This window comes from Ascaphus truei, chromosome 1 (genome assembly GCF_040206685.1).
Source record: "Ascaphus truei isolate aAscTru1 chromosome 1, aAscTru1.hap1, whole genome shotgun sequence".
NCBI classification, from domain to species: domain Eukaryota; kingdom Metazoa; phylum Chordata; class Amphibia; order Anura; family Ascaphidae; genus Ascaphus; species Ascaphus truei.
The window spans coordinates 221,663,385-221,735,473 of NC_134483.1; positions in this window are offsets into that span (position 1 = coordinate 221,663,385).

Genomic DNA, 72,089 nt, shown 5'->3' on the forward strand with positions numbered 1-72,089 from the left:
TTTTAACACATTTATACCCAAGGAGATAAAATAAATTGTAATTTATTTCACGAATGGACATGCACACAATTTTACACATACACTTACTGGGATGGGACCAAACAAAATAAAATGTTCCCAAAACGAAATCTTGAGCAATTTCGCAGGAGCGGGAGTTACTCGCAAAATGACTTGAAATGGTCCGCAGTCAGCAGCGCTACCTGCAACTGCTGGTACTCCGACGGAGCTGCTTCTTTCGTTTGGTCACCGCTGTAATGGCACTTGGAATCCTTGTAGCTTACGAAATCTTGGATGTTTCTTACGAAGCTTGATGAAATCTTACATGAATCTTTAGAATATGATCCCCAATGGGCTGCAAGCATTCTTATAGAGTTTAAATCCCATCTCTAACTAGTGCAGCCAATCCCTCCATGGGAATACGTTTTTCCACCTATCCTTGAGTTGCCAATACTTTGTAAACTAGCAGAGGGGGCTTCTCATTCTGCTAAGAGCATGTGCCAACTTAGCACCTTTGCTCTTTAGCATATGAGACCCAGCCCCTCTCTATGGCGACACTAAGTCTGGGCTGGCCACCTTTTGACAAACTGCCCGGAATTTACACTAGGATGGGAGTACTTGAGGATCCCCTCCCCAACTAACACCATGGGCACACTGGGTCCTTTCAACTCAGGGCTTTAACAGACATCAGGGCACCAAGCCAGCCGATGTCTTAGAAGTCCAGAGCTGCACATTCTTCTGCTTTATTGAGTCACTAGACGCATACTAAGTGGGGGCTACAATAAATGAGTAATCCCAGGTCCCCGGTGGTCTGAATGAAATCCCAAATGTGCCTAACATGTTTGATACACTATTTGAGGGGGACTTTCATTCATCAATTTTTATACAAACGTATAAAAATTACGCTATGGGTGTTTTTCATGTTTCTCCCTGAGCTACGCGTACAGAAGTTTCAGCGCCCTGGGAGCTTTCTAACCAAAGTTAGCACACAGTCGCTTTTATTCCTTAAGCGCTGAGTTTTACTAACATTTTTCCTTTTGCCACCTTATACCTGGTGGGAAAGACACTGAACCTCTATACTGAGTTCTGGGGGGTTGGGCATACTGTATACCGGGGGCCCCTGCAATGTGTATTTCCCCTGCCCGGTCTTACTGTTCTGGTCTGTGCTGAAGCAGGGAGATCTGGCAATGAGCTTCCAACTGCTTCCTAGGGAGGATTTTGTGCGGTGGTCTGTGTCTTCATGTCCCCAGGAATCTGGAAGGATTCCTGAATACATGTTTTGGGGTAACCAGGAAGTCTGGTCCCCATATACCCAAACACACCCTGAAAACACTTTACCGTAAAATCATCCCTGAAACTCATGCCCTGGGCATCTCCGCTGGTTAGCACTCCTGGAACAGTAAAACACACACACACCCATCTTTATTACAATACAATGCACATGCCATAACTGGGTTGCAGAGCTGATATTTCAAACTCACAATATGGCTCAGGGGCACCCAGGCGGGCACAATACCTTTATTATTGGCCGGGGTACCCCCTCTCTGTCACAATGTTGAACTAAATTAGTGCCTGGCCAAATGCATTGAAATTAGATTTTGTGAAATGTCATATCAGCTAATTATTTCAAACAGTTAAACTATCTCTCTTCGAATAATACATCACACTATTTTACAATGTTGGGGATATATTTCTGTACTTTTCTCTATCAGAAAAAAGTATTATTGTTATTAGTGATAATGAAGTACGGTGCAAGGTAATGAGGCGCCCGAGGCAAAATGTCTGCCTTGTTCCCACCACCCACAATTAACTTTCAAAAATGAATATTGTGCATTAGTATTAATACAAATTCTACATTTATAATTACAGATCTATTTTACATTAAAAAGAAGAATATGATACCTATTGTACATTCTCATTGTATATTCTCATAGGGAGGAGTATAGTTATGTACCTTATAGTTATGTGCCTGGAGGGGATTAGTAAGTGCCTGAGAGGGGAAGAGAGGAGACAGAGGAGACAGAGGTATGGCGTTTGGGTAAAGTTATGGGCCTGGGGGGTAGGTGGGCCATAACATAGGGAGGGCAGAACAGCAGAGTGTGTTTACCTATACCCGTGGAGTGTGGAGGAGGCCTGCTGTAGGCCTGCCGGGGGAGGGGCACACTACAGAGAGTCCTGTCAGGGAGAATTCAGAGGGGGCCTGCCGAAGGGGGACCACAGATGTGCCTGCAGTTCCACCGGTCACCAGCATGTCTCCTCTAAGTGGCACCTCTGTCTGTGGATCTGGCATTTGGTAATGTCACCAGTAAGGTGCACATGACCCATGACTCACGGGGCCTTGGAAAGTAGTTTTACCTGCTGTGATAGTGAGGGGGAAACCAGGCTCAATAATAAAGGTTAAGCCCACTTGGTTACTCCTGATCCGTGTGTAAAAGTCCTAGAGGTTCAGCTCTTGGACCCAGCTGTCGTACATGAATCATGGAGACGGTGTAGTAATTATGCGACCATGCAATACAATATGTTCTGTGTTTTGCCTTTCCAGGAGTGCTGAGCAGTGGAGCTCGTGAGGCTGTAAGTTTAAGTGTGGGCTTTGCGGAGAATCTTTCTTAAGATTGTTGCTATGTAGCGGGGTTCCCGAGTTATTGGACACCCCAGAGATGTATCCGGGAATCAGGTAAGATTCTCCGGCACATTGAAGCACAGTGCTCCGGCAAAATCCTTCCCTGGAACCATTCTTGCGACTCACCGCCAGATTTCCCTGCTTCAGCACAAGCTGGACAAGTAAAGCGGGCAAGGGTGATCACAGTATCAACAGACTGGAGAGAAAGAACCTAGTAAGGGCACTCTAAACACATAGGTGGTATTGTGAACACTTTAAAACATACACTTTATTCAAATAATTTTAAAATAATGGGTGATAAAATAAGAATTAAACGTTATGATCCTTCATATGAACACTGAATGTGGTGTTCTGGATCAATGAATGCTGACTGCAAATATCCTCTATTAATGTATGTTGCAGTTTGGACCACTGAGTATGGTGAGTCACTGTTCAGATGAACCAAAGCCCCCTAAATGTCACTGCTGTAACAGTATGTGCCAGTATAAACAATTGTTTATTTTATCACCCATTATTTTAAAATTATTTGAATAAAGTGTATGTTTTAAAGTGTTCACCATACCACCTATGTGTTTAGAGTGCCCTTACTAGGTTATTTCTCTCCGGTCTGTTGTTATATGCACTTACCTAGGGAGCACCGACACATTTACATTTAGACAGTTGCGGGGGTTTCCTCTTTTGTTATCTGTGATCACAGTATCCTCAGGACAGTCCTGGTGTCCCTAGTATAAGGTGGGATGCCCAGATCATGCCCAGTTACCCTGAACCTGGTATAGGGGTTCAGAGGGTGCTCCAGCTATGTTTAAAAGCAGCAAGGGTTTTTATTGTGTGGGTACTGTAAAGACAGGGTTAAGGAGTGTGCCAGGGATAAGGCTGATAAAACTAGGAATCACATATTTTATTTTATCCCTGCCACCGGACCAGAAGACTTATACCAGTAAAAACAGGCAGACACTTAAGCCAGAGGTTTTATTAATGGTTTTTATTTAATAAAGGCGAATGCTTATAACCATGTAAATCTGTGACTGTGGGATTCCAAGTCCGTGGTTCCGAGAGATCAGATGGCTACCAAACTTGGAGCCACTGGGTCCACTCGAGACCCGGAGTTGAAAGCCTCAGGGATGCCAATGTATTAGAACAGGAGGAGTACAGCATTTGGTGTTGAGTATCTATGTCCTGGGCTAACAAAGGGCTATCCGGCAACCATTTGTCATGCCCAGACTCTGCGGAGCCTGGACAGCGGGTGGGCTCGATATGCTAAGAGGAAGAGGTGCCAGGTTGGCGCATGCCCCTTAGGAGAGTCCAAATCGGTGCCCACCCAGCTTTAGAATACTTGCAAATCGGTGATAGGCTGGCAGGAGAATTCCCACACGCTGACAGGTTGTAGTGGTTTCTGAATGGGACTCTGAAACCCATAAGAAACCTTGCAGCCAATCAGGACCTGAGATTCCAAGCGCCAAACCATCAGCAGCAAATTCAAAGATGCTCTATAAGGAATAGACGCGAGCCAGCTTCAAAGATTTTGACCTAGAACATTTTCTAAGTCCCGTTTTTTGTGGACGTAGCGGTCGGTCTGGGATTGCATGCCGAATTGCATTCCAGGACTTTCGTGAGTACCTCCCGGTCATTGAAAAGGGATCCTACAGAGGTCGATTGTGAAAATTTCGTTTTAAGGAAGATTTTATTCGTTAGCCCCATTCCCAGTAAGTGTGTTAACAGTGTAAATTGTGTTACTTTGTGTGTATGTCAAATGCTGGAATAAATTACAATTTATTTTACTGCTGTGTCTTGTTCAATCAGATGATCCCAGTAAAAAAAGGTGTTAATAACCCTGTTAATAACCCTGGCCTTCCGTGAAACCTAACGCCCCACCTTGTCAGCTGCCCTGCTGCTACATGGAATTCACAGTTTTTTGTTACCCATCCCCCCCAAAATTTTGCCACTCTAGTAGCGATCGGCTACTTTGCTTACTGATTAAACCAACCCTGAGTAGCAGCACCTGTACCCTGCGTTTGCACCTAGACTTCACCTATGTTATACCACAATGATTAATATGGATTAGTAAGGAGCACAGTCTACCCATTTGTAGTAGAGCAGTAGTTTATCATGCAAGTAGAGATCTGTGAATGTGTTAAATGGATTTGCTTTGGCCTTTTTTTCATCAATTTTGTGTTTTCGTGGAAATTTTCACAGAAGCTCACAACTTGTGCTTTCACAAAAATTCTGCTAAATTCTTTGAGAAATTAATTGAAAATGGCAATATTAATTTCTTTGCAAAAACTTGAATTACAGAAAATTGCCAAAATTTCAGTATATAAAGCATCTGTGTTTGGGATATTTCTATTGTGACCAGAAGCAAGAGGGCGATAGGAGTGATAGAGAAAGATAAAGAGTCAGTGTTAGTGTTGAGTATACAGTATGTGAATTGACAAGGACATTTATAGTACAGTATGGTAACTACTCTAAAACAAATGGATATTCTAAAGAATACAAGAGAGAACAACATATTTGTATTAAAAATTACAGAATATATTAAAAGACGTAAATAAAATGGGTGTCAAAAAAATAAATAAACAAAATAGTAACTAAGTAAGCTACAGTTCAAACCTCTGATGAGGAGACTTTATCTCTCGAAACTCGTTTGGTGAGGTCATTAATACCCAATGGAATGGCATAGAGGTGAAACCTCTATGACATACATTTACTATGCGTTAATCTTCCTCGCTTAATACCCCCATGTGGCCTAACCTCCTTCCCCGGGGGCACCTACCCTCATTATCCACCCCTCCAAGAAACCTCTTCTGCAGTAAAGGCCTTTACAACTAGTAGCCAAAGGTTGCTTCTAGGGCTAATATAAACAAGAAACAATTACACCATAAATAATCCAAAACAAACAAAAATAAGGATTTTAACAGGTGTATACATACATACATACTGTACATATGCAATGGTCCCCCCAAACCAATCCTCACAAATGGGCCAATGCTCAACTTATAATAGCCAATAGAACCAATGAATTAAGGTCCCACCTTGGAGACCACTGATTTGTACACAGGGAGACCTGGTTGTGCCAAAAAGACAGTCTTCCAATAAACAGGTAGGAAGGCCACCACCTCATAGTACTGTCAGAGAGCCAGCACCACCAGGAGTAAGAGCCATAGTAGGAGCCTCGGAGAACGCCACCTGTATATTCTAAATAATGTCAGTCACTGTATTGACTTTCTGATCTAAATTATGCATACATCGAGTAGTAATTCTATGATAAGTGCTACTCCACCTCCTCAAAGTCTTGAAATATCAGAGCTAGAGTCAGCTCAGCATCCATCCCTGCATGTTTTGCTGATAATTATGCCTTTATTTTTTAGTCTGATCCTAACCCTTCCCCTTTTGCTGGAAACATTGTACATCCAGAGATAAAGGCCTGCCCAGATTCAGAAAAATATTATCCCCAGAGTCTTGCTCTTCCTCTGCATCTCTATGGTCAAGAAACTCAATGAATCATAGAAACAGAATTTGAAAGGAGATGAGGACTTCTTAACCCAGTTACAAAAGTCTTGCTATTTTTCAATCTGCTATAAAACATCAGAACTTATTTGGGTATGTCCAAAGCACTCTTTAATTCTTTTACTGTTTTAGCCTTTACCACTTTTGTGTGGAGGCTATTTCACAAATTCCTATTCAATTTTTCACATTTCCCCTGAGACTGCCACCAACCAGCTTAAGAGCACTACTCTTTCCCTGGAATATGCTTTCCTCCTGTACTTTGTTGAACGCTATATCAGTCTGACTATAATTAACTGTTGTTTCTACTGAGTACCTTCAGAGACAGGTTCTTACCTTTCACTCACACTGACAACACATTCTGTGGTATGGATTGCTAATCTCTTTTAACCACTTTGACATGTGCCAGCAACATGCACCTCTTTCTGGACAACCTGTTCAATCCGGGTGAAATGTTTGTCCTGCTGATTATGTTGTATCCTTACTTCTAGTTTTATTTATTTTATTACTAATAGGCTGATGAGGCTTAAGCACAACTGATGATGTTTTAGTAGTAGCAATGCCTAATGTCCTACTCATGAATAGTCTTGTCCTGCCATGACTACAATGATGACCACCACAACCCCACCTTCCCAGCCCTCCTATTTTACCAATATAACTAGACATTTTTATTTGCAATATCACTGCCTACACTCCCCTGTCTCCCAACCAAATGAACAAGCTACATAGTGTGAGCTCTAATTAGCTAATGCAGGAAGTGAAATGTAAAAGTAAGTAGGAGAAATGACAATGTATATTGACTTTTAATGCTTAGCAAATGTTGGCAAAGTGCACAGGTTTTCACACAAAACCCCTACGCCCCAGAAAATTTCCCTTGGTTTGAAAACGACCGCAACACTGTTCTGTCACAGACCATAAGAACTCACCATTCATGTATTCATTGGTAGTATTACAGTTAAATGCACTACATGCATATTTATGACAGTTGAAAAACACAACATAATTACTTAACAACAGAACTGAGTAACAACAAAGAAATGTAATACAAACTGATTAGATAGATGTTTTAAAGTGTATCATCTTTCTTATCTCTTACACATAATTATTAATGTGCATGTTCTCAGTTTCTATTGTCTTCCTTCACATCCCAAATTTCTTATAGGCTGTAAAATCAGAACGTACAAGCCAATTCTGTGCCCTAATGGTTTATTTATACTTGATGACACAGAGAGAAGGATCACTCACAAAATCTGGATCTTTCAGTAGGCAGCTCTTTATGCTTCAAAGGGATTGCTGTTACTAATTGCCATTATTTATTCATTCCATCAGTTTACAATATATTTCAAGACCATTAACACCCAACAAAGTGATATACTTTGCAGAGTTGGTTAGAGGTTAGGAAACAATCTTAAGTATCATACAAAAGGGCTTTGAGATAATGTATATCTAGAGGCTAACTAAGTAGGCCATAGAACTGTTACTATCAGTTTAGTGAAAGGGCTACACTGGCGACACACTTTATTCGAGCTCGGCTAGTCCCACGAATTCGGGTATACCCGGGTGTATTGAGGTTTGTGACTGTTTTCTGCCCGAGTGCATTGAGGTATTTTCCAGGCAGAGATTGAAGCATTTTATTCCCGCTGGCTGCAATACTGCACAGTATATATATATATACTGCATTACAATTCATGAATTTATGCCATCTGGTAGACACGCGAAGCATTGCAGCCTATTAAATCCTAATCATTATCATTTAACAGATCAGCCGCCCGTCAGCCAGGCATGAACCCAGGCTGGGAAGGCAAATGCAACGGGGCTTGTCAGAGGTGAGGAGCGGCGCATTCCAGGTATCTGCCAGGTACATACTGGGTATTTGCTCGAATAAAGTGTGTCGGTGCAGTATTTAAGCAGCAGTCCATCAGGTGGTGATGTGCAACATGTGTGCGTTTGTTTTACTTATTCTACTGCACTGTTCTACAGACTGCATTATTCTTATAAAAGTGTATTTATGCTACAGGCTATGAAAACTTTCAGTGGATGAACATGAGAGTACATACAGATGTAGTAAAACTTATTGACTCCGGACCCGTGGCTGGAAGAGCAAAAAGACGTGGCTCCAGAGACAGTGTCAGGTGTGGTCGCATACCAGGGGCATGTTTCCGGATGGGGCACCCCACAGTGTTAAGCCTTCGGTGCCGGGGCAGCCTTGGTTGCATGACAGCAGCTTTCCCAGGTGCTGGAAACATTAAGCTTTGCTGCATGTGCAGCTATACTTTTGTTGTACACCACACGTGTTGTGGCAGAGAGAAGCGTAACACTGCTATTTCTTAAGGGTGGTGTGGTCAGTGGATAAGAATAAATTAGTAGAAGTTGGTTGAGGTGGTATTAACAGTAAGGAATGTAGGGCACAGCTTTATCCTGACATGTACTTGAATAATTTGAAAAAGATGTGTGTTATAGATTGTGAGATGGACATGTTACCCCTTTACAAAGACTAAAAATCCACCAAAATCAATATTAAAGATCTACAACCAATACTTACTGGGGCAAAAAAGCATATATTTTCTGAGATGCGCTTCACAGCACACATCTTTAAACTTCTCAATCTATTTATCAGAAAAAAAGTCATAAAACAACTAAAAAACAAAAGCACACATTACTCAGCTATTAAACAAGGAGAATATAACACATACAGTACAGTACAAGCAGAAGTATGCATGTCAACCCCATCCCAAAATATACTGTACATTAATAACAATAACACAGGCATAAGAATATTATTAAACAGAAGATGCAGCAATGCAGTCATATGCTCATAAAGTTAAATTAAACCACCAACATAAATTGTAAAGGAAACCAACCCTGCTTAATCACCACAAGCTCACTAAATATGATTAACAGGACACTTACAGTCCTGGTTACCTGTCTGACTGACTGTCTGATTAATACTTATAGGGCACATGGAAAAATAAGTACAATTCAGAAATAGTATTTAACATTGTTTCCCCATTGTTCTTCCAAGTAACACAATATATCCCTGTATATCTCAGAGCTTCCGAGGAATTCAGTGGCAAAACTGGTGCAGTGTCTCACCATATAGCAAAACATAACACACCAGAGAGAAAAATATATATAGGGCTTGACAAATCACCCAAAAATCTACTCGCCGAACCAAAAAATATACTCGCCACCTAACCCCACCCCTAACCCCACCTCCACTTTAAAAAAAATGGAATAAATTCCTAATACGAATTGAGAGTGTGTGTGACTCTTCTGGGTGGGTGACTGGGTACGTGACTGACTTACTGACTGGGTGGGTGACTGACTGACTGGGTGGGTGACTGACTGACTGACTGACTGATGGGGTGGGTGATAGACTGACTGAGTGGGTGACTGACTGACTGACTTGACTAAGTGGGTGGGTGTGACCAGGTGGGTGACTGACCTTGACCAGGTGGGTGGGTGACCTTAACGGGTGGGTGCTGCTTACTGATCCCCTGCGCAGGATGCTGCTTCTCTATTCACTGCCTTCCAGATGCTTCAGAGAAAGGTTCATTGTCATTTGCTCCATTGTTTGTGCCTTGCTGCCCCATGTTTTCCCCCCGATCCCTGCGGCTGCTGCATGGGGCGGTAGGTAGGCTCAGGAGGGAGTGGGGGGCACAACTAGTGGGCTAATTCCCACGGGAGCATTTAGTTCCCAAGCCTGTCTCTCTCCTCTCTCCTCTTTCACCCTGCCTTTCTCCCTCCTCTCCCCCCCAGCCTGTCTCTCTCCTCTTCCCCCCCAGCCTGTCTCTCTCCTCTTCCCCCGCCTATCTCTCTCCTCCCCCCAGCCTTTCTCACCACTTCACCCCCAGCCTGTCCCTCTCATACCCCCCAGCCTGTCTCTCTCCTCTCCCCACTCCAGCCTGTTTCTCTCTCTCTGCTTTCTCCCCACTCCAGCCTGTCTCTTTCTCTCTGCTCTCCACACTCCAGCCTGTCTCCCCCTTGCATCTCAGATCCCCCATTTCTCTTTTTACTGCAAACAACTTGCAGAAGCTGGAGGTCGTTTTTCGGCTTACATTAATCAAGCAGAATGGTTATGACAAAATATCATCCAGATATTAGCAGTTAATACATCTACTTCTGCCACACCTGTAAAGTTAAGAACTGAGATATTGAGAGATCGAGAGATCGATCAATAGATCCAGATCCCAACATGAGTAGAACCCACAACAACTACTTTTCTAGATAGCAGCTCAAGCAGTGTGAGCTAAATCAGCTTATGGGCAGCATCTCTGTCACGTGATATTTTTGAGCTGTTCACACATGTAGCTCATCTAACTATTAGCATATCTCACATGTATCTCAGATGTGCTCGACAAGGAACATTAAACTGTCAACAGGACGTGGAAGATGACGTGGTCTTCGTTTAAAGGAAGGGGAAGAAAGCTATAACCCCTCCTTCTCCCCTTCTCCCATTCCCCCCCTCCTTCCTCCTTCAAACTCCCTTCTCACCCTTCCTTCCCCCTTTCCCCCCTCCCTCATGAGAGAAGCAGTATCCCTACTCAAGGGTGACATTAAGGGAGCATATTTTGATTAAATGCATGTTTTGTATTTTTTTGGCTATTACATTTAAGGCTGGCATTTATGAAGCAATAGCAAATTATTTATTTCACTACTGTATGTTATAGATTTTACATATGCAGATGTTGATCTCCTTACCCGGTACAGTAATTAAAATGAAGACCTATTAAGTTAATGAGCAGATTAAATTACTGCTCTGGCATGAATTCCCTATCAGTAGACTAAATCAAGCATTTAAGAAAGCAGATAAAGGGAAAGAGCAGTGTAATAAGCGCTGATGCGGTGACTGTGAAAAATGACACAAAATAAGTGACAGTATTATATACAATATGCTTTACATTTAAAGTGAGGGTTGCCTAGGTAAAAGGTTAACACAAACCAGTGCAAATAATACAAAAAAAGGGGGAGAACCGGCGCCTCTAAAATATAAAATCGGACCAAATATAAAGTCCAACAAGAATGAAGAGGAGTCCTGGGAGGAATCTTCAAAGAAGTCTCAATCGGGACAGACAAACATATAAGACAAAGATAAAAAAAGACAAAAGAAAAAAGATCATAGTGTAACTTACAAAACAAACAAAAAGCACTGAAAAGATTGATAAAAGGATTATTACAAATTTAATACAATGTAAAATAAATGAAACAACATACACATGTACTGTATGTGGGCTAGAGACACTAATAAGGCTGTAACATCCGGTAGGGGTAAAATTGGAAATCTACTTACAGCAATGCTGAAAAGTAAAAGCCCGTAGAGCAACTTGTCTTTAAATTCGGACCAAGTCCTCTGCAAAGGGGGAAACTGCAGCCTTCAGGGATCCACACCGCTGGAACAACCGCTGCTAAACCACACACAGACTTTGGAGTGAGTGGGATGTATCGCAGAGGGGAACCGGAGCTGCATGCTGTGGAGGGATCGCCTGGCACCAAGCACACAGACCATCAGGTCGCACGATGTGTGGGTGACGGCACACCTCAGCGCGAGAGCAGGGGGAACACCCAGGAAGGCAGAAAAGCTCAGAGGAGCTGAGGCAAAGTCTGAGAGGACAGTGCGCACGGGGGGGGGGGGGGGGGGGTGGTACAAATCTCAGCCAGATAAAAAACCACCCTACATGTTTCGTGACGTCCGTCACTTCATCAGGGTCATGATGGGAATAGGAAGTGTGGGCATATCTATACCAAAACACCAATAAAAGCAATTGTCAATACAATGACATAATAGTGCAAAAATCAATGAGAATCAATCTAAATACAAATAAAAATACAAACACAATGAAAAATAATATTAAGACATGATGATAAAAAACAAATAAAATTGAGACCTCATGGAGCCAACCAGGGCTCAATACCCCTATCTTAAAGGCACAGTATTAAATGTACATATATAGATCAATGCTCTGAGCATAAAGAAATCACTACTAAATAGCACAAAACTATCAAGACGGCCAGTACCAACAAGCGGCAAAAGAAATTACATACTTATATACAAAGCAAATATCAGTCAAGAATATATATAATTGACGTTTACTTTGCCAGGAAAGCTGAAAGGTCAAATTCAATATTAAGACCATTGGGAGATAACGTTTTAAGTTTATATATCCAATATGACTCATGTTTGCTGATACCATTAATTTTATCTCCTCCCCTCCAATTACCTGGGTACATTTCTATCGCTTGGCTTTTAAGGCCCTTTGGATTTTGCTGATGGTAAATAAGGAAATGATGTGACACGCTATGTGTGGTTAGCCCTTTTCTTATATTATACACATGTTTGTAAATGCGTCTCTGATAGGCCCTCCCTGTGCAGCCAACATATTGTAGCCCACAGGGGCATTGTAATAGATAAATGACAAACACAGACTGACAGTCAATATAAGAACGGATATTGTATACTCGACCGGTAACATTAGAATTAAAAGTGACTTGATTTGAACTGTATTTACAAGCTGTACAATTTGTACAAATAAAAAAACCTTTTAGATAAGGTTCTACACCTGATGTCTTACTTAAATTTGGGCAACTGGGGGCAAGCCTGGATTGCAAATTAGAGGCCTTCTTGAAGACAATTGAAGGTTTGGAGGGAAGGATTTGGGCCAAAGCTGGATCTCTCAGTAGGATTGGCCAATGTTTATGCAAAACCCGCCTGATATCAGGTGCCATGGAATTGTATTGGGTGATGAAGGACACCGTATTTTTCAAATTAGAATCACTCCTATCTTTTTTGTATTCCAGAAGGGTAGCTCTTTCGGTTTCCTGCACCTCTAGCAGGGTCCTGGAGAGCAACTCCTCAGGGTATTGCCTATTCAAAAATGTATTTTTAAATTCGCTAGCCTGAGATGTGAAAGACTCATCACTTGAACAATTGCGCCTCAGGCGAATGAACTGGCCCTTGGGAATGTTGCGCAACCACTGGGGGTTGTGCTGGCTATTGGCCAACACATAATTGTTGGCCTGCACAGACTTAAAGTACATCTTGGTGTGTATCAAATATCTACAGAACTAATATTCAAGTCTAAAAAATCAATAAAGTTAGGATCAAAATGACACGTGAATTTAATATTCATCTGATTAGTGTTAAGATGTGAAATAAAAAGATTTAACGAATCAATACTGCCCTTCCACACAAAAACAATGTCATCTATGTAGCGAAGCCAGAGCACCAGGTTTGCACCAAGGGGACAGTTGTTCCAAATAAAACTCTCCCAATGTCCCATGAAAAGTCTGGCATAACCTGATGCAAACCTGGTGCCCATGGCCATACCACAAGTCTGCAAATAAAATTTTGAATTAAATGAAAAATAATTATGTGTAAGAATAAACTTAATGGAGTCTAAAATAAAATCTTTTAAAACTGGTGTCAAACTATTGTCCATATCTAGCGTCTGGCGTATGGCTAGACAGCCAAGGGTATGGTCAATCACCGTGTACAGAGATGTTACGTCAGCGGTGACCCACACATACCCCGGCTGCCACTCCAAATCGCGCAGTGCCTGAAGCACATGGGTGGTATCGCACAGATAGGACTTTAAAAGTAATACATGAGGTTGCAAATAATAATCAATTAATTGTGATAGGTTGGAGGTAAGTGAACCAATTCAGATATAATGGGTCTACCTGGGGGGGGGTGTAAATTCTTGTGTATTTTCGGAATAATATAGAACAAGGGGATGCGTGGATGGATGGTGTTTAAAAAATCATATTCATCCTTGGAAATGGCTAAATTAGCCAAACCATGGTCAAGTAGTGAGGTAAGCTCAGCAAGAAAATGGGGAGTAGGGTCCGCGGCTAGGGGGAGGTAAGTGGTTATGTCATCCAATAATCTATTGGATTCATGAATATAATAGTCTTTATCCATAACCACTATACCTCCACCTTTGTCGGCCGGTTTAATCACTATAGGTTCGTTATTTTCCAACTCAACCAAGGCCTGTTTTTCATGTTGGTTCAAGTTGTCTTTGCAAATCTTAAAACTGCGACTAGATGTCTCTAGATCTTTAGTGACCAAGTCGACAAAGGTATTGACGAAGTGTCCCTGTATAAATTTAGGGTTAAAGGTGGAGTGTTTCTTAAAGGTTTTAACAGTTTTAACAGGTAGGGCGGTGGTAGAAGTGTCAGTTGGGGTAAGAATAGCTTGATTGCTAGTACTGCTTATGGCATCATTGATAAAGTACTTTTTCAAGGCCAATTTCCTGGCAAATTTCTGCACATCTATATAGATGTTAAAGCTATTCGGCCCGCAAACCGTTGCGAATGTTAATCCCTTACCCAAAACTTTTTTCTCAACATCTGTTAATGTATGTTTACTGATGTTGAAAATACTGTGGTCTTCTACATTATTTCCTCTAACTCTATTTCGCCTGTTAATGTATGTTGTTTCATTTATTTTACATTGTATTAAATTTGTAATAATCCTTTTATCAATCTTTTCAGTGCTTTTTGTTTGTTTTGTAAGTTACACTATGATCTTTTTTCTTTTGTCTTTTTTTATCTTTGTCTTATATGTTTGTCTGTCCCGATTGAGACTTCGTTGAAGATTCCTCCCAGGACTCCTTTTCATTCTTGTTGGACTTTAAATTTGGTCAGATTTTATATTTGAGAAAGCAGGACAAACTAAGAAAAAGAGAACAATTCATTGACTGAGCTGCTATAGTAAATGACCCCAGCATGTAATAAATATTGCAAAGTTATTCTTAAGTATAAAAAAGTTATTTATATGGTATATATTTATACGTGGGCATTTGTTTATGAATATTCATAATTCCATTGAACACTAGGATTTAGATATATTAATATTTATCATTTTATTCTTGCTATCATTTTGCTGTAAATGTCATTTATTTTAGTACTGTTGAGCATTATACTTAAAACCAAAGCTCCAAGCATAATTTTATCTATGAAAAAGTTATGAGATAGTTAAGAGATACACTACCTATTGAAAAACTCAGGTGAAAATCATATTGGTAGAAAGAGAACCCTATTTGGAGGAATATTCTGTAATTTCTGTTAGTCATCAAATCTTGGAATCCACAAGGCTTCACTCCTAAATGTGTATAAATTAATTACATAGCCATTTCAAAATTATCAATGCTGAAAACTAATGTTGAAGCCCCTATGTGGCCTTTATCAGGGCTGAGAAACCGCAAGATTGCACAATATACATTAACAAATACATACCAGCAGTTTACATGGAACAGTTCCGCAGTCTCCTGCCGGAACCACAACGAGATGCTTGATGATCAGGTCCCAGGTATGAAGAGGCATGGTGCAATACACTGAGCGCATTCATAACTTTATCACTTGCATTGACAGACCAAGTCAACCTAAAATAAAAAAGATCATGTGTGCACCAAAGCAACAAAAAAGAATAAAAAGTGAAAATAGAGTTATGTAAACCACATTAGAATATCAAAATAAACCAATAAACCCAAAGAAAGGAAACCACCACTGTATACCAATCTATTGTATGTACATTATCAATACTAATAAACAAAAAGTTCTGTGCCCAAACCAAAGCTCTGATAATATCATGTTTATAACAGTTCTGAAATACTATTAGTATAATGCAAAAAGAATAATTCATACATATTTATTACATCATTAGTCAATGTTCTAGCTGAAATGGATCTTTTTCAGGACAAGATCAGTAGTAAATATGTAAGAATATTCCTTTTTATGTTATACAACTTGTTTGGTGTGCCTTTTATTATAATTTTCCCTGAAAAATATAATGCCGAAGGTAAAGGTGTCCAATGTTTTAAAAGTCACAGGATTCATGGGGGCCATTCTGTAAAAACAAGAGAGAAGCAAAAAAGGAAGATTCTGTATACTGTAACTATTAAAAGAACAATGGAATTTCAGAATACAGAGTTTTAATAATAGTATAATTAGTTCAGAAAAATTCCTGGCAGTGAAGCGCCCAACAAAACCTGTAAAGACAAATTATCTATTGTCTGTAAAGCATGCTAGTTGTAATCTGTCTCACATTGGCCTAATGACAAATGACAACTAGGATGCTTTTTGGACAGTAAATCAAATCAATTAAGCTTTATTGACATGACAGAAAAACATTTCAGTATTGCCAAAGCATGAATAACTGGGGGTAGGGTCAGGGCCGGCTTGATGGCGATGCTATCGGTGCCACTACAACATTGCATTGCAACATTGCAACGTCACGCGGCATCCCGCTCCCATGGCAACACGATGCCATTCAACATCGCAGCACCACGAGGAGGGATACCAACAGCAAGAGATTGCACAGGATAAGGTAAGAGGCCCTGAACCCCTGCCCTGTACAGAGCCGTGCAATTTTCCTTGCCATCCCTGGGTAGCGTATAAAGTTTACACAGTATATAGGTAATAGTTACACACTGGGATGTGGCGTTTAGTTGACATCTTTCAGCTGGTGAAAAGTAAGAGTATGTATTCCCATGGGGAAGAGCAAGACGGTGCACTTCTAAGGAAGATGGAGACTGTATCGCGAATAAAAGTTATTTATTCCACCATGACAACACAATAAAAATCGAGTAACGGTAGAGAAACTCTAACGCATTTTGCGCTGTCAAGCATTTTGACAAAAAAGCTTGACAGCGCAAAACAGGTTAGAGTTTCTCTACCGCTCCATGATTTTTATTGTGTTGTAATTTTTTTCGCCATCCAGCCTCCATCTTCCTTAGCAGTGCACTGCCTTGCTCTTCCCCATGGGAATACCTCCCGTAAAACACCTCCAGTAGTTAGGGTGTCTTGGTGTATTCTTTCAGCTTAGCCCAGTATGCATTGTTTGATGTACTCCTGTGTACTGTACTTCGAGAAGGTGTTTGCAGAATTCCAGATGCAGTATTGTGGTTTGGCTGGAGTCCCATTTTTTATGTCTGGGTATGTCACAGGACCCAACACCTGACTGCCATACAGAAGGCAGGGATGATTCTGTTGAAGATTTTCAAACAGGCGGTTTGAGGTGGTACAGCTGTTTCCTTATTCCATAGAATGCCTTGTGGGCCTTCTCCTTCAGTGTACTTATGACCAAGTAGAATTTCCACAATGAGCTGATTTAGACCGAGGCATGTGTAGCTCGCTATCTGTTCCAGTGTATTCAGTGTGAATCGTGATCTTGTTGGGTGTTTTTTCCATTTTTTTCCATCTAAAACCATTATTCTGGTTTTGTCTAGGTTCACAGAGTGTGCAGTGTATTCCAGATGCATGACCTTGGAGCCTGCGAGGAAGCTCCCTTCCCTCCCACAACCCACATATAAATAAATAAACCCACAACAAAGGTCTGGAGGTACAGAACAAAGGCCATGGCTTTATTTACACAAATAAACCCTGTGTGAGGATTTGCCATCCTGGCGGTTGCAGACCAGCTCCTCACCTCAATAAGCCTTCCGTGATGGAGGCCCAGCATTCGCGGTTCCATGGTCCCAGTGCGCGCGGCCCCTGCGCACTCTGTGTTGCCACCCGCGGATTCAGACCCCACCCCATCACTGTCACACGATGTGGACGTTCGTCCAGCCTCCCTGCTGATGCACGAGTCGAGCTCCGCTCTCTGACCTCCGTGATGCACGCGGGTCAGCGCTCAACTGGCCCTGCCCCCTCTGGTCCCAGGAAACAGCGTGGGAGTGACGTGCAACCTAAACTCTGCCCCCTGGCTTCCGTGACGCGCGCGGGACAGCGCTCAAGCAGCTCCACACTCAATCCTGATTAGGCTGCATCTTAGGGCACACCTGTGTGCACCAGCAGCCAATCGAAGTACACTTCCTGGTTCCGCCCTGGCTGGCTATTGGAGGCTCATCCTTTATATACTTTCATTCTGCAGTCAGTCATTGCTGAGCATAGTCATTGTGATGCTTTGCCTTGCCACATCCTTGTTGCTTATCCTGCCTTGCCGTGCCTTGCTTTGTTGCTGTTAACCTCTTGTTGCCTGATCACTGCTAGCTCCTTGGACTCCACTTCTCTCTACTCCTGATCTAGCTTGTACGACGATTTTCCAGTCTCCAGTCCTGACCTTGGCTAAGTACTCCAACGATCCGACATTCTCCTATCCTGAACCTGGCAATGTACCCCAACTATCCGATACTCTCCAATCCTGAACCTGGCTACGAACTACGACGATCCGAAACTCTCCACTCCTGAACTTGGCAAGTACCTTAACCATTCTCCAATCTATAATCCTGACCTGGCTTGAACGACTACTCTATATCCCTGGTGCACACGTGTGGCTATGGGTCGGTGTTATCGAATCCCCTACCTCAGCACTGTGGTCGCACTTCGTTTGTGGTGAGCTACGCCTTACACCCAGGTAAGTGCCAACCCTGCCAACGTGCTCTCCCCCTGGGTAAAGAATGATGGCACACCAACCATGGCATGCACACCCACCAAGTCGGGAACCCGATGACCCGTCCGTTAAGTGATACTGGGCTCAGGGAATCACGCACAAATTAGCCCTGCCGACTCGCTACCCCTAGCAACCACAAGGCTTTAGGGGTTATCTGAACCATAGAGCCCCCGCTGGCAAGGTTAATGCACACACATACACCACCCCCCACCCCAACAGCCGCCGTGACATAGGCATCACATGTCATGGAATGCCCACCTCCAACATGGCAGACATAGTATATGAGGTTGAAAAGACATACAGTACGTCCATCAAGTCCAACCTACTGTATGCTAAATTTAGACAGATACTTTATCCTGTATCATCAACTACAGTATTTTGATCCAGAGGAAGGCAAACAAAAACCCCAGTGATATAACCTTCAATGATATCTCATAAGGGGGTAAATTAATTCCTTCCTGACTCCAAGACTTGGCAATCGGAATACTCCCTAGATCAACATACTTCCCATGTATACAAATTTCTGAAAAGGAAGAAAATACAACATAAGAGGGAGTGGCTCAGTAAGTAAAGACACTGATTGGCACTTAGAGCTTGAAACAGGGGAGCCTGGTTCAATTCCCGGTGTTGACTCCTTGTGACCTTGGGCAAGTCACTTTATCTCCCTGTGCCTCAGGCACCAAAAGAAACCATAGATTGTAAGCTCCACGGGACAGGGATTTGCCTGCAAAATGTCACTGTAAAGCGCTACGTAAAACTAGCAGCGCATACAAGAACATGTTGTTATTATTATTATTATTATTATTATTAACATATGTACAATATATTATACGATTGTCATGGTATTACTGGGACCTTGACCTTGGAGCCTGCGAGGAAGCACCCCTTCCGTCATATAAATAAATAAACAAACACACAACAAATGTCTGGAGGTACAAAGGCTATGGCTTTATTTACACAAATAAACCCTGGTAAGTGCCAACCCTGCCAGCGTGCTCTCCCCCTGGGTAAAGGCCGATTGCACACCAACCATGGCCTGCACACCCACCAAGCCGGGCGCCCGATAGCCCGGCCATTAAACGATAGTTGGCCCAGGGAATCACGCACAAATGAGCCCTGCTGACTCGCTTCCCCCAGCCACCTCAAGGCTTTAAGGGTTAACTGAACCATAGAGCCCCTGCTGGCAAGGTTAACGCACACCTTAACCCCCCCAAAAGCCAACACCCATGGGGCTATTTAATCCCTTTAAACTAGCCCCGTACCGCCAGACCCTCAAGGCCCTTTCATGCCCCTCCTGAAGTGTCATATTACACAAGTCTAACCCTATTTTGGATGTGTACCCCGTTTTGGGCTAAATAATCCACTATTTGCTGAATTGAACTGTGGGTGACTTATCACCCAGCCTCCTACCTGTAACATACATTTCGCTGCACCCCATTTCCAAGCCTTCCGTTGCCAATATCTGACAACACCACTTGAACCATCACCCCACGCACCTAAATCTGAGATAGGTCATTCCTTATTGACCTAACTAAGGGCCTCATGCAGTAAGCGCCGAAAAAGTGCAATCGCCAAGTGTTCCCTATCGGCATGATTTTGCCGACTTTACCTCGCCTTATGCAAGAAGGCCCAAATCTCTTCCGATGGAAGCTGAAAACACTTGTTCCCACTATGCCGATTAATTGCCGATCATACACAGGTGTATCGGCGAGCATGGCGAGGGCGTGTTATGTTCGCCAATTGAACTTGTTTCTGAATCTGCCGATGCTATCATTTTTTTGATTGAGCGGCCCATTTAAAGGCCGCGTTTCTTTATATTCATTCTCTGTGTTGTTGTGAGAGAGAGAGTGACACACAGAGCTGGGCCATTTGCATATTTGATATTGAGAGAGAGAGTTGCGGTGTATTGAGATTATTTTGTCCTGTTTTGTTTTGTTTACATCTTGTTGTTCTTGTCAGTTTGTAAGTGTTGAGTGTGATTGTGTTAACATTTCTTTTCTGTTCTTTGTGAGTGCTATAGGTTTGGCTGAGAGGCGTGTGAGGAGTGATGCTGGTGTGAGTGGTACTGATAGTCATGTAAATAAGCGTCTGAGTGAACGTGGGAGTCAGGGGAGTGGTGTTGCTGTGAGTGTGACTGGTGTTGCTGGGAGTGTGAGTGGTGTTGCTGGGAGTGCGATTTCTGTTGCTGTGAGTGCGAGTGCTGTTGCTGTGAGTGTGGGTGCTGGTGGTGGTGGGGTGTCTGGTGGTGGTGGGGTGTCTGGTGGTGGTGTGGTGTCTGGTGGTGGTGTGGTGCCTGGTGGTGGTGGGGTGTCTGCTGGTGGTGGGGTGTCTGCTGGTGCCTCGGTTTTGGAGGCTCTTCCATGGGAAGAGGGAAAGTCCAGTCAGCAGCCAAACTCTGGGGCTGGACGTGGTCGGAAGAAACGTGTGGAGCGGCCACGTAATCCTCGTTTCAATGAAAACAGAGTTCTTGTCACAGGGATTTTGGAGCACTATGACAATCTATATGGGCATTTAGTAGGTAAGTCAATGTTTGCATTCATTGTACATAAACTTTGTCTCGTATCTGATGTCACATGTGCTCATTTAAATCTATTAATCTGTAATATCTATCATTTATTGTTAATTGTTACACACATTATCCTTCATTGTTTACACTGAACATAAGAATAGCTAAAAATAAATATATTTTGTTCATTGAACATTGACGCTAGTTTCCTTAGCTTTGTATGTCTCCACGTAAATGTAATCGTCATGTGCCACCCATCTTCAACCTAAACAAGCATGTTATGTATCTTTTTCAACAGTTAGCAGAATTTATCTTGACTCGTCATTAATTTACATATCAACTTAACATTATTTGTATTTATTTCAAGGACGGACTATTTCAGCCGTGAAGAAAGAAATGTGGGATCAAATCCGATTGTCTGTCTGCGTGTGGAAATCATGTCAGGGACCGCACCAATTGTAGGTAGAGATTTGATGATATCAAGGCAACGTTAAAAAAAAATCCAAGCACAACGGATGCATGCTTCTGGCACTGGAGGTGGCCCGCCATCAGCAGCTCTAACGCTAACTCCATTTGAGCAGCAGCTGCGTGACAAATTTCTTCCGGTCGTCGTAGAGGGTTTGCCAGGAGACAGAGATATCGGTATTTACCCAGAACAATTCCCACCAGGTGAGAAATCTTACTGTGCTACACGTGTCGTCTCTAAAGTAATATCTAAATTGGTGTCCAAAAAGTAATTTTTTTTATATTCTCATTCTCTCTCTCTCTCTCTCTCTCTCTCTCTCTCTCTCTCTCTCTCTCTCTCTCTCTCTCTCTCTCTCTCTCTCTCTCTCTCTCTCTCTCTCTCTCTCTCTCTCTCTCTCTCTCTCTCTCTCTCTCTCTCTCTCTCTCTCTCTCTCTCTCTCTCTCTCTCTCTCTCTCTATATATATATATATATATATATATAGAATCTTGGTGATGATACATCCTAAATATATAGATATATTATGTATATATTATATGTGTATGCTCATTTGCATATATTGTCTGCAATCCTCCCTTACACTATTAATATCCAGCACACAACCGTTGAAATGCAGGAACGTATTATGTGTAATCATATTATAAATATCACCGACGTGCGCGCGTGACACAGTATTGGATGTTAACGTAGCTTAGTGTTACGGTCAGTGCAGTCTGTCATGCGCGCACGGCGATGGGGCGTTGCTTGCACAGCGCTGTAGTTCAATGTTCATTCAGTGGGAGGGGTTTTAGCTTGAGTTTCATGGTGCGTGAACATGACCTCACGCGTATTGTTTACACTCATTGGCTGATCGTCCGCTTGTGGCGTGGCCATACGAAAATTGTCAGCGTTAATCTCTGTACGTGTGGAGAAATGCATTTGTTTGTCTAACATATCTGTATGTTACGCGATCATCTGCGTCCTGCTAGCAGCACCATGGAGGGACATGTCTTGTACGCACAGCGTACACATCGTCTTGCGCATGCGCAAATACTTAATCCACCGATTCGTGATGTGCGCGTGCAACACACGTTGTGCGCGCACATTATGATGTTTTCCGGCCCCGGAACTCACATATCTGTAGTGTTGCGAACATCGGCATTTGAAACATAACATTATTCTGTCTGATGACATTGATCCTTGGTGTTGAAACATACTGTATATGTCACTTCTGCGTGAAGCTCGCCTATCATATTCACATTAATTAATCCGTATGATGGTGAAAGATAGATACATGTGCAAAATGTAAACATTATGTTTTTGCTCTATTTCTCAGATGTCGGTTATGAATACATGGGACCAATGCATGATTTGAGAAGGACCAATCATAATATTACCTGAGTGTGACGCGTCTAGACAAAGAATTATAATCAATATGTTACAATGCTTGCAAACACTGTTGAGCTTCTTACGAATAGACAACTTATGTAGCCTATAGTGTTTTTTTTTTTAATATGCACTTAATTATCCAGATGATGTTGTTAACCACCAAAAATGCAACTTACATTGACATATGTATGGAATATTTGCTAACATCATATGTGTTGAAATGTAATGTGATATGTTATAAAAACATTATCACTATTGTAACTCAAAAATAACATATAGCTTATAACGTTAAAGGTTCAATGTTAAATCATATACATTGTACAGTATAAACAGTGAACATAGTATATGAAAATCCAGTATAACATTAGTGATGTTCTTTTGACAAACATGTCATGTAAATATAATAGTATAACCTATTTTGTAGTGCCAACATAACATGCATAATTTTTAAAATGTTATGTACACAACATTAAGGGCTCTATGCAGTAAGCGCCGAAAAAGTGCAATCGCCAAGGGTACCTTATCGGCATGATTCTGGCGATTTTCCCTCTCCGTATGCAATAAGTGCCAAATCCCTTCCGAATCAAGCCGAAAACATTTGCTCCCACTCTGCCGATGATTTGCCAATCACACACAGGTGTATCGGCGTGCATGGCAGGGTGCTCTTAGGTTCGCCAATGAAACTTCTTGCTGAATCTGCCAAAGCAAGCATGTTTTTGATTGAGCGGCCCATTTAAAGGCAGCGTGTATTGTTATTCATTCTCTGTGTTGTTGGGAGTGAGAGAGAGAGAGAGAGAGACACACACAGAGCTGGGCGATTTGCATATTTCATATTGACTGAGACAGTTGTGGTGTATTGTGAGAGGTTTGTCCTGTGTTGTTTTGTTTACATCTTTGTCTTGTTTTCAATTTGTAAGTGTTCAGTGCGATTGGCTTTAAATTTCTTTTCTGTTCTTTGTGAGTGCTAGAGGTATGGCCGCAAGGCGTGGGAAGAGTGATGCTGGTGTGAGTGGTAGTGGTAGTCGTGCGAGTACGCGTCTGAGTGAATGTAGGATTCAGGGGAGTGCTGTTGCTGCGAGTGCAAATGGTGTTGGTGGGAGTGCGAGTGGTGTTGCTGTGAGTGCGAGTGGTGTTGCTGTGAGTGTGAGTTCTGCTGCTGGCTCTGTTGCTGGTGCTGCTGTGGTGTCTGGTGGTGGGGTGGTTGCTGCTGGGCCAGTTTTGGAGTCTCTTCCATTGGAAGAAGGAGAGTCCAGTCAGCAGCAGCCAAGCTCTGGGCCTGCACGTATTCGGAAGAAACATCTGGAGCGCCCACGTAATCCTCGGTTCAATTAACAGGAAAACACAGTTCTTTTCACAGGGATTCTGGAGCACTATGACTGTTTGTATGGCCATTTACTAGGTAAGTCTATCTTTGCATTCATTCTTCAAAGACATTTTATCCTAGGTCATGTGAGATGTCTTAATATCAAAATATTATTCGATAATATCTATCAATTCAACTTAATTGTTACACACATATTCCTTCATGCTTTAGAACGACCATAACAATCAGTCGTAAAATTTGGGCAAAGTTCATACAATATTCATGCAAGCTTCCTTACATTTGTATGTTTACACGTAAATGCTCATGTGGTACACATATTACACCTAAACCAGCATGTTTGGTATCTCTTGGAACAGGTAGTAGTTTAGGAAACTGATCATTTTTATAATAATAATTAACATCATATATTTTGTATGTATTTCAAGGGCGGACAAGTTCAGCATCAAAAAAAAAAGAAATGTGGGATCAAATAACATTGGCTGCGTCTGCGTGTGGGAATCATGTCAGGGACCGGACGCATTTTCGGAAGAGATTTGATGATATCAGGGCAAACTTAAAGAAAAAAATACAAGCACAACGGATGCATGCTTCTGCCACTGGAGGTGGGCCGCCAGCACAAGCTCTAATCTTAACACAATTGGAGGAGCAGATGCGGGAAAAATTTCTTCCCGTCGTCGTGGAGGGTTTGCCCGGGGACAGAGATATCGGAATATATTCGGCGCCATTTCCACCAGGTGACAAATGTTACTGTACTAGGCGTGTCGTAGGTTACAGTTCTTATCTATATTTCTGCTGCTACTTATACTTTCTTACCAATATAAGCATACCTACATATATATCTGTATATATGTCTCTCTCTCTATATCTATATATCTATCTATCTATATATAGTTATATCTAGTTGTCTTACAAAAAGTAACAATTAATATATATGGTGGCAAAAGGTGGCACTGAGTGCTCATTTGCATGTCATTTCCCAGAATCCCTTGCTGCAGTGGAAGCGCTGTATGCTAGCCGATGATGGGGAAAGACAGGGTTGCAGACCTGTCTAAGACATGCAAATGAGCATACAGTAATATTTACAGTTGCTGTATATATATATATTATATATATATATATATATATACATAATTTAGTGATAATCTATGTAACACCTATAAACAGGACATTACTGCCTCATCAAGTCTTGCATTCAAAGGCGAACATACATAATTTGCACTAACACATTTCGTTATGTTTAATTAAAGGTCATTTTTTCCTTTATGTACTATACAGAGAGCATAATTAGGAACATGTAGCATATGTTATTTAATTGTGTTCATATGTAGCTCACTTCAGATTCTTATTTCGCTCATGTACCAGTGTGTGAAACCAGCTGCAATTAATATGTAATCACAGCATAGAAGAGAACACAGGGGGTGGGGTTGGGCACCCAGCCAGATGACAGGGTCATGTTACGGTCAACTCTTTAGGACGCCTTACAGCTGCTAGAAACAAATAAAAGGTCAGGGTGCTGTCACGTCTTGGGGGAGGGACTACAGTTGTTAGAAGCTGACAAGGTGAACAGAAGTTCATCACATTCATTTGAAATGGTAATTCTATGAAAACTTTCACCCACCAGCCCACTATATATGAAAACGTACGTTACTCATTCGTTCACTCATATCTTCTTTGAACCTTATAGAAACGGCTCATTATCACACCAGAAGCATCTGTAAGCGACACACTGCATATTAATTGTTCACACATATCCCTAAAAAATTTCATTCACATTTCCACCATTACGTACTGAATTATAAGCAGAGTCAACTTTGCTGTCATGGTAGTGATGTACATTATTATTTTTATATTACTACACAACATATGCAGTGTATGTCCAATAGAACACTTAATTTTACAACGCATTCCTGCACGAACATTGTATGTTGTATGGTATTTACAAAAAAAGTGCCAAGTAGGTTCACATGTACATTGATGTTTAAATGGATAATGTACAGCTTGCCAGAAACATCTTTTCATTTCATTAAGTGATGCTGATATGTAGCCATAAATACTCCAAAAACACAAACTCTATGTTAATTATGTACATATGTCAATAAAATTCTTATGTTATTCTTCTATATAGTTGCTCCTGAAGCTCATGTGTCACCTCACAATGAACAAGTCTCATCACCTGGCTCATCCAGCTCATCATCAAGGCTGGAAGGGGAGTGTATGAGGTGCAGGACATCTAATGTGTACATTTCTAGATGTTATGTTGCCATGCTAAATAAATACCTTTCACATGTAATTAACTTCACATCAGTTATTGTCACAGAAAATGTAGTTTGTAAAGACAACATGTATTGTGTGTGATGTAAACTATCAGCTAGGAGTTGTGAGGTTACAACAACCTTTCATTCATTCTTCTTTCACACTGAGTCGAAACATAATTGTTACTTCAAGCTAAATTTTAATTTGACACAACAGAAAACTTATGGAAACATGTTATGTGTTACACTGTGAGAACAACTCTCATTATAATGACAAACAACAGAAAGTTCCATGGCAATTCATAATGTCTTCATTTATTTGTAGAAGCTGATGTTGCCACTGAAGGAAAAATTCACTCAAGTGACCATGAAGATGTTCTCACTCGACGATTAACCCAGCATTCAAGTCCTCCTGCTCGTGACACCTACTCAGCTATTGCAGCTTCTGAAGAAAGAATCTTGGTTGAAGAAAATCGTCGCCATTCAGAAATGATGTCAGTGCTTGAAAGGATGATATCACAGCAGGAAAGGATGATATCACAGCAGGAAAGGATGATATCACAGCAGGAAAGGACAATATCACAAATGTCACAACTAGAAAGAGTCATCATCCAAGTTCCTAAAGAAATACAAAATGTAAACAGGACATTACAAGCAATAGTTGTGAATCTAAGCCAAGCTAATCAGATGAGAATTACTGCAAGAGAACAACAATTCCACTTTACCCCATCAGAGGATGGATCTTTAAATGCTCCAAGTTTTTCTCCTGAGTCATCAGTTCTTCATTCCCCAGTTCTGGATGATACCGGTACAGTAGGTGCAAGTTCTGTGCAGGTCCCTGTCAACAACCAACCGCTTACATCTGTTCAAAATCAGGAACGGACACCTACAAATGAGACACAAAAAAGAAAGTTAGGACAACAATTACTACTAACCAGCTTTTGGAACAAGATTAAAACACCAAAACAGGAAACGGCTCCACCATCAGTCGTGCAATGTTTACCAACTGGTTCACAACTGCCACAGGCCACACCCAGTGACCCTGAAGTGTCACTGCCCACACCCAGTGCCCCTGAAGTGTCACAGCCCACACCCAGTGCCCCTGAAGTGTCACAGCCCACACCCAGTGCCCCTGAAGTGTCACAGCCCACACCCAATGCCCTTGAATTGTCACAGCCCACACCCAGTGCTCCTGAAGTGTCACAGCCCACACCCAGTGCCCCTGAAGTGTCACAGCCCACATCTAGTGCCCCTGAAGTGTCACAGCCCACACTCAGTGCCACTGAACTGCCACAAGCCAGTACAAGTCGTACAGTTAAGGCCAAAGTAGTTGGCAAAGGGAAAAGGCTAACACAACAGCCAACAAGCAGGCCTGTGACTTGCTCTCAAAAGGATAAACAAAAATACATAATCACATTCACTAAATGTGCTGTTGTCCTGGTGGTGTTTAGTGAATAATATGTAATGAATATTGTATGTATGATCAAGTACAGATGCTTGAAAACATTCAAGTATGTCCTTGTACACAAGAAGGTTTATAAATGTTCACTGTCTGAATTAAGGCATAATTTATAACATATGTTTATGTATTAATCATCAGTTGATTAATGGTACAACATTACACAGTTGCCATGTTTATAGAAGCTGACATTCACATAGCTGTTGTTAAACATTTTATGTATGTGGGTTTGTTTGGTAACGGAGATAGTCATTGCATGCTAATATTATTGACATCCAACTTTAAGTAACTATCTATATAACAGCATACATCTTAAAGTTGTGTTTTCTGGTGTCTTAACTCTGTAACACATTACTTACCTTCAGCTTCTTTCATACTTCATAATGTTGGCATGTCATCATGTATGAGTTGTGGTTAGAATAACAGATCTGTTAGTGTGTATTAATATATCTGTAGTCTCTATGGATATATGTACACACACACAGAGTGTGCGTGAGTGTATATATATATATATATATATATATATATATATATATGAAAACACAAAAAAGAAAACCTCTAAAGTAGCACTCAGACAAATGTTTGCAAAGAATAAAAGGGGTACTTTAATTAAATTTGAAAAAAATAACAGACATACAAACAACTAACTGGAGAGCCTGCCTGACTAACGAATAAAGAGAAAACCAATGGACAGGAAAAAGCAAAAAAGCATAGAATGCAACACAAAATAATAGACCCAAAAAAATGAAAATATGATGCCCTTAAGAAACTGGCTTTCTGTGGGAACAAAAGTTCCCGCAACAAAGCAATATAGACTGGCCGGTCACCACATGTATAAGAGACTAAAGAACATCACAGGTCTACATATATAAGCATAAAGAAATACACAAAAAATAACGTAAGTGTTATGCTGATAGCAGTAAAAAATGTCACTAGCAAAGTATAAACCTATTGCAACTCAGGTGATGCTAGGGCAAAGGAGACATATAAGTATGTATATTTAGTGACCCAAATACATATATTAAAGCAGATGGGAAACAAAAAACAGGGAGGGATAAAATAACCCAAGATACTCAGCTCCTTGATGTAAAGATACTGCATACATAGATCAGCACAGCACAGTCCACTGAGAAAGTCCAAAGATATAGGACTTGATTAGTTGTCCAAAATAGGGCAAAGGCAGGCAGGATCAACAGCAGCAAAAATTAAAATTAGCCCCCTGACGCGTTTCGTCAGTCTCGGCTAACTTTTTCAAAGGGATAACGTGAGGGGGGAGGTCCGGTATTATATACACACTCCAATGATGGTAATTGATGAAAAAACACCCCTACTCAGCTGCAGTCATTATCCGTGCTACCAACACTTTTATTTCAGAGTGGTGCAGCGCCTCCAGTCAGCACAGGTCCTTTGCAGAGGAGCGTCGTGACGTCAGACGCACTGACATTGAAGTCTACATCCAGCGCAGGAGCGGACTGATCCTAGCGCTAGTGCTGCAAGCACTACCTATACGGAACTTTTTGTCTGGGACTATTCACAGCACACCAGCCCTGGGAAACTGCTGGTACGCTGCTCGTTCGCCAACGGAGCCTGGGAATGCCCCCAAAGTCTGCATTTTGACCGGATGACTTACATCAGTCCTGGAAATCTGCTGAGACGCTGCTCCTTCACCAACGGAGCCTGGGACTGCCCCAAGAGCTTACAGTTAGACCGGATGGTGGTGATTATTATCACATATGCTTGATTTTATTGTACTTCTTGTAAGTGCGTTTTTTACCCCTCCCTCCCCCCTCCCCTTCATTAAATATACTTTTATACGCTATGGGCGTGCGCTCTCTCCTCTTTTTTCCTTTATATATATATATATATATATATATATATATATATATATATATATATATTTGTCTCTGCCACTGTTGTCAGCAAACAGGCCTTGTGTTAATGAGATATACATGTTAGGACACTTGTTTAAATTATGGCAGCAGTATTATTAAGCCCATAATTCACTCACCTGTATTAAACTTTCATTATGATTACAACAAGGCCTACTTACACACATCAATGGCTTCAGTTTAGCACTCTATAAAATATATATACTGTATTATCTGATTTAACAGTACAGGCCTTCATGGCTCAAAAGAGGCCTTGTTTGCTGTTAACTACTACTTATACACAGCTGAATCAAATAGGCCCTCAAACATACTCACCCAGTAATGTTAGAAACTTTAATGAAGTGTGAAGATAATAACAACAAGGCCTGTTTGCATAGAAGGCCTTCAATGTAGATATACAGTATACATATATACACACATATAAACACACAATATATAGTTAATTATATAAATATTTAATTTTTTATATATATATATATATTTATATATATATAGATATATCTATGCATATATCAAGAGAGACTAACAGACACAGTCAAAGAGAGAGAGATAACCAGAGAGAGAGAGAGAGAGAGAGAGAGACAAACAGAGATTGAAAAATAGAGAAACAGAGAGAGAGAAAAACAGACAAACAGATGTGTGTGTGTGGGTCATTATAGGTCAGTGTAAGCAGAAATCTGTTCATTCTACCACTGTAGAATATTTCACACACATTGTTATTTTAATTAAATTTGTTAACTTGTTTTGCACATGTTGATTAACTAAGCCGAAATAAAAGTTTCGTTTACTGTGAAAATAGTATCTTACACAAAGAATGTCTGGCAATTATTTTAACACATTTATAGTGGGAGAAAACATAGGCGTATAACATTGAGGTTGTATTGTAACCTTGGAAGAAACCACGAAGATAACATGTAACTATTTTCACATTCAGCAGACATCCGTATGCGCTCAACTTAGACACTGTTCACTTCAACAGAGAAGAAATGGCTGAAGATTCCACATTGCACAGCCATCCACGTAAATCATACAAATTTATGATTTCAGAAGAAATAGAATCAACTGATGAGAAGAGAGCAAGCGTGGGCCAAATCTATGACTTGATCCAAAAGAAATATCCATACTACAAAGAACCATCCAGACAATCAAATTTTAAAACTTCGGTACGATTCACTTTATCAGCAAATGAATGTTTTGAGCGTTTCCATGATCGGCTAGATCAACGATATGGATGTTGGCATGTTGTGCCATCATTTAAAATTACCATGGAACATGGAACATATCTTCTGTTAAATAGGCAAAAATATGCTAATACCAGTTACAATGAAGCCGCACCGACTGGCGCGTCTGCTGCTATACCTGCACCCTCCATTCATCAAGTCCAAATGCTAGATGCACATAACTACTATGATATGTATCCAAACTTATATGGGCAATACCAATGTGGATGGGAAAACAACCAAGAACTGTACGTACCTCCGGACGTCTTGTTTGAAGAAGCCACTGCAGATCCATATGACCGCCTCATGGAGATGTGTGTGATTCAGGATTCAACGGTTGCCTCAACCATGGATGATACTGTTGTGCCTTCCTGGAGCGAGCAGTTGCAGCCAAACCAGTTTTGACTTCTACAAGAATGGTAAATACAATTTTCGTTATGCCTTTACTCACATTATATATGTCTACATTTTTAATATCCACCATTTGTTAGCCAAATGTGTGGATACAGCGTAACATTGCAGACAGGCTTACATGTAGCGTGCACAAAGACATTATTTCCTATAACAATATACTACATGACGAAGCATTACTACACATTGTTGACGGACTCAAAAAACCTAAATTATTATCACTTTTAAAGTATCATTTCAACATGTTACACTAACTGTAAAACACACACACACCTCATTGTTTAGAATGCAACATAGAAAAACAAAGTGTCGCCCACATATGATGTGGGACCCTTGTTATGTCCCAAGGCGTCCTTAAATATGTTGAAACCGTATTGGCTGTGCCCGTAGCTTATTGTTACGGTCAGTGCACTGTGTCATGCACGCGCGTTGGTGTTACGGTGCGTGCACAGCGCTGAAAGCCAATGTTAATTCAGTGGGAGGAGTGTTTGCGTGCATTTCACAGTGCCTTAACATGACGTCACACGTCTTTTGTTCGCTCATTGGCTGATCGTCCGTTGTTTCTGTTGACACACGTCCGTTTACAAAGTTTAGATATGTACGTGTGTAGAAGTGAATTAGTTACGCTTCCATATCATAACTTCCAGAAATGATATGCTTACTGCTAGCAGCATCATGGAGGGACATGTATTGAAAGCACAGCATACACATTGTTTAGCGCATGCACTAAGACTTAGTCCACACAATCGTGAAGTGCGCGCGCAACTGACGTTGTGCGCGCACATTATTATGTATACAGGCACCGGAAATATCATATCCGTAGTAATGCCAGCAACGCCATTAAAAAAATGACAGTTCAGTATCTGTGGTTTGATACTTGCACTTTCAACATATACGTTACCTATGCGTGAATATCCACAATCATATAGAGATGTGTTACGCGTTGTCATGCTGAGACATATATAAATGTGCCATCTTTGACCATCATGTGTTTGCTGTATTTCACAGATGCCGCGGATGAATACATGGGAACAATGTATGATTTCAGATGAGCCAATCGTTATATTAGATGATTGTGACGACAAGCGAACAACTATTATAATACATATGTAACAATGCTTTCAATGCTTGGTGCGCAGATTAACAATGAATACATAAATGTTATCCAGTTATGCCAATATTTACTATGCACTTAATTAACATAATGATGTTGCTAAGCACTGAAGTTAGAACTTTTAATGTTTTTTGGTTATTTGCTACTAACATTATATGTGTTGCTCTGTGATATATGCAACCAACATTCTCACTCAGCAAACATATTTTTCTACTATATTGTATAATGTGACGTGTGACTTTTCAAAGAATGTAAATGCTACATAACAACTCGTATACATTCTATCTGAAGATACACAATAACAATAGGGAGGTGATAGAAACTGTTTAGTCGTGTGAAAATTTATGTTTAACCTAAGTTGTAGTGCTACCCTAACATGCATGAGCTATTGAATGTAAGTTAAAGATCATGAAAATATTAACATTTGTGTGTAAATTTTATTCTCACGACTAACTATAGTTTAGTGTTTTTAGTAAACATTCAACACATACAGAGCGAAGTGTGTCCGATGATACAATCAACATTATTATGTTTGTTTATATTATTTGACGTTGAAAACCATACATCACACAAAAACTGCTACACACACAAACACTGTTGCTGAAATGTGTGCGTATGCAAATGTCCACTTCATTGACGTTCATATGTTGACATTAGTTGTAAAGGATCATGATAATTATGAATAACTAACGTGAATGAAATTAAAATTATATTAACAACATTGTGATTGGGTCGAATGAATTATGAAAAGTTGAGAATACAAAGAACTATAATTTGGAATGGAGTTAACATTTTGACACATGTACGTCAAATCAACACACATCTGTGACTTATACATAACATGTGACAATGTAGTAATCAACATGAAGATGCAGTAATACAACAACTAATCACATACATTGCAATGTAAATGATGTTGAAAACATTGGTGTGTTTTCAGGCAAACATGCATTGAGTGTTAAAATCACTCATGTGCATCAGTGGATGTTCTCCTCCCATAATCAATAGTTGAGCAGGGTTTATCCCCTTCTCTCCCCCCACCTCTGTATTACAGGAATGGAATTTGTAGCGTTTGCTACATTAAATTTTATGTAATGTCCCTAATGATTTTCAAATGCACTGCACATTAACCACCAAGTGTAGCTAAACGCACGTACAGTATACAGAAACGACATGTTTCAATAGTCACATATTTTTCAATACGTTCTGTTTAGACATCCTGTAACTATACCTGTATCGAGGTTGGCACATATTATGACAGATGTGAATTGAAATACATACCATGAGCAGTCATTGAAGTGATATACCTTGAAAAAGAAAACATGAATGAATATAAATCATTGTCATGACATGTTCATTAAGGTAATCAACACACAAAAGTTACAATTTTGTGTTAGATATGAAACACCATGTAGATTTCGTTAAATATAATATGAAATACACACTGGTGTACACATCATTGTGACTCACATGTCACACTGCAAAAATAACATTGTATAACCATACTGCACTAACTAATGACTATGGACATACAGTAGTAGGTTTATTGTGTATGCATAACAAAAAGGAGCATGTACATAAATTATTTATTTGGTACACATTTTTTCTTCACGTACACACAAAATGTTTTATTGATAAGAAGTATAATACAACCTGTGAATGAATGACATACCGGTGCCACATGCATTTGTCCACACAGCAGAGAAGAGAAAGGTGTGCGAACCATATTCATCTGTTTCCTAAGTGAATGGTATTTGGACAAATGTATTTATCATAACAAAGAATGAATATATGTATGTAGTACTATTAACATATATGTATTTGCTTACATGAAAAAAATGTGTTTATGACATTCAGACGTGTCTCAACACCACTGGCTGTTTGCTCAGTGTCAGCTGGTAAATTGACGGGATGCTCCTCCTCCAAACCCTGACGTATGTCTGTTTGAACATTATTTCTGAGTGCCACATTGTGCAAAATGCAACATGCAATTATAATATCAGACACTTTAGCAGGCTTATATTGAAGTGCCCCACCAGTTCTATCGAGACACCTAAATCTTGTTTTGAGAAGGCCAAATGTCCTCTCTATGACGAATCGCGTAGATATATGGGCAACATTGTAACTCTCCTCTGCTTCACTTTGAGGGTTTGGCACCGGTGTCAACAGCCAAGGCCTAATTCCGTATCCAGAGTCACCTATAATCCATGGTGCACACATATGAAATAATTAGTGTTAATATTATAACATTTCCTAGAAAAACAAGAGTTGTTTGTTAACACATCATAATATGTACTCACCCACCAGCCAACCAGGTCCAAAATAGCCTTCTTCGAAAGCATGGAAGACTGATGAGTTTCTCAGGATAGAGGAATCGTGACTGGAACCAGGGAATTTGGCTACCACATGCATAATCTTCATCGTGGCATCGCATACCACCTTTACATTCAGGGAATGGTAGTGCTTATGGTTGCGGTAAGCATGCTCACTCTGACTAGGCGGGATCAAAGCAACATGGGTGCAATCGATTGCACCCAGCACACATAGTATCCCGGCTATGGTATAAAAGCCAATCCTGACTTCCAGCCACTCTGTGTGCTCTGTAGGAAAATGAATATAATTCCTAGTGCGTCTATTGAGTGCACATAGAAACTGGGTAAAGGCCCGCGAGAATGTAGATTGCGAGACCCCACCCACTATGCCCACAGTTGTCTGAAATGACGCAGAAGCAAGATAATGTAATGAGCACAGAATTTTAACAAGCCCAGGGACTGCACGATCTCTGGCTGTCACAAAATCTAAATTTCCCCGTATCTCTTCATAAAGAGCTAAGATTGCTGCTGAACTCAAACGATAGCGACTTACAATCTCCTCCTCACTCATCCCATCTAACAGGGTTCTCTCCCTGTACAAACGACGACGAGCCACAACTTCTCTCCTTTCTCTTCTCCTCTCATCTCCTTGCCCTCTCCCTCTCCTGTCCGCGTGCCTGTCCCTGTCACTGTCCCTGCCACTGTCCCTGCCACTGTCCCTGCCTCTGTCCCTGTCCCTTCCTTGGCCTATGACATCCTCTCCATCAGCAAGGCTCTCGTGCAATAGAATGTTCCTCCGCCTCCTAAACATTTGCATTTTGAGGTCTGTAGCTGTGAATGAGCAGGTAATTGCCCTCCTTTAAATACCTATGTGATGATGTGATGATGTCAGGTGACTTGCTAAAGTGCAAGGTGTTACATTAACATATCCAAGTAGTTGACTCCCAACCTGTATCCATTTTCTATTACAAGTATTATTTATGTGTGTTCAGCAGCCAATCATTATATTACACAATGATGTAACGTGAAGCTTTGTAAAAGCATTTATTGGAAAGTATTTGTGGAATGTGTAATGCATGTACCACTTCTGAACGCAACACTCAGTCATCTAATTAGGATAAAACCATTACATTGTCGTTGAAAAAATTCGATGCAACATGTGTAAATTGGCATGTTATTGTCACATGTTCACATGAAGTAAATATACAGTGCATATGCATAATTTTATGGCATCAGGATAGTTGCTATTGATTCAGTTTCAAACGTGTAAAAATGAGTAACTATTTTAGATGTGTGTATAAGTTAGCATGAAGTGATTGTAATGCATCGTGTACAATGTAAACATTCAATGTGATTGAGTGTCCAATTGCGGACGTCATCAAAAAAGGGAGGTCACAAAGTACATGTAAACATGAAAACAAACAGCTACATTTACGTTTGATCATGCGTTACACATTCAAAGCATTCTCTAATGTATAGCAACATTACTATTCACTGGATGTGTTAGATGTGTGAAATGTGTAACATCATATAATAAATTGAAGCACACTTAAGTAACATGTTGGATATGATGTGAGCTGCTCCTTTAAGAGTTGAGTATAGGATTTTCCCTTGACACATCATAACATGAAGAGTAATGTGACACGCAAATCATGATAACGTATAAAAGTACAAAGTTATGCAAATAATAAACGTAAGGGGTGACACGATTAAGTGAATGACCTCGACACTGTAATACCAAGCACATTTGTATTATGAGCAATAAAACGTAAACACTACTATAATGTTATACGTCCCCGCTCCATTGACTCCATTGATGTAGAGATGAGGTTTTTTTTTCTAAGTGCCGTTCCAGCAACCTTACCGATCGTTCTCCCCTCCAACTTGCCAACTTTAGTTGGCGGGACCAATTGCCGATGAAATCTCCATTTCTGAGTGCCAATCAGCACCGAAAAGCTGATCGGGGCTTCTTGAATACAGCCGATTTTAAAAAGTGCCGAAAAGTGCCGATAAGGGGCTTATCGCCAGCCGCATGCCGATAAAAAATTTTCGGGAACAAAAAATGCCGATTTTGAGCACTTATCGGCGCTTACTGCATGAGGCCCTAAGACTCTAACATTTTGTTTTTAATGTTAAACACACGATGAAGAACACGTTATTGTTATTATTACACGTTAAACACACACATAGCTAAGTGAAGGCTTAGATTTAAAGAAAGACTAGTATATGTAAAATGAACATTTATGACAAATACATGCATTACACAGAAACACACACACACACACACACGTTACATTTGTATGACATTTGTGCAGACCAACATTAGTACTTAATTCATGTGAGTATCTTTACAGTTGTTATCAAGGATGATTATCATGATCCCTACATCGAATTGATTAAATAAAAATGTAGCGATGAACATTATCATTGTGTTTTTTCTAAGCAAACAACATATGTGAATATTTAATATAATACTTTTGAATGGTGTATACATTTGTGACAAACTTATATGTACGTCAAATCAACACACATCTTTAAGTTAAAGATACACATGTGACAATGAATTAATGAAGAGGAAGAGAGAGAACAATTAATTACATACATTGCAATGCTAATGATGTTTAGCAGTTCTTGCTTATTTGATACAAACATGCATTGAGTGTTCACATCACTTATGTGCATTAATTACTGCGTTCATCAATTTCCAATACAGTATCCAATAACACATACGTGTATACAACAACACGGACACAATACACGAAGGACATATTTAAAAGCAGACAATTTTTTATGAAGTGATGGCTAAACATCATCTCACAATACCTGTAGCGATGTATGTCCCTCTTGATACTGAAGTTCATGGTACTAGAACACAGGAACACTCATTGGAGTTATATGACTGCAAATTGACATTGAGAAAGAACATCTTATTATTTAACATCACATGTTCATTCTTCTTATTATTAAATATATGTTTTAATTTACAATGTGATATTAAAAAGGAAAAGATATCTGAAGAATGTGAGCTCAAATACGCTATATGCTACACATCATTGACACACACATGTCACACTACAAGTGAACATTATTATCTACAAAGATTGCAGTAACTATTGGGTGTTAACATACTGTATTTGACATGTCTTGAAGGTGAAAAATAATTTTCATGTGACACACAATGTCGATTTGCTACACATTATTCCCTCAGGTACACAGAAAACTAATTGCTGGTAACATTTTTCATCAAACCTGCTGATGAGTCACATACCGGTGCCAGATGTAATTGTACACACAGTAGAGAAGATACAGGTGGTAGTACGATATGCATGCAAGTCCTAGGTGAATGATATTTTGACACATGTTTTTATCTCAAACATTAATTAAAACATCTATTTTGTATTATGACAATATAGTTAGTTGCTTACATGCAAAATATGTGTTGATAACATTACGCCGTGTCTCAACACCTCAGGCTGTCTGCTCACTGTCAGCTGTTACATTCACGGGAGGCTCCACCTCCAAGCCCTGACGTATGTCGCTTTCCATATTATGTCTGAGTGCCAGATTGTGCAAAATGCAGCAAGTAATAACAATATCTGACACTTTCTCAGGCTTGTATTGGAGTGGCCCATCAGTACGATCTAAACACCTGAACCTAGTTTTGAGCAGCCCAAATGTCCGCTCAATGACAGATCTTATAGATATATGTGCAACATTATACCTCTCCTCTGCTTCACATTGAGGGTTTGGCACCGGGGTCAACAGCCACGGCCTAATTCCGTATCCTGAGTCACCTATAATCCATCGTGCACAAATATGAAACAATTTGTGTTAACATTATTACATACAACATTTCATAGAAAAACAATAGTTGTTTGTTAACACATCATAATATGTACTCACCCACCAGCCAACCAGGTCCAAAATAGCCTTGTTCGAAAGCGTGGAACACTGATGAGTTTCTCAGGATAGAGGAATCGTGGCTGGAACCAGGGATTTTGGCTACCACATGCATAATCTTCATCGTGGCATCGCATACCACCTGTACATTCAGGGAATGGTAGTGCTTACGATTGCGGTAAGCATGCTCACTCTGACTAGGCGTGATCAAGGCAACATGAGTGCCACTCTATGTGCTCAGTAGGAAAATGAATATAATTCCTAGCGCGTCTATTCAGGGCACATAGAAAGTGGGTGAAGCCCCGCGAGAATGACAATTGCGAGACCCCGCCCACTATGTCCACTGTTGTCTGGATTGACGCGGAAGCAAGATAATGTAATGAGCACAGCATTTTAACAAGGCCAGGGACTGCACGACCTCTGGCTGTTACAAAATCTAAATCTACACGTATCTCTTCATATAGAGATAAGATTGCTGCTGAACTCAAACGATAACGGCAGATGATCTCGTCCTCACTCATCCCATCTAAAATGGTACCCTCACGGTACAAACGTGGACGAGGCACCACTGCTCTCCTCTCTCTTCTCCTCTCGTCTCCTTGTCATTGTCCTCTTCCTCTCCACTCCGCTCCGCTCCCCTGTCCCTGTCCCTGTCTCTGTCCTCTCCTGGCCCTGTGACATCCTCGCCCTCTCCTATCCTCTCCTCCAATATAATTCTCCGCCTTCTCATGAACAATCGTATCATCTTGAGGTCTGTAGCTGTCAATGCGCATGTAATTGCCTTCCTTTAAATACCTATGTCACGTGATGATGTCACGTGACTAGAATCTGTGCAAGATGTAAAATAAACATATAGCACTTGCGAACAGCAATCGTGTATCCAGTACAAATAATACGGATTCATTGTGTGTGTTAAGCAGTCAATGATAAAATTTGACTATGATGTAACTTGAAGGTGCAGAACAATAATGAATACTAAGTATTTATGGAGGTTACAATGCATATACCAGTTATTTAAGCAACACACATTCATCTACATTTACCAAGAACATAAAATGAACTTTTAAAACACAACGTTATAACATGTTGAAGTGTGCATGGTATTGTCACATGTTGACATGAACTAATTAAAATTTGCATATGCATCATTAAAAGCCAGCTGGAGAATTGCTATTGATTATGCTAAAATAATCTGACAATGATGTCCTATTCCAGTTATGTGTAGCACTTAAGATGACATGATTGCACTGCATTGTGTTCAATGTAATCATGTAATGTTATTGAGTGTGCAATTGCAGACTTCATAAAAACAGGAATGTCACAAAGAACATGTACACAGAACGAATAACACCTATATCTTTGTTGTATCATGCGTTAGCCAGTACAAACAATACATAATGTATACCAACATTACTAAACGCATGATCTGTGATATGTGTCAATTATTTAACATTATATGTTCAAAACAAACACACTTAACTAACATGTTTACATGATGTGAACTGTTCCTTTAAGAGTTTCCTATAGGACTTTCCCTTCACACCGCATAACATAAACAGTCATGTGACACGCAAATCCTAATAACATTGACAACTAAGATGTTAAAACAATAATAAATGTAAGCGGTGACACGATGAAGTTAATTACATCTACACTGTAATGTCAAGTAAAGTTTTATTTGGAGATATACCACGTAAACACCCATATAAAGTTATACGTCTCCGCTCCATTGACTCCATAGATGTTGAGATGAGCTATTTTTTCTAAGTGCCGTCCCGCCAACCTTGCCGATCCTTCTCCTCTGCAACTTGCCAACTTTAGTTGGCGGGACGAATCGGCGTACAAATCTCTAATCTAGAGTGCCGATCAGCAGCGATATGCTGATCGGGGCTACTAGAATACAGGCGCTTTAAAAAAAGTGGCGAAAGGTGCCGAAAAGTGTCTTATAAAGTTTTTATCGGGAAGAAAAAATGCTGATTTGTGAGACTTTTCGGCGCTTACTGAATCGGGAAGGCCATTTTGGCAAAAAAATGCCGAAAAACGGCTTTTCGGTGCTTACTGCATAGAGCCCTAGGTCTACTGACGTTACCGCCCTCACACAAGGTCCTTCACTGGCCTTAGCTCTATGGCTGATAATTTACACCTCATACATAAACCTTTGGCCCCTTGCAGACGAACCCACCAGAATGCCTCCTACTGTCTCCGCACGTTCCTCCCATCAACCAATTAGATTGTAAGCTCTTTGGAGCAGGGCCTCCCCTTCCCAAATGCTACCTCTATGTTGCTGACTCAAATTCAAGATGCCTTATCACCCAGCCTCCTACAGCAACATCAATTTCCCAACTGCTTTATTAATTTTCCCTCGTGCGCTCCACTGCCTCAGTTCGCAGCACCCCATTCCATGCCCTCCTGTGGACTATATCTGATCACATCACCTGGACCATTCCCAACACATCTGAATCTGCGCTAGATCATTTCTTATTTACCTATTCTAATGATGTTACCCCACCCCCCTCCACATCATTGACCCCCACGTGAATAATCAACATTTTTGGGGGGCCTCCTGTCCTTTGCCAGTACCAGCAGTTCTGGCAACAGCTGATGCCATCTCACCTTGCTTGCCCCACCACAACACGTTTACCTGTTTCCCGCTCATGCCCAAATTCCTCCCGTATGGCAGTGAACCCACATGCTTCTTTGCCCAATGAATAAAAGAATACCCAATTATCCAACCCTGGCAGGCAAAAACCAGGTGTCACTGAAGCCAGCACCAAGTCCATCACTGGACCGTCACCAACTTCACCGGGCATCACCGGCCGACTGGATCCTCCTCTGGCGCCAACCTGCTGCACCCTGCTAACTGCATTCGGGAGGCTATATTTAACTTCAGGCAAGTTAGAACAAAGACGCAATAAAGCCACCACTGGAACGGGACCCAAATTATTAACTGCCTCAACTACCTCCATATTGTAATTCCAGAATACTACATTCCAGTTAGCCACCTGTGCGCCCCAAAGTCCTATCGCAATTACTAAAGGAAAAATTCTAGGAATGTCAAGGTTTAAAAAAAAAATCTTTTGTGACTCCACCCAAGAGATCCGCACACCATGACCCCTCAAAACACGATCCGTATCCGACTGCCGCAGCCGTAAAAAGTTGGAGTTTGTTGTTGGATGTAGGCTGACCCCTCCACTGTTTCCTCCCATTGTAGCACTGCAAGAACTCCAACCACACCCCCAAATCCCTCTGGATCTCCGCCATTACCCTTACAAAATCATGTGGACGTCTCACCCCGGCCGAGCAGCCGCTAGCCGTTTAGAAAATACTCTCCCCACTGGCATAATTCTGGCTGCAAATAACAGGTGTCTCATTAAGGACTGAAAACTTCTCCATGTTGCTTTTTTGAGAGACATAAATGCCTCCACGGAACTTCTTAAAGCCCTCAGCTTCTCCCCAGGCAACCTATATTCCATAAGAACTGAAACAATTTAGATTCCTAAAAACAGAATGGTAGTGGGGCCCTCCATTTTTCCACCGCCAAAGGAATGCCAAACTCACATACCCCTGCTACAAATTCTTCACAGCCACCTGGCGCACAAATCTGACTTCCCTGGACCTATACAACTACAACACACCACTGCGAAATGCTCAAAGAACTAGAATGGTCATCACTTTAGTCTAGGAGCAAAATTCATCTTTCCTTTCTTGCCTTCAAATAATTTCTGGGCAAGCTACCCGTCTATCTGAACAAGCTCCTCAACCCTACCACATGCAGCATTTATCTGAGACCTGACTCCAAAAGACTGCTCATGGTCCCAAGGTTTAGTAAAGTATCCGGCCACTCCTTCTCCCACGTGCACCCCAATCCACCGGAGACTCCCACAGTCACCACCAGTCAAAGTTCCCTCAAAACCAAAGATGTCTCACACCTCCCTCCAGTCTGGAACTGTTACATACGCCTACAATACATACCATCTCCAACTGTGCATGCAATGTCCCGCACACAATGTACAGTATACCCTGTTAACCCATGCAACAACGTATTTGCAACCATGTACCATTTGTCATCTTAATTCCATGCCCAGGACACACGCGAAAACGAGAGGCAACGCCCAATGCAATACTTCCTGGCAAAACATTTTATAAATAAATAAATATGAACAGAATTGTCTAAATAGTGCATTATTACCACCACCTGCATTCTTTTCCAACTACCCATTCCAGAAAAGTGCTGAAATTAGCAAAGTAGAAGCACGACAGGGCACACCCCATTGGCAAATACAAAGTCACAAATTCTGGTCAACAAGCTTGCATCCCAGTAGGTGAAAGCACTGAGGTGTATTGGTAGTAACCTACTGTAAATGCTGACTTTATGTCCGCCTTCGCCAGAAGTGCGCCCTGCCCGTACCTGTCCACTAATGCTGCAGCCTGATCAAAATGTGCATAAACGACCGAGCAAAGCTCCTTGTTGATGCCATCATTCACAGAAGATCCCTCTGGATAATACCACATATTTTTTAAAAGAAATGAACCCCTTGTTCCCCACGTTCATACACCCCTGCTAGTATACCCAGCACTTCCCTTCTGGCTCCAATTCCACACCTAATATAGCCAGCACGTGAAATCAACCACAGTCACACAGATCAGTGCACCCAAGCTCAGGATTCACCACAATCCTCTGATTTAAATAGGGACACACACCAACCAGGAGTGTTAGGGTAGCAATCAACTAACCACCCCCACTGCTGGCTCAATCAGGCAGGAGAGAGAAAATAAAAAGTTAGTTACAGGCTTTCAATTACCACAGACTTTTAAAAGAAACGAACCCACTGAACACTCCAAGTTCAGCCACCCCTGCTAGTATAGCAGCACAGCACTCATTCTGCTTCTAATTGTACACTCAATATAACAAGTACTAGAAATCAACCAATCCCACAGTTCAGCACTTCCCTATACCTGTGTAGTAGGGAAAATATCTCTACAGTATATACTCTCCTGCCCATACTGTATCTTTCCCCTTTCCCCATCCTCACAAGTGAAAAACCAAGGCTTCAAGCCACACGCAGGGGCTTAAGTGGGACTGTCCCCTAACCCAGTGGGGGCTCCTTTGTAGCCTTCCCTTATCTCTCTTGGGTCCTCCCAACCCCCCAGGGGCACAAGTGAAGTTCCCCACTCCAATGGTCACGTGTAGCTCCTCCCACTCCCACGGGGGCTCAAATAGCTCTCCCACCCTGTGGGGCTCCCAACCCCTGTGGATTTTAAGTGGAGCCACCACAGCCCCCACAGGGGCTTAAGTGGGACTACCCCCCTAAAGGGAGCCCACCAACCCCATGGGGGCTCCTGTGAAGTCCACCCATTCCTCCTGTGGGTCCTCCTGCCCCTGTGGGGGCACAAGTATAGTTTCCCCACCCCAGTGAGGGGCTCGTGGGCCCCCCCACACCTATGCAATCCCAAGTGAGAAACCCCCATTTCCGAGTGTAAACTCTAGCCTCACCACCTCCTGCAAGCTGTTGCTGAAGCCATCCAGCCCCTCTTAAAAGAACCTCTGTTTGTGGCCTGTCCAGCAACCTTTAAGCTCACTACCTGCATCCCCCTCTACATCCAACCAGCATTCCTTTCTGAATCCAACCTGCATTCCCTCTGAATCCAACCTGTATTCCCCTCTGAATCCAATCTGTATTCCCCTCTAAATCCAACCAGTATTCCCCTCACCACCTACTGCAAGCAGACATCGAAGTTGTTTCTGAAACCAGCCAGTCTCTGTTTGCAGCCTGTCCAACAGCTCCTGCAGAGCAGCCATTGTAACTAATTTTCAGAGAGCAGACTGCCTTACTTCCACTGCGCTCCTTTGAATCCCCTTAGCTCCACCCCCTGTGACACTGGGGAAGGGGAGGGGAAACAGCCTGCAATCCAGCCAAGCTGGAGGGAGAGGGGAAGCAGCATGTGAACCGGCACCAAAGGTAAGGGGAGGGGAAAGGAAGAGAGGGGAGCCTAGCCCCTACAGTCAGATGCCCTTTCGCGGAGGGGCTCCAGGCTGCTAACTGGATACAGCAGTGGTGAGATGGATGCTGCAGGGGCTGCGCTGGTTGCGGTCTGAGCATACGCTCTCTCAATTTGTTTTTTAAAAAGTTGTAAAGAACTTTTAAAAGGTGAGTGTGCACTTTTTAATTTGGGATATATATTCTTTATAAAGTCAAAACAATCTACACTGTTGTGTGTTATCTTCTGTCCCTGGGAGGGTTGGAGTTCTGTCCTATAAATACCTGTTTTATCATAAAACATCACGTAAATGCTAAATTGCTGACTAATAAAGGTTTATTTTTTTTCATTGTTTTTATAGGTAGATATACTTTTTTGTTTTGGGGTATTGTGACATGCTGAAATCAGGTACTGATAATTATGCCTGGGAAACATACATCAAAGTCCTTCATCCAGCACAGAAGGTTTACCCAGTAAGAATACTTGGGCAATCAGGAAGTAAGCTGAAACAGCTGACAACTAGCTTGATAAGGAGGATACTGCCTGTAGTAGGTGGCTGACAGACTACAGAGCTGTCCTGTGCAAGCTCCTATCCAGAAGGATTTCCTAACCGCTCTCTAAGGACAAGATTAAACCAAAGATACAGCAAGGACTTTAATATTGTTCCATAACTATTGTGGTTTATGTTTAGGGTTAGGAACTGGACAAAGTCAGCCAGCCCGATAGGTAGGGCCTGGAATGTTTAGCAAGATCTCCATATGGGGAGTAGGCGTTATTTTTATAAGTTTTGTTTTGCCTTAAAGGGACAGTGTGCCCAAATGTTTATTTATGTTGTGGAGAAATAAAACCACTCAACATTTGGTTTACTCTGAAACTGCACATATGGACAATTGTCTGACTTTGCCTATAGGCTGTCCTGCCACAGGTGGTGTAAGAAGTGGGATCGGATGGCCCCTGTATCCAAAAGGGAACACAAATTTAATTAATTAATTTTTTTTAAAAGAAGGAATTTTTTTTACTACTATTTACATCAATATCCATCGCTGGATACTATCTATAAAGGCTACCTATCTGGCTATTTAGCAATTGTGCATATATATATATATATATATATATATATATATATATATATATATATATATATTTGGATCATATTGTGATGGTGAGGGCGTAGCCAGGCTCGAAAATAAAGGTTAATCTCACTTGGTTACCCCTGATCTGTGTTTTAAGGTCTTAGAGTGTCAGCTCTTGGACCTGACTGTCGTATATGCATTACTGTGACTGTGTGTAAATTATGTGACAATGCTGGGCTAAGAGTTTCAGGGAAAGTCTTATCAGATTATGACTATGTAGTGTGGTCTCCAGGTTACGGGATACCCCAAAGATGTACCCGAGAATCAGGTAAGATTCTCTGATAAATCAAAGCACAGTGCTCCAGGCAAAATCCTACCTTGGAAACGTTCTTGCGACTAACCACCAGGGTTCTCTGCTTCAACACACACCAGAAAGGTAAAAACGGGGCATAGGGGGTCTTGGTATCCCTAGAACGATACAGGGGTTCCTAGCATAAGGGAGGATGCCCAGTTCATGCCCAGTCACCCTGGACCTTGGATAGGGGTTCAAGGGGTGCTCCAGCTATTTGATAAAGCTGCAAGGTTTTTATTTCTGTGTGAAGTCTAAAGTCAGGGTTCTACAGTGTGACAGGGATGAGGCTAGTAAGAGTAGAGAGTATATCATCTAATTCTATCCCAAACACCAGAAAGGGGACTTAGACATTTGTAGCACAAGATACCGGGTAAAAGCATATTTTATTATAGTGTACACTTAGTATAGTATACAGCTATATATGTTTGATGCTGTGAGGAATCACCATCCTGGCAGCCATGGACCGTCTCCTCACCTTACTGGTCCTCCGGTGACAGACACGCAAGATGCGCATTCCTCTGGTCCTGTGAAGCGCGCGGACCTTGCGCAGTCTGTTCCAGCATCTGCAGACCCTGGCCCCGCCCCTCACTTGGCTGTACGACGTGGGCGCTCATCCAGCCTCCCCGCTGATGCGCGCGGTAAGCCCCACCCCCGTTTTGTTGATCAACAGTACCAGCATGGCAGTGACGCGTGCTCACGACTCCGCCCCCGCTCTGATGTCATGCTGAACCGGCGTGGGAGTATCACACGTTTTAAGCCCTGCCCTCTGACCTCAGTGACACGTGCGGGCTGTAAGCAACCTCCTACCTGATCAGACTACATTATAGGGGACACCTGTGTGCACCAGCAGCCTATTGGGTTTTACTTCCTGGTTCCGCCCTTGATGGGTATTGTTGGCTCCTCTTTTATATACCCTCAGTCTGCTCTCAGTCCTTGCCAAGCATAGTCTTGTGTGACGCCGTGCCTTGCTGCATTCTGTTCCTGATACCTTGCCTGCCTGATTGACCCCTTGTTGCCTGAATCCTGCTTGAACTTGGACTCCGCTTCTCTCCACTCCTGATCCGGCTTGTACGACCAATCTCCAATCCTGAACCTGGCTATGTACCCCGACAATCGCTACTCTCCAATCCTGAACCTAGCTACGCACCATGACTATCCGCAACTCTCCTCTCTTGAATCTGGCAAGTACCTCACTACTCTCACATCTCCAATCCTGACCTGGCTTAAATGACTACTGTACACTCTAGGCACGCCCGCGTGGCTGTGGGTCAGCGTTACTCAATTTCCTGCCTCAGCACTGCGGTCGCTCTTCGTTTGTGGTGAGCTACGCGTTACAAATGCACTGTATATGAACTGTGGAATTTCCAAGTCCGGGGTTCCGAGAGACCAGATGGCTACCAATTTTGGCGCCACTGAGTCTGCTCAGGTCCCGGAGTTGAAAGCCTCAGGAATGCCAAGGTGTTAGAACAGGAGGAGTACTGCAGTTATACTTGAGTAACCACATCCTTGTCTAACAAAGGGCTATCCGACAAACATTTGCTAAACCCCAGACTTTGCAGAGTTTGGGACAGCGGGGGGCTCAATATGCTAAGAGGCAGAGGTTGGCACATGCCCCTTAGCAGAATTGGAAAAGGTACCCATTGGCTTTAGAATACTGGCAAATCGGTGATAGGCTGGCAGGGAAATTCCCACGCACTGATTGGCTGTAGTGATTTGTGAATGGGACTCCAAAACCTTTAAGAAACATTGCAGCCAATTAGGACCTCAGATTCCAAGCGCCAAACCATCAGCGGCAAATTTAAAGATGCTCTGGAAGGAATAGAAGCGAGCCTGAAGAGTCCCACTTTTCAGGGGTCAAGTTCTGAAAACGGAACGTAGCGGTCGCGGCTGGATTTACATGTCGAATTTATAAATATATATATGTTCTCTCTTTGTCTCCTCCTGATGCATCCTGCTAACACCTCCTCCTCCTCTATTGATCTCTCTTTGGGGGTACCCCAGGGCTCTGTCCTGGGACCTCTTCTCTTTTCTCTGTATACACTCTCTCTAGGTGACCTAATAACATCTTTTGGGTTTAATTATCACCTCTACGCTGACGACACACAAATATACTTTTCAACACCCGACCTTACACCTGCTGTACAAACCAAAGTTTCTGAATGTCTCTCTGCTATATCATCCTGGATGGCCCTTCACCGCCTTAAACTCAACATGGCTAAAACAGAGCTCCTCATACTTCCTCCCAAACCTGGCCCTACTACCTCCTTCCACAATACTGTTGGAACTACCATTATTTACCCAGTAGCCCAAGAACGCTGCCTAGGGGTCACACTCGACTCCTCTCTCACATTCGCCCCTCACATTTAAAACATTTCTAAAACCTGTCGCTTTTTCCTCCTCAATATAAAAAAGATACGCCCTTTCCTCTGTTGCTCGACTGCTAAAACTCTGACTCAGGCCCTCATTCTCTCCCGTCTTGATTACTGTAACCTCCTGCTGTCTGACCTTCCTGCCTCTCACCTGTCTCCCCTACAATCTATCCTAAACGCTGCTGCCAGAATCACTCTACTCTTTCCGAGATCTGTCTCAGCATCTCCCCTCATGAAATCCCTCTCCTGGCTTCCGATTAAATCCCGCATCTCATACTCCATTCTTCTCCTCACTTTTAAAGCTTAACACTCTTCTGCCCCTCCTTACATCTCAGCCCTAATTTCTCGTTATGCACCATCCAGACTCTTGCGTTCTTCTCAAGGATGTCTTCTTTCTATCCCTTTTGTATCTAGTGCCCTCTCCCGCCTTAAACCTTTTTCACTGACTGCCCCACACCTCTGGAATGCCCTTCCCCTCAGTAACCAACTAGCACCCTCTCTATCCACCTTTAAGACGCAACTTAAGACACACTTGCTTAAAGAAGCATATGAATAGCACTGTGGATATTCTGAACACATGATACATAAAGCTTGGCCCCCTGCAGACGCACTTACCAGAACTCCCTCCTACTGTCTTTGTACGTTCTCCCTACCTACCAATTAGACTGTAAGCTCCTCGAGGCAGGGACTCCTCTTCCTTAATGTCTAAAGCACTTATTTCTATGATCTGTTATACATATTATCTGTTATTTATTTGATTACCACGTGTATTACTGCTGTGAAGCGCTATGTACATTAATGGCGCTATATAAATAAAGACATACAATACAATACAATACAATCATGGGGACCGTATATGATGCACATTATTTTATTATTTATTCGCATTAATTTAATTTCATTTTATATATTTCTTATAAACCAATTTAATTACAATTTAATTTATTTACAATTCTATATTTATGGGGTCTTTATAGTTGGAATAGTTATGAAATCCATCTTAATAAATAAATACATTATACCATTTAAATTTGACATACATACTAATTACAGTTATGTTCTTTTGTATGTTTTATTGTTTTTTTATTATATATCCTTTCTTATTAATTGTCATTTATTCATTATTTTGGGAAGGTACATCTCTTTATATATATTTTCCATTTTATTTTAATTATTATTATATCACCTTATATTTCACTATTATATTAGTCTATTTGAATTAGTAATATTAGCATTTATTATATTATATATGTTGATATTTAGATTAATAGAATACATTTATCCACATATTAAGGGATTTATACTTTTATTATTATTACACGGTTTGGGTGGTTTAAATTTTACACTTTAATCACATTATAATATATATATATAAACATATACATATATATATAAAGCAACTGTAAATATTACTGTATGTTTTTACCCACCATAACCTTAATAGTAGTATATATATATATATATATATATATACAGCTAAACCCCGTTATAACGCGGGTCTCGGGGTCCACCCCGAGACCACCGCGTTACTAACGGGGTCGCGAGAAAAAAAAATGGCCGCCGCTTTAGCGCATATTCATCCCGCGGGACAGGAGATGGGAGCGGGCATGTCCCTCTGCTCCCCGCTTCCCCCTGTCACCGCGGGACAGCCCGCGGGGCAGGAGATGGGAGCGGGGATGTCCCTCCTGTCCCCGCTTCCCCCTGTCACCGCGGGACAGGCCGCGGGGCAGGAGATGGGAGCGGGGATGTCCCTCAGGTCGCCGCTTACCTCAGATCCCTCCACGTGCCCGGTGCTCCCGCTGCCTGCATGGAGGTGGTAGCGGGGGGTTTCTTCTCCCCACCGCTGTCCCCGGTGCTCCCGCTGCCTGCGCGGGAGGAGGGGGGAGCGGGTGGTGGTGCTGGTGTAAGTGTCTGTCAGTGTGTGTAAGTGTGTGTGAGTGTCTGTGTCAGTGTGTGTAAGTGTCTGAGTGTGTGTAAGTGTGTGTAAGTGTGTATGAGTGTCTGTGAGTGTGTAAGTGTGTGTAAGTGTGTGTAAGTGTGTGTGAGTGTCTGTGAGTGTCTGTAAGTGTGTGTGAGTGTGTGTGAGTGTCTGTGAGTGTGTGTGAGTGTGTGTGAGTGTGTGTGTGAGTGTCTGTGAGTGTCTGTGAGTGTGTGTGAGTGTGTGTGAGTGTCTGTGAGTGTGTGTGAGTGTGTGTAAGTGTGTGTGAGTGTCTAAGTGTGTGTAAGTGTGTGTGAGTGTGTGTGAGTGTCTGTGAGTGTGTGTGAGTGTGTGTGAGTGTGCGTGAGTGTGCGTAAGTGTGTGTAAGTGTGCGTGAGTGTGCGTAAGTGTGTGTAAGTGTGTGTGAGTGTCTGTGAGTGTCTGTGTCAGTGTGTGTAAGTGTCTGAGTGTGTGTGTAAGTGTGTGTAAGTGTGTGTGAGTGTCTGTGAGTGTGTAAGTGTGTGTAAGTGTGTGTAAGTGTGTGTGAGTGTCTGTGAGTGTCTGTAAGTGTGTGTGAGTGTGTGTGAGTGTCTGTGAGTGTGTGTGAGTGTGTGTGGGTGTGTGTGTGAGTGTCTGTGAGTGTCTAAGTGTGTGTAAGTGTGTGTAAGTGTGTGTGAGTGTGTGTGAGTGTCTGTGAGTGTATGTGAGTGTGTGTGAGTGTGCGTGAGTGTGCATAAGTGTGTGTAAGTGTGCGTGAGTGTGCGTAAGTGTGTGTAAGTGTGTGTGAGTGTCTGTGAGTGTCTGTAAGTGTGTGTGAGTGTCTGTCAGTGTGTGTAAGTGTCTGAGTGTGTGTGTAAGTAAGTGTAAGAGCCGGAGCGGGAGGTGAGCGGGAGGTGGGAGGTTTTACAGGGAGGGGGGGCGTGGCTTGAGCGGAGGGACCCGCTACTCTCCCTCCCCTCCCTCCACGGACTGCAGGAGGGAGCTGCTACTCTCCCCCCCCTCCCTCCATGGGCTGCAGGAGGGACCCGCTACTCTCCCCCCCTCCCGGACTGCAGGAGGGAGCTGCTACTCTCCCCCTCTCTGAACCTGCATCGCCACAGCATCACACGCGGTACAAGAGACAGTCCTGTTGGTGAACATTTCTCTGACTCTAGCCATAAGATGAACGATCTGAGGGTTGCCATACTCAAAGGTAATCTTAAAACCCCGAAAGAGAGACGGTTGCATGAATACAAATTTGTGCAACTGTTCGGGACACTTAGCAGTGGCCTAAACAGAGATCGAAATTTTATGAGTCATTACTGACAGTAGTGAACTCTCGTCCCATAAGCGCTAAAGGCCATGTCTGTACATACTGTGCTATATGTATGCACACACAGCTGTCTCTCACACATACTAATACTCCTTGTTTTTCCATCCCTATACACCAATAGGGACCACTAAGTATCCACACACACTTTTAGTTGTGCTACAAACTCTCACATTTCCACACCCACCCACACCATTTATATCCACTCCCACTCCACACACACCTTGTGTAAAGCACTGTATATACTGTGGGCTCTCCATTCATTTGTATTCACACTGATACACATACACACTCTTTCTTCACTTGCTTTCAGTAACCATTTAACACCTCTAGCCATAAAACACATCCACACCGGGGGAAGGAACAGCACAGATAACATTCCAAGAGACACTATTTTTAAGTATACCTTTTGCTTCATTCATTGTAACATCGCCGGAAGAAGAGATCAGTGTATCTCGAAAGCTCGCACAAATAAAAGCATTTCGTTAGCCACAGAACGGTATCATCTATTTATTTTTTGATTATTGAAGCTCGTCTAACACGGTATTGATACCTCTACATATATATACAGTATATATATATATATATATATATATATATATATATATATATATATATATATATATATAGGAAAAAAAATCACACTCAGTTGGCACACTGTAAACAAATAAAAAAATGCTGATGCTTGTCCCATATGCACGTCCCTGAGGAAGGTCACGCTTGATTGATCGAAACGTTGGAGGTGGTGCCATGTTACACTGAATACAGTTTTATTGGACCTACTGGACTGTGTGCTGTCTCGTTTTTTCCGGACTCCAATCTGGTAAAATCTACTTTATATATATATATATATATATATATATATATATATATATATATATATTGACAAAGTGAGAATATGACGTAAGGGGGAGGTCTGACATAACAGCACTGGGATCTAAGCAACCATTTTGAGTCAGCATCCATCTTAGGTGCCTGATATTGTCTATTTGTCTATTTGTCTGTATGTGTAAGGAATCCGCTCCACGGTTTACTGGTTGCCTTACCTTGCAGACGGTTCCGTTCTGGAACAGCTCTCCTGAGGTTTGCTGCAGCCTGGATTCACTCACCATAAGCAATACACACTCCCTCTGGTATCTACTGCAGCTGTGCAGCCTTTCACTGCAACCTATACTTGCATTTACTCATTAGGAGCAGTACCTTCACACCCCCGCCGGGGATTGGCCCGCTGGCCTTTAAGTACTGTCTTCCCATAATGCTCCCTGCCGAGCATAGTCCTAACTGGATGTCACTACCTGTTCTGCCACAAGCTCTCGCTTGTTCTCCTATGCTGATACCAGGTTCCGCCCTGCGTCCTTCAGCTTCCTTCAAGCCGCTTGTTCTCCTATGCTGATACCAGGTTCCGCCCTGCGTCCTTCAGTTCCCTTCAAGCCGCTTGTTCTCCTATGCTGATACGGAGGTTCCGTCCTGCGTCCTTCGGCTTCCTGTTCTCCTGTGCTGAAGCAGAGGTTTCATCCCTGCGTCCTTCCGCCTCCAGGATTCCTGCACTGAAGCAGATGTTTCGTCCCTGCGTTCTTCAGTCTCCTGGATCCCTGCACTGAAGCGGATGTTTCGTCCCTGCTTCCTTCAGCCTCCTGGATTCCTGCACTGAAGCGGATGTTTCGTCCCTGCTTCCTTCAGTCTCCTGGATTCCTGCTCTGAAGCGGAGGTTTCTCTGTGTATCTCCAGCTTCCTGGTTCCTGGGGCCTACTCTTTCCCTAATCTAGAGAGGCCGTGTCCTGGTTCCTGCGCTGAAACAGAGGATTCCCCAGTCCGCTCAGGACTCTTGCGCTGTGCACTGGTTTAACCGTGCAGCTAGGCGGTGTGCTACGCTGGTCTGCATACCATCTCCTGTGACCAGCACCATGGGCCATGGTCGTCGCACGCGCAGAGGCCAACCCCGCGCTCCTAAGCTGAAGCGGGGCTCTCCTGACTACATGTTGCCGAACTATTGCTTGAACAATGTTTATCCTGATGTCTCCTGTCCTGACCCTGGCTTGTACAACGACGACGCTGTCTTCTCCTATCCTGATCCTGCGATATATGACAACGAACTGCGCAATCCGGATCAGCCTGCGCGGTCTCAGGTCGGTGCTTTTACAACCCCACCTCAGCCTCGCGGTCCGACCCTGGTTTGTGGCGAGCAGAACCCTGACAGTATGCTCGGCCTCACAAACTCAGACCGCCCTATGGTGAGGGTTGGTAAGTTTCTGTCTGAAAGCCTGTCCCAGCCTGTAAACCAGTCCCAGTGTGAATACCAGTTTCTATGTGAGATAATACCCCTGATTGAAGATCTGATTGTGTTTGTAGGTTTAACCCCTTTGCAAAACAAATGCCGTAATGATCTCATGATGAAGGTTTACCGCCTCCGGGACTTAAAACAATCGCTGGCCGCTTGTATTTGCTTTCCTGGTTACCCTTTAACTTGGGAAAATGTGTACCCTTTAGAATTGGACGACGCCCAAAAGGAACTCTCTTCCCTGGCCTTGTCTTTAGACATTTATATAGCACTAGAGGACCCTCTCCTCATGTTGGCTGATGCCCAAAAAACACTCCATATCCTTTCCATGACATTGGACATTTGCATAAAGGAACAGGATCCTCCCCTCGCCAGCTTCGCTGCCGCTTGGCTATATCCCTGGTCTACCACGGATCCTTGCCCTGATTCTATGGCCGGGTTCCCTGACACCAATGATATGTTTACGTTAACCCCTGCCGATCAGTCCTGTGAGGTCCCCCTGGAGAATACATATGGTTCACTAACGAACACTAAGGTTCTAGTATCAGAGAATAAGTCCCTTAGACCCCCTATTTCTAACTCCAAATCTGTCACTCCAGGTCTTGAGGGTTTTCCAGCTTTAACCTCTGCTAGGCAGTCCTGTGCGCTTTCCCCGTCAGAGAAAGAATCCCTAAATTCTGTTCCCAGGGTCATTTCTGTATTAACCCCTGTGGGGCAGCTCTCTGAGTTTCCTTTGGTAAATCCCTGTTCTCTGTCAGCCATGGTCACGCCCCTAGCTCCAGAGGAGAGATTTCTGGTCTCTCCTAATACAGAGAGAAGATTACCTATGTTTTACTCTCAGGCATTGTCTGCATTAACCCCTGTAAATTCTTGCTGCCTCCAAGTTAATGCCTTCGTTTTAGCCTCAGAGAATGAGTCCACAAGTCAGACAGCAGAGGTTGCATTGAGGGATTCCCATAACCGTACGGAGTCCTTAGATATTCTTTGCTATAAATCCCCTGCTTCAGCTCAAGTTTCCGCAGTTTCGTCTCCGGAGACTTCGGCTGAAGTTCTGGTTCCCGATAAATGTATTCAGGAGTCAGATTTTTCCCTAAGCTTGGTCGCAGAGTTCCTTCTCCCGGGTGTTTCGCTGAACCAGCCTGTCGCCCACATAGCGGTGATCCCTGCTTCAGCGCATAGTTCCCACATTATGGAGTCTGCAGTAATTTCTGGTTTCCCAGACATTCCTTACCAAATACCTACTTCAGAGACCAGTACAGTTATGATTAACCCCCGTGTACTGTCTGAGTTCTCCTCCTCTTTAAGCTTAGGGTTAAAAGCATACAGTAGTCTGTATGTCCCTCCTGGGGTTCATATTATGTTCCCAGGAATGTTTGCTGACGCACGGTTTTCTCCCAAAAGTGACGCTTTTTCATATAGATTAGTAAAAAGCTTGCACACTGTTTCCCTTTTCGCTGAATTGTGTCTTACAAGTTTTGAGACTCTGAGAGGTAATGATTCTCCTTCTGATTCTGAAGCTCTTCCTACAAGGAGTATCCTGATTGGGGGTCCCCCTGATTTCTCTGTCCAGGCTAATTCTCCAGGGATCAGCATATCTGTGGTCACTCCCTTAGTACTGTCTGAGGTCACCATGCATATATTACAAGTCCTGGGGTTTAAATCTGAGCTATTTAGCTGTCCTGCCTTTGCTGAAACCCAGTCCCTCAGTACTGTGTCTAAATATGCCCCAGCAAACATGGGGTTACTCTGGGAAGAAATTAAAACTCCTGTCTTAAAGGGTATTTTTTCTCACATGTTCAGCAAATCTAGAACCTCAGTAATTGTTTCTACACTGGCGACACACTTTATTCGAGCTCGGCTAGTCCCACGAATTCGGGTATACCCGGGTGTATTGAGGTTTGTGACTGTTTTCTGCCCGAGTGCATTGAGGTATTTTCCAGGCAGGGATTGAAGCATTTTATTCCCGCTGGCTGCAATACTGCACAGTATATATATATATACTGCATTACAATTCATGAATTTATGCCATCTGGTAGACACGCAAAGCATTGCAGCCTATTAAATCCTAATCATTATCATTTAACAGATCAGCCGCCCGTCAGCCAGGCATGAACCCAGGCTGGGAAGGCAAACGCAACGGGGCTTGTCAGAGGTGAGGAGCGGCGCATTCCAGGTATCTGCCAGGTACATACTGGGTATTTGCTCGAATAAAGTGTGTCGGTGCAGTAAGTCACTTATCAATACATCTGATTTTTTCTCTAATCAAACCCAGACACCCTCACTATCGGTTAGGAGTCCTGTGATCAGAGATTTTGCACTAGAAAACACACCAATTCATGTTTTTGTCAGGTTAGGTACCCCTGTGGTTAGGGCCATTGCAGTTTCGGAAAAGACTCCTTGTACTCCTAAGGTGCCTGTCATTAAGAGTTTTCATAGTTCATACTTGCTGCTTGTTGATTCTCAGGGCCCTGTCACTGAGGTACAGACTTCAGCTTCTGATGTTAGCTTCCCTCCCACCACTACCCTGGCTCTGCCTTTTTCTCAAGCTACTGATTTGAAGATCCCAAGGACTATTCCTGATTCACTGACAATATTATCTCCCAATGAAGATTTCCCAGTATTGGAGAGCTCTACTGTTGTTTGCTTCTCTGCTCCTGCTAAACCATGGTTTTGTCCCTCGGAATTTTCGGTTGCCCCTGTTATTTCCTCTCAGTTGGAAATACTCTGTACGTATCCCAAGATTTTGGTCCCTATGCCTGGTTTACTGCTTGCCTTGTCACCTTCCATACCAATACCGGGAGATGCTTCCAACCAGCCTATACCCTTACTAACCATTACCTGGGCGCCTTCTAGAGGAAAATTTCCTCGCAAATTCCAACATGCAGTGGTCAGCCAAGACATTTTCTGTTACAAAGTTCCTCCTGGTGTATTCGATCAACTATCAGGGCCGCTGATCCTAGATTCAGGTTCCTTTATTAAAGACTGGGCTTTCAGTGGGGGTTCTTCTACCGTTTCTGCTCTGGAACTCTCTGGTTCTTCACAGCCCTGGATTTCCAAGACATTTTGCGAGGCGAGCCATGTACCAAGGATGTTTCTTCCATCAATCTCATATCCTAGAACTGTACTCACCAAAGAACTGTTCGTTTACGGATGCCCTTTCTACCTAAAGAATTTTAGGAACAACTCAATGTCCCCAAGGCCCATGGATGGTCCTGTCTGGCCACAGTTCTCACCGGGGGGTGGGGGTACACTAAGGACTAATCATGAGTCTCTGGAGTACGACTCTAACCCCAATCCTAGATGGTTCAGCAACAATTCCCGGTCCTCCAACTCTATGAGTGCTCATGTTCGCCCGGAGGTCTCGCGTGAAGGGGGGGGGGTACTGTAAGGAATCCGCTCCACGGTTTACTGGTTGCCTTACCTTGCAGACCGGTGCAGTTCTGGAACAGCTCTCCTGAGGTTTGCTGCAGCCTGGATTCACTCACCAAAGCAATACACACTCCCTCTGGTATCTACTGCAGCTGTGCAGCCTTTCACTGCAACCTATACTTGCATTCACTCATTAGGAGCAGTACCTTCACACCCCCGCCGGGGATTGGCCCGCTGGCCTTTAAGTACTGTCTTCCCATAATGCTCCCTGCCGAGCATAGTCCTAACTGGATGTCACTACCTGTTCTGCCACAAGCTCTCGCTTGTTCTCCTATGCTGATACCAGGTTCCGCCCTGCGTCCTTCAGCTTCCTTCAAGCCGCTTGTTCTCCTATGCTGATACCAGGTTCCGCCCTGCGTCCTTCAGCTCCCTTCAAGCCGCTTGTTCTCCTATGCTGATACCAGGTTCCGCCCTGCGTCCTTCAGTTCCCTTCAAGCCGCTTGTTCTCCTATGCTGATACGGAGGTTCCGTCCTGCGTCCTTCGGCTTCCTGTTCTCCTGTGCTGAAGCAGAGGTTTCATCCCTGCGTCCTTCAGCCTCCAGGATTCCTGCACTGAAGCGGATGTTTCGTCCCTGCGTTCTTCAGTCTCCTGGATCCCTGCACTGAAGCGGATGTTTCGTCCCTGCTTCTTTCAGCCTCCTGGATTCCTGTACTGAAGCGGATGTTTTGTCCCTGCTTCCTTCAGTCTCCTGGATTCCTGCTCTGAAGCGGAGGTTTCTCTGTGTATCTCCAGCTTCCTGGTTCCTGGGGCCTACTCTTTCCCTAATCTAGAGAGGCCGTGTCCTGGTTCCTGCGCTGAAACAGAGGATTCCCCAGTCCGCTCAGGACTCTTGCGCTGTGCACTGGTTTAACCGTGCAGCTAGGCGGTGTGCTACGCTGGTCTGCTTACCATCTCCTGTGACCAGCACCATGGGCCATGGTCGTCGCACGCGCAGAGGCCAACCCCGCGCTCCTAAGCTGAAGCGGGGCTCTCCTGACTACATGTTGCGAACTATTGCTTGAACAATGTTTATCCTGATGTCTCCTGTCCTGACCCTGGCTTGTACAACGACGACGCTGTCTTCTCCTATCCTGATCCTGCGATATATGACAACGAACTGCGCAATCCGGATCAGCCTGCGCGGTCTCAGGTCGGTGCTTTTACAACCCCACCTCAGCCTCGCGGTCCGACCCTGGTTTGTGGCGAGCAGAACCCTGACAGTATGAAAGTTGGAATGAACGTTAGTATACATAGTTAAAGTTAGTACATAGTTAGTATACATAGTTAAAATACATTTTTTTCTTCTGAAGTTCCAATTGATATTGAGCGGTTCAGCTAAGCCAAAGGACCTTGAGAATGAGGGCTAAGTGCCAATGTTATGAAAATACGAGACAGATAGGCACTGTCCGAGGGGGGTGGCAATGTGTTCTGTATGTAGAGTAAAAGTCACCGGCTTGTATAAGGAATATTAGCTGAATCATTTCATTTCTAATATGCATCCCATAATAATGCTTTAACTTGATGTGTTCGTGTGCATAAGTTTGTTTACCTTTTACGCTTACGTAGTGACGACATGCAACCTTGTAGAGGGGGCGTGGGTTTAGTATTTTGTGTATAAATAATGCCTGTATGCCACCATGTCGTGGGAGGGTTTTATTTTTACTGCACCGACACACTTTATTCGAGCAAATACCCGGTATGTACCTGGCAGATACCTGGAATGCGCCGCTCCTCACCTCTGACAAGCCCCGTTGCGTTTGCCTTCCCAGCCTGGGTTCATGCCTGGCTGACGGGCGGCTGATCTGTTAAATGATAATGATTAGGATTTAATAGGCTGCAATGCTTCGCGTGTCTACCAGATGGCATAAATTCATGAATTGTAATGCAGTATATATATATACTGTGCAGTATTGCAGCCAGCGGGAATAAAATGCTTCAATCCCTGCTTGGAAAATACCTCAATGCACTCGGGCAGAAAACAGTCACAAACCTCAATACACCCGGGTATACCCGAATACGTGGGACTAGCCGAGCTCGAATAAAGTGTGTCGCCAGTGTAAACTCTCCTCTGCGTGTGCACCGCACAAGCAATAAACTTATTTGTCTATTCTGCAGAATATAAACTCAGACTTGTGTTGTTATTCACAACTTTTAACAGATGGCGCCCAGAATAGAAACCCAGAAATACTGGAAGCTGAGCACCTGAAAAAAACACTCCTCGGTCACTCAAATCTGAGCGCTCGTAAGAATCAAGGTAAAAGGCACCTTTTGAGGAAAGCCTGAGTTTAAAAAGTTGTTTTGAGTGATGTGTAGAGAGATGTGTTTTGAAGGGTGTCTCAATCTGTGTTGACAGGTTAACCTAGCAGTGTCAAATAAGTTTATTTGTCTGTTCCTGTATCCATTTTAAAGTGTTATAGATGTTAAGTTTTATTGGGATTAAGGTGAGAGTCCCGTTAAAAGTTTTGGTGTTTTGGTGATGAAGGTGAGTGTTTGTATGCTTAAGGGATTGTTTTTCAGACTGTCCTGGGTTGTGATAAATATTTTTGTTGTCTGAGCAGAAAGGGTCCCTGATTGTACATTTGCTCTGTTTTGTCATTAACATACCAAGTGAGTTTATTTATGGATATCTGTTTAGAAGGTCTTATCTGTATCCATGTTTTAGAAGTATAAGGTTTATCAGGACTGGGTGGGACCCGCTGAAGTAATTCAAGTGTTTTCTTGGGTATAGTTATGGTGAAAAAAAATCAGAACAATAACATGCCAAAAGAGTTGTATCAGGTGTATTGTACAGGTCAATTAAATGTGATTTCTGTAACAGGAGAATAATGGGAAACCAAAGTTCTAAAAATTTGCCGTTAGAGGTTGTGTGTCTGCAGACAAAAATAATAAGGAATGGATACAGAGAACAAGAAGAGACAATATAAATATGTTTTGTTGGCCAATGAAAAATACATGCAAGTTCAAATGAAAATACAAGCAAGTTCAAATGAAAATACACATGCAAGTCCCAGTGAAAAACATGCCACCCCAATTAAAAAAGTTTGTTTGCAATAAATTACTATGGAAGGAAGCGTGAACCTATGAGCAGCTGCACCGGTTTTCTTATTCGTAAGAATGCGAACGCAAGGGCTCATAGTGGAACCTTCTAACTTTTAGTAATCCCTGTGTGTCTGTGGTAGTATAAATCTTTGGATTTTATGAGGTTTTTGTGGCAAAAGTCATGCATGGCAAGCCCGGCTGACCTAATGCTGTAGAAATCAGTTATGAACGTATAAGCTTTTCCTTCCATTTCCCCACATGCAATAAGTGGTTATAAATCATTTCCTGATATAAACTCAAGTTTCGGTGCCGGCAAGTAAAATTGTTGCGCCCTTAATGAAGAGTGCAAGCAGATATGCTTTTAAGTAGAAATGTTTCAAGTAGAATATGAAGTTTAAAAAGGAAGGAAGACTATTGAATCACTCACTCATCTCTTCCCTCAGGTAAAAACATATTCCAATTGTCTGTCTATCCTGATATCCTCCCATACTGTGTATTTAGTTCTATTTAGGTAAAAACATATTCCAATTGTCTGTCTATCCTGATATCCTCCCATGCTGTGTATTTAGTTCTATTTAGGTAAAAACATATTCCAATTGTCTGTGTATCCTGATATCCTCCCATGCTGTGTATTTAGTTCTATTTAGGTAAAAACATATTCCAATTGTCTGTCTATCCTGATATCCTCCCATGCTGTGTATTTAGTTCTATTTAGGTAAAAACATATTCCAATTGTCTGTCTATCCTGATATCCTCCCATGCTGTGTATTTAGTTCTATTTAGGTAAAAACATATTCCAATTGTCTGTCTGTAAATCATCCCCCTACTGTCTTAATTTAATTCAGCTTTCACACTTGTGCAAGTCAAGGCAAGGCAACACCCACCTTAGATAAACCATTTGCTTTAACTACACTCACATGTGCTAATTAAGTTTGTTGTGCCAACCAGGTGACTTTCTAAAAGTATATAAGTAAACTCCTAACAGCCATTGCTGCTAGCAGCCATGCTTGCAAGCCGATATGCTTTTAAGTAGAAATTTAACAAGTAGAATATGAAGTTTAAAAAGGAAGTTCAAAAAGAAGTGGAAAAGTGGACATCATCTACTGCTTCTGATTCCTGCTTTTGATCTACGTTGGAAAAGAGGATATCATCTATCTAAGACTGCACATCTCAACACTTAACTATTGCTGTGATGCCGCCTTTATTTTTTATATTTGCTGCAACCGCACTTATTTTCAAATTATGCACTTCCTTCCACCAGTCTCCTTATGTCTCTAACTCTATTAATATATCTCCATCTCTCCTTTCTTCCCCACTTCTCACTTCACATGAACTCCTTTCTTACCTGCGTCCTCTGTCACCACACAACTATACACCCTGCACTAAAACACACCCCTATAAATCATCCTCACACATCCTCTTTCTATCCATGCGTCTCCTCCTTGCTTCTGGGGATATCTCTCCCAATCCTGGTCCCTGCCTTATTTCTACTTGCTCTCGTCCTCGCCTCCCACATACAACTTCTACTCCTTCTGGTGTTAACCCCTCCAACCTCATACCCATCCCCTGCCACCCTCCCTCTCTCCCTTTCTCCTGTGCCCTTTGGAATGCTCGCTCCCTCTCTAACAAGTTCCTCTCTGTGCATGACTTCTTTCTCTCTCACTCCCTGCTTCTCTTTGCTATAACTGAGACCTGGCTCACTCAGTCTGACTCTGCTCTGAAAGCTGCCCTCTCTTATGGTGGCCTTTCCTTCTCCCACACTCCGCGCCTTGATGGCAGGGGTGGAGGTGTGGGGCTCCTGCTCGCCTCTCTCTGCCGTTACCGAACTATTCCTATTCCCCCCTCTCTTGCCTTTCCCTCCTTTGAGGTTCACACTGTCCAGATCTTCTCTCCTCTCCCTGTTCATGTGGCGGTCATGTATCGCCCACCTACCTCTACTCATCCCCCTTCTGCCTTTCTCTCTCACTTTGAATCCTGGCTCTCTTTCTTCCTCTCCTCAGACTCCCCTGTTCTTCTTCTTGGGGACTTCAATTGCCACATTGATGACCCCTCTCTCCCTTGGGCTTCCCGCTTTCTTTCTCTAACCTCTTCTTTTGGCCTTCAACAGTGGACTGCAGCCAGCACCCACAAGGATGGCCACTACTTAGACCTGGTTTTCACTAAAAATTTCTCTCTCTCTGATTTCTCCATTTCCCCTTTTCCTCTCTCTGACCATCACCTCATCTCATTCTCTCTATCTCGCTTCTCCCCTTCTCCACCTCCATCTACCCCCCAGTTCTGCAGAAACCTGCGCTCTATTCACTTACCTGACTTTGAGTCCACGTTACACTCCTCCCTCTCCTCTCTCAGCTCTGCTACAGACCCTGACAAACTGGTCAGGAACTACAACTCTGCCTTGTCCTCCTCTCTTGATCTACATGCCCCGCTTTCTCTCTGCCACTCTCGCCCTTTTAACCCTAGACCCTGGTTAAATTCCCACACGCGCATGCTGCGTTCCTCCACTCGTTCCTCTGAACGCCTCTGGAGGAAATCTCATTCTCTCGCAGACTTCCTTCACTACAAATTTATGCTATCCTGTTTCAACTCTGCCCTCTCGCAAGCTAAACAAGCCTACTTTTCTTCACTAATCAACATGCACAAGTCTAACCCACGCCGACTGTTCTCTGTCTTTGATACTCTATTCAAACCACCCTCAGCTGCCTCTCCTTCCTCCATCTCCGCTCAGGACTTTGCTGACTATTTTAAGGAAAAAATGGAATCCATACGTCAGAACATCCCCTCTGTTTCTTCCTCCCATCCTACACCTCTTCCTAACTCTCCTCCTGCCTTCCTTGACTCTTTTTCCACTGTCTCAGAGGAGGATGTGTCGCTGTTGATCGCCTCTTCTCCCTCTACCACTTGCCCTCTTGACCCCATTCCCTCCCATCTCCTAAAACCTCTTGCTCCTACTATAATCCCTACGCTCACGCACATTTTTAACTCCTCCCTCTGCTCTGGAACCTTTCCATCCTCCTTCAAACATGCAACAGTCATACCATTACTCAAAAACAGCAAGCTTGACCCTACCTGTCTTTCTAACTATCGGCCTGTCTCCCTCCTGCCTTTTGCCTCTAAACTCCTTGAACGTCTTGTATTCGCTCGCTTGCTCCATTTTCTCAACACCTATTCTCTCCTAGACCCTCTACAATCTGGCTTCCGTACTGCTCACTCCACGGAAACAGCCCTCACTAAAATAACTGACGACCTCCATGCTGCCAAAGACAGAGGTCATTACACTCTGCTCATATTACTCGATCTCTCTGCAGCATTTGACACCGTGGACCACCCTCTTCTCCTTCACATTCTCCATACTCTTGGCATTCGGAACAAAGCTCTATCCTGGATCTCATCCTACCTCTCCCATCGTACTTTCAGTGTCTCTTCTGCTAATACCTCCTCCTCCTCTATTGATCTCTCTGTGGGGGTACCCCAGGGCTCTGTCCTGGGACCTCTTCTCTTTTCTCTGTATACACTCTCTCTAGGTGACCTAATAACATCTTTTGGGTTTAATTATCACCTCTATGCTGACGACACACAAATATATTTCTCAACACCCGACCTTACACCTACTGTACAAACCAAAGTTTCTGAATGTCTGTCTGCTATATCATCCTGGATGGCCCTCCGCCGCCTTAAACTCAACATGGTAAACACAGAGCTCCTCATACTTCCTCCCAAACATGGCCCTACTACCTCCTTCCACATTACTGTTGGAACTACGATCATTCACCCAGTAGCCCAAGCACGCTGCCTTGGGGTCACACTTGACTCCTCTCTCACATTTGCCCCTCACATTCAAAACATTTCTAAAACCTGTCGCTTTTTCCTCCGCAATATAACAAAGATACGCCCTTTCCTCTGTTGCTCGACTGCTAAAACTCTGACTCAGGCCCTCATTCTCTCCCGTCTTGATTACTGTAACCTCCTGCTGTCCGGCCTTCCTGCCTCTCACCTGTTTCCCCTACAATCTATCCTTAACGCTGCTGCCAGAATCACTCTACTCTTTCCTAGATCTGTCTCAGCATCTCCCCTCATGAAATCCCTCTCCTGGCTTCCGATCAAATCCCGCATCTCATACTCCATTCTTCTCCTCACATTTAAAGCTTTACACTCTTCTGCCCCTCCTTACATCTCAGCCCTAATTTCTCGTTATGCACCATCCAGACTCTTGCGTTCTTCTCAAGGATGTCTTCTTTCTACCCCCTTTGTATCTAAAGCCCTCTCCCGCCTTAAACCTTTTTCATTGACTGCCCCTCACCTCTGGAATGCCCTTCCCCTCAGTACCCGACTAGCACCCTCTCTATCCACCTTTAAGACCCACCTTAAGACACACTTGCTTAAAGAAGCATATGAATAGCACTGTGGCTATTCTGAACACATGGCACATAAAGCTTGGCCCCCTGCAGATGCACTTACCAGAACTCCCTCCTACTGTCTCTGTACGTTCTCCCTACCTACCAATTAGACTGTAAGCTCCTCGGAGCAGGGACTCCTCTTCCTTAATGTCTAAAGCACTTATTCCCATGATCTGTTATTTATATTATCTGTTATTTATTGGATTACCACATGTATTACTGCTGTGAAGCGCTACACTGGCGACACACTTTATTCGAGCTCGGCTAGTCCCACGAATTCGGGTATACCCGGGTGTATTGAGGTTTGTGACTGTTTTCTGCCCGAGTGCATTGAGGTATTTTCCAAGCAGGGATTGAAGCATTTTATTCCCGCTGGCTGCAATACTGCACAGTATATATATATATACTGCATTACAATTCATGAATTTATGCCATCTGGTAGACACGCGAAGCATTGCAGCCTATTAAATCCTAATCATTATCATTTAACAGATCAGCCGCCCATCAGCCAGGCATGAACCCAGGCTGGGAAGGCAAACACAACGGGGCTTGTCAGAGGTGAGGAGCGGCGCATTCCAGGTATCTGCCAGGTACATACCGGGTATTTGCTCGAATAAAGTGTGTCGGTGCAGTATGTACATTAATGGCGCTATATAAATAAAGACATACAATACAATACAATACCCTAATGAATTTTTCCTGAATGATTACCTGTGTGAAAGATAAACCATGCTAAGTATCACCTGTTTGCACAAATCACCATCCAAAAACTTGCAAGTACGTACGAAAACATGAATATTTTTTGCTCACAATGAAATCAAATGTCTGCAAGAAAGAGAATCAAAATCGCAGCAGCACAGAGCGTGCCCCCACTTTTTCTCCAGCGCGAGGAATGTGCTAAGATACAAAAGTTAACTCAGAAAGCTCCGGAGCATCAGAGTAGTTTTAAAGTCAGGTTATTTATGAGAATAAAGAAAGAGAAGGGAACTTTTATTAATATAGTTGCAGGGTGAAATTGTGGGGTTATAGGGGAGAAATGTTTTTATTTTATTTGTTCGTTATTTTTGTGATGTTGTTTGGCTGTGTATGAGAGGAGTTTTTTTGTATTGTGTGTGTTCTGTATTGTGTTTAACCAGTAAAAACACATTTCAATTTTATTTCTATGGGATAAGGATATGTTTGGGAATATTTTGTGTTTAAAAATGTGGTTAAAAGCTCATAAGTATTGTTTGAAGTATATATTGTATTGTATGTTTTTATGTATATAACGCCATTAATAGGCTCAGCGCTTCACAGGAGTGGTGCATGTCGTAATCATATAGGTAGCAAAGGGTAAAGGTAAGAGGTCATGGAATAAGTGATCCAGACATAAAAGTAAAAGTTGAGCAAAGAGAATTCACTGCTCTGAGGAGCTTACAATCTAATTGGTAGGTAGGGAGAGCATACAGAAACAGTAGGATTTGATTAGAAGCCAGGAGAGGAATTTCAGGAGGGGAAACGCAGGATCACAGTTAAGAGTAGAGTGATTCTGGCAGCAGCGTTTGGGAGAGATAGAAGGGAAGACAGGTGAAAGTCAGGAAGCTGGGATAGCAGGGGATTACAATAATCAAGAGGGGAGAGAATGAGGGTCTGTATCAGAGTTTTTAATAGTTGAGCAACAGAGGAACAGGTGTATCTTTGTGATATTGTGGAGGAAAAAGCGACAGTTATAGAAATGTTTTGAATAAAAGAGGAGAATATGAGAGAGAAGTTGGGAGTGATCCCTAAGCAGCGTGCTTGAGCTACTGGATGGAAGATTCAAGAGTAATGTGGAAGGAGATAATAGGGTCAGGTTTGGGAGGAAGTATGAGGAACTCTGTTTTTGCCATGTTAAGTTTAAGGCAAAAGAGGGCCTTCCAGGATGAGATAACAGAAGGACATTCAGAAACTTAGGTTTGTATGGCAGGTGTAAGGTCAGGGGTTGAAAAGTAAATGAGGGTGTTGTCAGCATAGTGGTGATATTTGAACATAAGAGATGTTATTAGGTCACCTAGAGAGACTGTGTACAGAGAAAAGAGAAGAGTGTGGTCCACAGAGGCAAATGCTTCAGAGAGGTAGAGTAATAGGAGCAGAGTGTAATGACCTCTGTCTTGGGCAGCATATATGTCATCAGTTATTTTAATGAGAATTGTCTCCAGGGAGGGAGCAGTGCAGAAGTCAGATTGTAGAGGGTTAAGGAGAGAATGGGTGTTGAGAAAATGGAGCAAGCAAGAGAATACAAGACAAGTTCAGTAGTTAGAAAGACAGGTCAGGTCAAGCTTGCTATTTTTGAGTCATGGTATAACTATTACATGTTTTAAGGAGAATGGAAATGTAGCAGATTAGAGGGAGAAAGGAGATCCACAGTGATGGTGACATTCTCTTCTGATACAGTGGAAAAAGAGTCAAGGAAAGCAGGAAGAGAGTAGAAAGCGAAGGGAATGTTCTGGAGTATGGATTCAAACTCTTGCTTAAAATAGTCAGCAAAAGTCCTGAGGTGAGATGAAGGAAGAGTTAGTGAGGGTTAGACTTGTGAGTGTTGATTAATGGAGAGAAATAGGTTTGTGTAGCTTGAGAAAGGACAGAATTGCAACAGGATAGCATAAATTTGTAGTGAATTAAATCAGTGAAATTATGAAAGTTCAAAACAGAAAGCATTAAAAAGAACTGAGTGGAGGGAGATAGCATGAGCGTGTGGAGTTATTTGTGTGTTAAGAAGTTATATAAACCTCAGCTATATAAAAGCCTGTTGATTAATTTTTAAGAGGCCATAAAAAATGTAGTTCTTAGGGCTCTGGATAAAGCTCCATGTATTTAAACTTTAAGCGAAAGTTTCAATCTAATAATTATTATTTTTCAGGAAGAAGCCGTGGTGTACCGTTATCTTATCTTTTCAGGGTCAATTGGCGAAACGCCCAGAAACAAAATGGCTCTTTGCCCGGAAACAAGTCTTATAGAAAATATTTATTCTTTATTCAGATGAATATGCAGAGTGTCTTTAGAATTATAAAGCTGACCGTGTGCTCAGCACTGTGCAAAGAGATTATACACTGGCGACACACTTTATTCGAGCTTGGCTAGTCCCACGAATTCGGGTATACCCGGGTGTATTGAGGTTTGTGACTGTTTTCTGCCCGAGTGCATTGAGTTATTTTCCAAGCAGGGATTGAAGCATTTTATTCCCGCTGGCTGCAATACTGCACAGTATATATATATAAACTGCATTACAATTCATGAATTTATGCCATCTGGTAGACACGCGAAGCATTGCAGCCTATTAAATCCTAATCATTATCATTTAACAGATCAGCCGCCCATCAGCCAGGCATGAACCCAGGCTGGGAAGGCAAATGCAACGGGGCTTGTCAGAGGTTAGGAGCGGCGCATTCCAGGTATCTGCCAGGTACATACCGGGTATTTGCTCGAATAAAGTGTGTCGGTGCAGTATAAAGCAAGACATTAGTGTGGTCTTATACAAAATCATTTGTTTATTAACTGAATACAGTATGTGATGTATGTTATAACTTTTAACCATTTATTTTTTCTAAAGGTGTCCGTAAGCAGTGGTTATTGTAAAAATTGCTATGTAATCTACAATGGGTTTGCCAGGAAGGGGTGAATTTGGGAGTCACCTCTCATTTGTGGGTGTGTCGTGTGTATAGGGTTAAATACAGGGGATACATAGTTGCAAAAGCAGTTACATAAGTGAATAAGGTATGCATTATGTAGAAGGCATTTCAATTTCTTAGCAGAATAGTTACAGTGGAGTGTTTGGGTAAAAGCCAGATAGGGATGGGCTAGGGAAATTTATATGGGTAAAATAATGGCTTAATTGGGGGGGAATATTTTTCCATAACAGTGGATAGTATTGGGAAAAGAGATATTGGCCTGTAGTTTGAGACAGTGTTTTTTGTCCCCACTTTTGATGATTGGGACAAACTCTGGCAGTTTCCCAGGTCTTAGGGATATGGCCTGCAGACAGGATAGAATTAATTATGAAAGCAAGTGGTTAGGCAAGGGATGAGGCCCCAAAGTTTCAGGAACTTAGATTGTATCAAAGTCAGGTTCACATTGGCTACTTAGTTTTAATTAGGAACATTAATAGGGAATACCTCTGTCTATATGCGGATGCTAAGACAGGAGTAAACACATTGAGACAAGAATTTATTTCTAGGTATAAATTATCTCCCTATGAGACACATATGGGATGACTTGTGACTATCAGCAGTCCAAAGGAATGAATTAAGGACCATGTTATTGGTAATAAAACAATAAGTTGTATGCAACTAATACATTTTTTGAGTCTCTCTAGGCAAAGGTGAAAGTGCACCTACTCGAGATGGGGTTAATAGTCACATATTTCCTGCGCAAGCATGCTTTTCATCTCAGGTGAAAAAGCCTAAAGTAACCACCAATACAGCAATTAAAGTAGCAGGGTTCTTTTCCTGGACCCAAAGCACGTAAAGCTCGTTCCAGCACCACCAAAGACCTAAGTCACCTAAAGCACAGCCGCAGCAAGTTAACGTCTTGCCGAGTCAAAACTCTAACCGTTAACCAATGAGGAAAATAAGACACCAGGCTAAGGCCCGGTTTTATCAGAACATTTCATTTTTTCAGAGACTCAATATTTTTATTCTTTAGAGTGTGTTAAGTTAGAAATTTAAGGTGTATGTAGAATTGAGCCTTGATGGGAGGATTGGTTTCCTGGAAGCGTGGCTTGTGAAAGCTCTTGTATGTGTTTTGGCAGTACTCATCACTCTCTATGTATGTGTCATGTGCAGCAAAACTTTGATCCAGAAGTGTGTTGCACCTCCACCGAAAGGAGGGGGTCACCCAGGGGCGTGTGTCAGCCACAAGGAAAGGATCATAAGTCAGCCATGTTGACCATCGCAGACATTGTCTGTTCTGATATTCTGAGTGAATGATGTATACAATGCGTGCAAGGTGAGGATCATGCATTCGCTTCCATCGATACCAAACCCCCTCAATTCTCAGTAATAGAATGTTGTGATGATTCTGAAAATATATGATGATAGAGATAGATGCAATTTCTTTTATCTAGCAACTGCATATCCAAAGAAAGGTTGCTTGCATAAAATAAGGTTTTTAGTATTATGTGTATAATTTCTGTATTTTTCCAATTTTTTAAGGGAACCTCTTTAAAGGGTGTATCACACAGTAGGAACAAGAATCAATTTATGGGTCAAGTGTCTCCACCAACTAATGAAACCTGTGTAAAAATGTATGTTTAGTCAGATAACAATTTACAGGAAGGATGTGGCCTTAATTTTGCAGTTTTTAATTTCATCATTAAACCAAGAACAGGTTCAGATTAGGCTTATGGCCTTACAAAACAGAATTGCTTTAGACTATGTTTTAGCTTCAAAAGGAGGGGTATGTGTTTTGATTAAAGACAATGTTGTGTTTTTATTTCAGATCAGTGTACTGCACCGACACACTTTATTCGAGCAAATACCCAGTATGTACCTGGCAGATACCTGGAATGCGCCGCTCCTCACCTCTGACAAGCCCCGTTGCGTTTGCCTTCCCAGCCTGGGTTCATGCCTAGCTGACGGGCGGCTGATCTGTTAAATGATAATGATTAGGATTTAATAGGCTGCAATGCTTCGCGTGTCTACCAGATGGCATAAATTCATGAATTGTAATGCAGTATATATATATATATATATATATATATATATATATATATATATATATATATATATATATATACTGTGCAGTATTGCAGCCAGCGGGAATAAAATGCTTCAATCCCTGCCTGGAAAATAACCCAATGCACTCGGGCAGAAAACAGTCACAAACCTCAATACACCCGGGTATACCCGAATTCGTGGGACTAGCCGAGCTCGAATAAAGTGTGTCGCCAGTGTAGCAATGTGCAGCATGAACTTGATTAAATACAAGAGATTCAAAAGAGGGTTACAAAGGGAAGTGACAGATTATCACCCTTGGGGTTAGGTGAATGGCTTAGATCACTTGGAGCAAAAACTTTTGAATGCTTGGATGTGTGGGAGTGTTACTTGTTGTCATGTGTGTGTCACGTGTTGCAGAGGTATGATCCATAGGTGTGCGACTCCCTCCCCCAATCGGATGCCACTCTTTGCAGATGCCAGAAACAGCAGTCCCTTGAAGAAAGAAGATGCCGACCACAGTTATTCAACTCCAAAAGACATATTGGCCGCAGCGCCTTACGAGACTATGACAGTGAAGGGCACGCGCCCTTGTCCTCTGAGTTATCCCTGGACTATCATCATAAACTTAATTCTCAAAAGCTATGTTTTAAGAATAAAAAAGGAGGGAGTGACAAAGTGAGAATATGACGTAAGGGGGAGGTCTGACATAACAGCACTGGGATCTAAGCAACCATTTTGAGTCAGCATCCATCTTAGATGCCTGATATTGTCTATTTGTCTATTTGTCTGTATGAAAGTTGGAATGAACGTTAGTTTAAAATACATTTTTTTCTTCTGAAGTTCCAATTGATATTGAGCGGTTCAGCTAAGCCAAAGGACCTTGAGAATGAGGGCTAAGTGCCAATGTTATGAAAATACGAGACAGATAGGCACTGTCCGAGGGGGGGGGCAATGTGTTCTGTATGTAGAGTAAAAATCACCGGCTTGTATAAGGAATATTAGCTGAATCATTTCATTTCTAATATGCATCCCATAATAATGCTTTAACTTGATGTGTTCGTGTGCATAAGTTTGTTTACCTTTTACGCTTACGTAGTGACGACACGCAACCTTGTAGAGGGGGCGTGGGTTTAGTATTTTGTGTATAAATAATGCCTGTATGCCACCATGTCGTGGGAGGGTTTTATTTTGAAACTCTCCTCTGCGTGTGCACCGCACAAGCAATAAATTTATTTGTCTATTCTGCAAAATATAACCTCAGACTTGTGTTGTCATTCACAACTTTTAACAATATATAGCCAGGTCTCCCGCTCTCCCATTTCCCCCCCCCCTTACCATCGTTACAGTGGGGGTTTTGCTGGCATGGCGACAGACTCGCCGGCGGCTCCCTCCGCAGGGCGCCGCCATGTTGGATTGCGTGCGCACTCGCAGGGCTCACGCATGCGCAGAGCGGATAACAGCGGCCATTACTAGGGTCACGCAAGTGCAAGGTGTATAGTGGCGGCCATTAGAGAGAGCGCACAAGGCTGCTAATGATAGAGGCTGCAGACAGGACTACAAGCCCCATGA